This window comes from Equus quagga, chromosome 19, assembly GCF_021613505.1.
Source record: "Equus quagga isolate Etosha38 chromosome 19, UCLA_HA_Equagga_1.0, whole genome shotgun sequence".
Lineage (NCBI taxonomy): Eukaryota > Metazoa > Chordata > Mammalia > Perissodactyla > Equidae > Equus > Equus quagga.
The window spans coordinates 42,550,160-42,611,107 of NC_060285.1; the positions used below are offsets into that span (position 1 = coordinate 42,550,160).

Consider the following 60,948-nt stretch of genomic DNA (forward strand, 5'->3'; position numbering starts at 1 on the left):
TTAATTATATAATACAGTGTTACCAACTACAGTCACCAAGTTTTACATTAGCTCCTCAGACCTTATTCATTTTTAAGTCTGTACCCTTTTACCAACCACTTTCCATTTCCCCCACTCCCTAGCCCCTGACAAGCACTTTTCTATTCTCTGCTCCTATGAGTTTGACTTCTTTTTTGTATTTCCCATATAAATTAGACTATGCAGTATTTGTCTTTTTCTGCCTGACATTTCAATCAGCAGAATGCTCTCAAACCCCATCCAAGTTGTCACAAATGGCAGGATTTCCTTCTTTCTCATGGCTGAATATTATTCCATTGTATATATACGCTACATCTTCTTTATCCCTTCATCTGTTGATGGAAACAGGTTGTTTCCATGTCTTGGCTATTATGAATAATGCTGCAGTGAACATGGGTGTGTGTACACATAGCTGTTGGATTCTCTGTTCTCACTTCTATCACGTAAATACCCAGAACAGGAATTGCTGGAACAAATGGAAATTCTATAATTTTTTGAAGAACTGCCATTCTGTTTTTCAGTATCTGCACCATTTTACGTTCCCACCAGCAAGGCACAAGTGTTTCAATCTCTCCACATCCCCAACACATTATTTTCTGCTTTTTGATATAGCCATCTTAATGGGTGTGAAGTGGTATGTCATTATGGTCTTGATTAGCATTTTCCTAATGATTAGTTATGTTGAGCATCTCTTCAGGTGCTTATTGGCCACTGTATATCTTCTTTTGAGAAATGTCTATTCAAGTCCTTTACCCATTTTTTTTATTATTATTACTTTATTGTGGTAACACTGGTTTATAACATCATATAAATTTCAGTTGTACATCATTATATTTAGATTCCTGTGGAGATTACATCATGTTCACCACCCAAAGACTAATCACAATACATCACCACACACATGTGCCACACACCATTTTCCCTCTTCCCTCCACCCAACCCCTCTGGTAACCACTAATTCAGTCTCTGTTTCTACGTGTTTCTTTGTCATCGTTTTTATCTTCTACTTATGAGTGAGATCATACAGTACTTGACTTTCTCCCTCTGACTTATTTCACTTGCATAACACCCTCAAGGTTCATCCATGTTTTCACAAATGGCCAGATTTCGTCATTTCCTGTGGCTGAGCAGTATTCCATTGTGCATATACCACATCTTCTTTATCCATTTATGCCTTGATGGACACCTATGTTGCTGCCAAGTCTTGGCTATTGTGAATAACGCTGGGATGAACAGAGTGATGCATGTATCTTTACGCATTTGTGTTTTCATGTTCTTGGGATAAATACCCAGCAGTGGAATAGCTGGATCATATGGCAGTTCTATTAATTTTTTGAGGAATCCCCATACTGTTTTTTTTTAATTTTTTATTGAGATAATGGTAAGTTACAATCATGTGAAATTTCAGTTGTACATTATTGTTTGTCAGTCATGTTGTAGTTGCACCCCTTCATACTTTGCGCTCACCCCCCACCCCACCTTTCCCCTGGTAGCCACTAATCTGTTCTCTTTGTCTCCATTTTTAAATTCCTCATATGAGTGAAGTCATACAGAGATTGTCCTTCTCTATCTGGCTTATTTCACTTAACATAATTCCCTCAAGGTCCATGCATGTTGTTGCAAATGGGATGATTTTGTTCTTTTTTACAGCTGAGTAGTATTCCATTATATATATATACCACATCTTCTTTATCCAATCATCTGTTGATAGGCACTTAGGTTGCTTCCACGTCTTGGCTATTGTAAATAATGCTGCAAAGAACATTGGGGTGCATAGGACTTTTGGAATTGCTGACTTCAAGCTCTTTGGATAGATACCAAGTAGTAGGATAGCTGGGTCGTATGGTAGTTCTATTTTTAATTTTTTGAGGAATCTCCATACTGTTTTCCATAGTGGCTACACCAGTTTGCATTCCCATCATCAGTCTATGAGAGTTCCTTTTTCTCCACAACCTCTCCAACATTTGTTACTATTAGTTTTAGATATTTTTGTCATTCTAATGGGTGTAAGGTGATATCTTAGTGTAGTTTTGATTTGCATTTCCCTGGCGATCAGCGACGATGAACATCTTTTCCTGTGCCTATTGGCCATCCATATATCTTCTTTGGAGAAATGTCTGTTCGTGTCTTCTGCCCATTTTTTGATCGGGTTGTTTGATTTTTTGTTGTTGAGTTGTGTGAGTTCTTTATATATTATGGATATTAAGCCTTTGTCAGAGGTATGACTTGCAAATATTTTTCCCCAGTTAGTGGGTTGTTTTTTTGTTTCAATCCTGTTTTCATTTGCCTTGAAGAAGTTTTTTAGTCTGATGAAGTCCCATTTGTTTATTCTTTCTATTGTTTCCCTTTTCTGGGAACACGGTGTCCAAAAAGATCCTTTTAATACTGATGTCAAAGAGTGTACTGCCTACATTTTCTTTTAGAAGCCTTATGGTTTCAGGTCTTTCCTTTAGGTCTTTGATCCATTTTGAGTTTATTTTGGTGGATGGTGAGAAAGAAAGGTCAATTTTCATTCTTTTACATGTGGCTTTCCAGTTTTCCCAGCACCATTTGTTGAAAAGACTTTCTTTTCTCCATTGTAGGCCCTCAGCTCCTTTGTTGAAGATTAGCTGTGCATACATGTGTGGTTTCATTTCTGGGCTTTCAATTCTGTTCCATTGATCTGTGCACCTGTTTTTGTACCAGTACCATGCTGTTTTGATTACTGCAGCTTTGTAGTATGTTTTGAAGTCAGGGATTGTGATGCCTCCCGTTTTGTTCTTTTTTCTCAGGATTGCTTTAGCAATTCGGGGTCTTTTGTTGCCCCATATGAATTTTAGGACTCTTTGTTCTAATTCTGTAAAGAATGTCCTTGGGATTCTGATTGGGATAGCATTGAATCTCTAGATTGCTTTAGGTAGAATGAACATCTTAACTATGCTTATTCTTCCAATCCATGTACATGGGATGTCTTTCCATCTCTTTATGTCGTCATCCATTTCTTTCAGAAAAGCCTTGTAATTTTCATTGTATAGGTCTTTCACTTCCTTAGTTAAATTCACCCCAAGGTATTTTATTCTTTTTGTTGCAGTTGTGAATGGTATTGTCTTCTTGTGTTCTTTTTCTGTTAGTTCATTACTAGGGTATAGAAATGCTATTGATTTATGCAAGTTGATTTTATACCCTGCAACTTTGCTGTAGTTGTTGATTACTTCTAAGAGTTTTCCAATGGATTCTTTGGAGTTTTCTATATATAGGATCACGTCATCTGCAAACAGCAAGAGTTTCACCTCTTCCCTCCCTATCTGGATTCCTTTTAATCCTTTTTCTTGCCTAATAGCTCTGGCCAGGACCTCCAGTATTATGTTAAATAAGAGTGGTGATAGAGGGCATCCTTGTCTCGTTCCTGTCTTCAGGGGAATGGCACTCAGTTTTTGCCCATTGAGTATGATGTTGGCTGTGGGCTTGTCATATATGGCCTTTATTTTGTTGAGGTAGTTCCCTTCTATGCCCATTGTTTTCAGAGTTTTTATCATAAATGGCTGTTGGATCTTGTCAAATGCTTTCTCTGCATCTACTGAGACGATCATGTGGTTTTTATTCCTCAGTTTGTTGATGTGGTGTATCACATTGGTTGATTTGTGGATGTTGAACCATCCCTGTGTCCCTGGTATGAATCCCACTTGATCATGATGTATGATCCTTTCGATGAATTGTTGAATTTGGGTTGCCAAAATTTTGTTGAGAATTTTTGCATCTATGTTCATCAGTGATATTGGCCTGTAGTTCTCTTTTTTCGTGCTGTCCTTGTCAGGCTTTGGTATCAGCATGATGTTGGCCTTGTAGAATGTGTTAGGCAGTGTTCCATCAACCCTAATTTTTTGGAATAGCTTGGAAAGGACAGGTATTAAATCCTTTCTGAAAGTTTGGTAGAATTCCCCAGGAAAGCCGTCTGGTCCTGGGGTTTTATTCTTTGGGATGCTTTTGACTGCTGTTTCAATCTCTTTCTTTGTGAGTGTGATCTGTTCAAATTGTCTGTCTCTTCTTGAGTGAGCTTTGGGAGATTGTAGGAGTCCAAGAATTTATCCATTTCCTCTAGGTTATCCATTTTGTTGGCATATAGTTTTCTGTAGTATTCTCTTATAATCCGTCATATTTCTGTGGAGTCTATTGTTACTTCTCCTCCTTTATTTCTGATTTTGTTTATTTGAGCTTTCTCCCTTTTTTTCTTTGTAAGTCTGGTAGGGGTTTGTCAATTTTATTTATCTTCTCAAACAACCAGCTCTTTGTTTCATTGTTCCTTTCTACTGCCTTTTTTGTTTCAATAGCATTTATTTCTGCTCTGATTTTTATTATTTGTCTCCTGCTGACTTTGGGCTTTGTTTGTTCTTCTTTCTCTAATTCAATTAGATGTAATTTAAGATTGCTTATTTGGGATTTTTCTTGTTTGTTAAGATGTACCTGTATTGCAATTAATTTACCTCTTAACACAGCTTTTGCTGTATCTTATATGAGTTGATATGGCATGCTATCATTTTCATTTGTCTCCAGGTATTTTTTGATTTCTTCTTTAATTTCTTCAATGGTCCATTGCTTGTTCAATAGCGCATTGTTTAGTCTCCACATCTTTATGCCTTTCTCAGCTTTGTCCTTGTAATTTCTAGCCTTATAGCATTATGATCGGAGAAGATGCTTGTTATTATTTCAATTATTTTAAATTTGTAGATGCTTGCCTTGTTTCCCAACACATGGTGTATCCTTGAGAATGTTCCATGCGCACTTGAGAAGAATGTGTATTCTCCTGTTTTTGGATGAAGTGTTCCATATATGTCTATTAAGTCCAATTGTTTTAGCTTTTCATTTAGCTCCACTGTTTCCTTGTTGATTTTCTGTCCGGATGATCTGTCCATAGATGTGAGTGGGGTGTTGAGGTCCCCTACTATTATTGTGTTGTTTCAGTATCTTCTTTATGCTTTATGCTTTAGCTGCTTTATGAACTTTGGTGCTCCTGTGTTGGGTGCATAGATATTTATAAGTGTTATTTCTTCTTGATGCAGTGTCCCTTTGATCATTATATAATGTCCCTCTGTGTCTCTCTTTACCTGCCTTATTTTGAAATCTGTTTTGTCTGATATGAGTATTGCTACACCTGGTTTCTTTTGTTTGCTATTAGCTTGGACTATTGTCTTCCACCCCTTCACTCTGAGCCTTTGTTCGTCCTTGGAGCTGAGGTGTGTTTCCTGGAGGCAACAAATTGTTGGATCTTGTTCTTTAATCCATCTTGCCACTCTGTGTCTTTTTATTGGAGAGTTCAATCCGTTTACATTGAGGGTGATTATTGATGCATGGGGGCTTAATGCTGTCATTCTGTTGCTTGTTACCTGGTTTTCCTCCATTACCTTTTTTCCTCATCCTCTGTGTTTTAGCCTACCCATTGACTTCTGCAATTTCTTATGCTGGGTTTCTTAGATTTTTCCTTATGTTTTGTGTCTCTGTTCTGTTTTTTAGTTTAGTGGCTACCCTGAAGTCTGTATTCAGAATCCTGTGTATAATATAGTCCATTTTCTGGTGGTCTCTTACTTACTTGGCCTAGACTGATTTAGACCCTTTCCTCTTCCTCTCCTAAATTATTATTTTCATCTCTTATTCCAATTCGTGTTGTGAGTTTGTGGTTAGAGTGATAAGATTGTCTTTGCTTTGGTAGTTTCCTTCCCTTTATCCTAATACTATAGTTGAACATTTGCTATCCTATTCTGATTCTATCTATTTGTCTCCCTACTCTGTGATTTGTGACCCCTTTCTCCCTTTTTTTCTTTTTTCAGGTATGAGAGACTTCTTGGGGATTTCTTGTAGTGGAGGTGTTTTGGATACAAAGTCCCTTAGCTTTTGTTTGTCTGGAAAAGATTTAACTTCTCCCTCATATCTGAAGGATATTTTTGCTGGATAGAGTATTCTTGGCTGTAGCTTTTCATCCTTCAAAGTTTTGAATATGTCATTCCATTCTCTCCTAGCTGGTAAGGTTTCTGTACAGAAATTTGCTGAAAGTCTGATAGGAGTTGCTTTGTAGGTTATTTTCTTCTGCCTTGCTGCCCTGAGTATTCTTTCTTTGCCATTCATTTTTGCCATTTTTACTACTATATGCTTTGCAGTAGGTCTTTTGACATTGACAAATCTAGGAGATCTGAAAGCTTCCTCCACACACATTTCTCCCCCAATCCCTAGATTTGGGAAATTTTCTTCAATTATTTCTTTGAGGACTCCTTCTGTTCCATTTTCCTTTTCCATGTCCTCAGGAATTCCAATGATTCTTAAATTGGTTCTCCTCTTTGAATCCACTATCTCTTGGAAATTTTTCTCATTCTTATTAATTCTTAGTTCTCTTTCTTCCTCTGTCTGGAGCCATTCAGCCTGTCTATCTTCAATTATGCTAATTTGCTCCTCTATGGTGTCTACACGAGCATTCAGGGAATCTGTATTCTGATTTATCTGATCCATTGTATTTTTCATCTCTAGTATTTCTGATTTATTCTTCTTTATAGTTTCAATCTCTTTTGTGAAGTAACTCCAGCACTCGTTGACTTGTTTCTCTATATTTCCCTTTACCTCACTGAGTATTTTGATGATAGCTACTCTGAACTTATTTTCACCTAGTTTACCTATTTCCAAGTCCTCAGGACTTAATTCTGTGTTTTTATTGTTTTCCTTCTGGTCTGGAGCTTTTATAAATTGCTGAATGGTAGAGGAGTCGTTTTTGCACATGATGGTAGTATTTGGTTGCAGTTACAGCCTGTTGCCACTAGATGGGGGTCGAGAGCCATGTGTTCTGAGCCTTCCGCCTTCAGCCGCAATGGTGGCGTGCACCATGGGTTGGGGGAGGAAGGGCACTTTCTCTCGTGCACCAATCTGGATTCCAACCAGCTCTGGCTCTCTGATCTCCCGGGGCCCTGGCTGCATGGGGTCCCCGCACACAAAAGCTTTCCCCCATTAGTGGGTTTCTGCTGCACGGACGGTGGAAGTCCTGGACGATCCCCAGATGCACGGCCCCTCCCCTGCTCCTTCCCTCACCCGCCGCGGCAATCCCAGTCTCTAGGGGACGGAGCGAAGTTCTCTCCTACCCCGTTCCAACTCCTCCGAAGGCGGCGCCAGCCTGTGCCCTCCATCGTTTAGCTGCTGTGGGTTTCTGACGATCTCTGTATTTTTAAAATTATTGATTGAAATTCAGTTCTTCATTTTTTGCTTGTAGTTTGGAGGGGAGAGATTCCTGGGTCAGCTCACTCCACCATTTCACTGATGTCACCTCTCTCCTTTACCCAGTTTTTGATCAGGTTGTTAGTTTTGTTAGCTGAGTTGAAGAAAATCTTTATTATTCTGGATATTAATGCCTTATCAGATATATGATTTGCAAATGTTTTCTCCCATTCCATAGGCTCCCTTTTCATTCTGTTGATAATGTCCTTTGATGCACAAGTTTTTAATTTTGATGAAGTCTAATTTATTTATGTTTTATCTTGTTGCTTGAGCTTTTGGTAACACATAAAAGAAATGTTGCCATATTCAATGACATGAAGCTTTTCCCCGTGTGCTCTTCTAAGAATTTTGTAGTTTTAGCTAACCAGTACACGAAAAGGTGCTCAATATGACTAATCATCCTTAAACAAAGCCTTAGTCCTTAAATCCTTAAATAATGCCTTAAACAGGATGGAAATTCTGACACACGCTACAACACGGATGAAACTTGAAGACAATATGCTAAGTGAAATAAGCCAGTCACAAAGAGAAATACTTATGATTCCTATATGAAGTACCTTGAGTACTCAACCTCATAGAGACAGACAGCAGAACGGTGGCTGACAGGGCCTGCGAGGAGAAGCGAATGGGGACTTAGCGTGTAAGGGTAGAGCTTCAGTTGGGGAAGATGAAAATGTTCTGGACATGGAGGCTGGTGATGCCTGCACAATGATGTGAGACTATTTAATGCCATAGAATTGTACACTTAAAGATGGTTAAAATGGTAAATATTATGTTATGCATATTTTACAATAAAAATAATTATTTTTGAGGAAGATTACTCCTGAGTTAACATCTGCCACCAATCTTCCTCTTTTTGCTGAGGAAGACTGGCCCTGAGTTAACATCCGTGCCCATCTTCCTATACTTTATATGTGGGACACCTGCCACAACATGGCTCGACAAGCAGTGCCATGTCCGCGCCCAGGATCCGAATGGGCAAACCCCAGGCCACCGAAGTGAAACGTGGGAACTTAACCGCTGCACCACCAGGCAGGCCTCAAAATAAATTTTTTTGAGTTTAAAAACAAGGTAGAACAAAAATACTAGATGACACCAACAGCATGGACATGGGCAGGAGACATTCAGAATTTGTGTTGTAAGATCTTTTTAATATTGGGAAGGAGGTTATAGATGTTGATTAACTTTGGACTTTGTATACATATTAAAAAGAATAACCAACAAAAATAAAATGTATGATTTCCAAACCTGTCAAGGAAAAGTTCTAAGTAGATCATACTATTACCGTAGACTATGCTATTTAGTCACTATTTATGTGCTAGTAAAATCCATGGGAAAAATACACACCAACTTTTAGGAAGAAGAGGAGTATAAACTTTAGGGTGGGGCTTTAAGATGTACCCAAAACACTATTGCTTTAAAAGCGTCCATGTATTAAGATACATATTGTGGGTAAACAGGTTTCTGCTATACTATTCTCTATACTTTATGTTTGAAACATAATTTTTAGAGATTAGAAATACAAAACTTATAAAAAGTTGTATTAAAAAGTATTATGTATTTATTATTATCAGGAAGAAGGCTAATCTTCAAACTTGCAAGAAACAGAATTAGTCACAAAGGGTGGGAAATACAGAGTTAAAACTCTCAAATCTAGCCTCAAATTCTATGATTAAATACAAAAGATAAAAACTGGCGTGGAAAAACCTATCTTCAGCAAGTAGTACTAAACGCTAGTATATTTCTATAAGAAAATATATAAACAGGAGAGGAAATGCTGACAATAGGAAAGGTAAAGAAAATGAACAAGAAAGAACTAAAACATGTCCAATCAAAATAACATTTTAAAGTTAACAATAAAATGAAGTACCATTTTATGACTTCTTGGTTTACTATTTGCTTACTTTGGCACAGCCCTTTAGAATAGCAATTGCTATGTATCATATAAATAAAAAAATATTATACCCTTTCTTTACCCCATTTCTGGAATTTGTCCTAAGGAACTATGTCTAGGGAGTCCTCGCAAAACCATTTATCATGTAAACTGGAAGCTCCTTGCTGCCTGATAAGAGGATAGTTATTACTCAATAAATTTTGCCATCATTTTTAATGACAACTACAAAGACTCCACAGCAACAAGAGAATAGCTGACGAGACGTTAAGCAGAAATGGGGGCAACGGGAAAGAAGCAAGAACGACAGTGCAAGGGAGGCAGACTCAGGGCCGGACCGGGGCGCGGCGGCCGGGACACGCCCCCGAGCAAAACCGCGCGTGGACACGGAAAACTCGGTAATCAAGGTGAACAGGACTTAAAAACTAATGTGAAAGTACCCAGGATGAAAAAAAATCAAAATTTTAAATAAAGCCTGGATCTGATCTTTCACTCGCACCAGCTGACAGCTCACCTGCCTCTCCCTAATCCAAGCCCAGGGATGCCGTTTTTGTTGAGCGGGCAGCGTCCTCTTGAGATGTTCGCTTTGATTTCGGGAGTGTGCCTTACACCGCCCTTTCGTGGAACGACGCCCCTTCGAGCCCGCCCCCGGCCAGCGCCCCGCTGCCAGGCCCCCCCGCCAACGCGCCGAGCCGCGGGGTGGGCCGCGCCTCCCGCCGCCCGCGGCCAGGGCCTCACCATGAAGCGCAGGTTCGCGCCGCTGGGCTCGACGCTGCCGCGGAGCTCGTTGTGCAGGTTCACGTACTCATTGATGAAGCTGACGTCCTCCTCGTCGGGCAAAAAGTTCGCGTTCAAACCGGCCCCCAGCAGGAGCAGCCAGAGCTCCCAGAGCCACAGCTTCAAACCCGCCCCTCGCGTCACGGGGACGAAGCGGCCGCCCCCAGCAGAAGCGAAGGGCCTCGGGGCCTCCATGGTCCACCGGCCGCGGAGAGACCAGTGCGCACGCGCCGCCCCGCCCCGGGGGGCTGCCAGCCCGCGGGCCTTGAGGGGCCGGCCCCGCCTCCCCGGGGGGCGGGGAGCGTGCGGGGAGGTCGGGGATGCAGCTGCAGAGGGCTCGTCGTCCCTGTCTGCGAGCTAATCAGGGAAGCTTGAGTTAGATGAGGGCACGCTCTTCCCTGAGCTCATGTAGGCAGGTATTATCCAGAGTTGATTTCTGACACCACATGATGTCATTAATAAATAATGAGCCATCTGTACGGTAAATGCCACTTGCTGAATAGTTAGCATGTCTGAGGAAGCTTCTAATTATGCAAGGGGAAATGATCATTCTTCTGTGATACTGATGAAAATTCAATTAATTTTTTTTTCATCCTTACCTGTTGAGTTGGAAAGTTAATGCAGGACGCGCCCTTTACTTTCCTCGTGGACGAAAGAATATCCTCTTTTAGGTGGAATTCCTCATTGAAATTTTTCTCTCAGTGGGAAACCACAAAATAAATGGAAGAGTGGAAAGCTCAGCATTTAGGGGCTAGACTAGGGATCATCAAATTCTCATAAGGTTAAAATATTTCCATTCTCTCACCAGCGCTGTATAGACAGCCTGGAATAACGATATTCATCTTCTCTGACAAATTGTTTTCACAGTAGGTAAGAATGCGTGTTTTTGTTTTTATTTCTCTTTTTCAGACAAAAATGGCTGGAGTCTTAGCAGATTTTGGCTTGGTCTCTTTACTGCCACATATTTTGCTTAAGAAAACTTGCTTTGAAGAATATAAATTCTAGATTCAAAATAAAAGCACGTACATATTTGGGGGTACACATTTGCATATAACATACTGTGCTCCGTAGTATTAAGGAGATATTCAAAATCACTGACACTGGGACCGAATTTTGCCAGAAAGAAAGCACTGCAGCTGGTTGGCCAAAAATACCTAAAAAGAAATGTGCTTTTAAAAATTATCTGTGTTGTACACAACTGAAAGCAGTAGACCTCACAAGATGGTTTCATTGATGCCTTTATTCTTTTAATAAATATTTATTACCAGGCAATGTGTTAGGTGGTTGAGAAAGACTAGTAGACAAGACACAGACCCTGCTCCTGAGTAGCTTACGATTTAGAGAACTAGGAAATTGGTAACTTCTATACCATGTGATAAATACAAAGCCAAAATACTATTGTGGCATGTATGGGGCAACTAACACCTTTTTTGAGAACCAGGAAAGACTTTCTGGAGAATGAGACATCAAGAAGGTGAAGCAGACAAGTGAAAGAGCCCATTCTAAGCAAGGAAAAAGCATGTCATATGCCAGGAGATCCCAAAAAGCTAAAAGTGTTTTAATAGGAACAGGAGGTATTGTAGGGGTAAAGGTGGCAAGTGAAAGAGTTCCTTTATGACGTTGATACTGTTGTTAAGACCATGAAAATTGTTATATTATAGCACAAGATAAATAGAATAAATGCAATCTTAGAGTAGGAAGAAATTTTAGACGCTTTTACTCATCCCATCTATGTATTAGACATATTTTCTGACACATCATTGATAGGTGATCATCATACCCTCTGCTTAAATAATTACGCTAACAGGGAAGACACCATCTCTTAGGCAGCCCATTCCATTGGTAGACACTTCACTCATTAATTTAATAAGTGTTTCTTTAGGACCTGCTATGTGTCAGAGCCCATGCTAGGTGATAGAGCTACAAATGCTGAACAAGCTAGGTATGTGGTATATCCACACGAAGCCTTTAGTTAAAGGTGATATAGACAGATCAACAAACAATTACAATACAGAGTAGTAAATGCTATTTTTAATTTATTTCAAAAATCCTTACGATGTGTCAGGAGCTGTTTTATTTTTATTTTTTGATTTTTTTAAATTGTGGTAAAATATACAGAACATAAAATTTACCATTGTATCCATTTTTACTGTAAAATTCAGTGGCAATTACATTCACAGTGTTGTATAATCATCACCACTGTTTCCAGACCTATCCGATACTATTTTAAATGCTTGGAAAATATCAATTCATTTAAGTGATTAAAAACCTTAAGAAACAGATATTATTATTTTTATTATCTCCATTTTACCGATGCAAAAATTGAGAAGAAGTCCAGTAATTTGTCTAAAGTCACCCATCCAGTGAGCAGTAGAGCTATTTTCAAGCCCAGGTGACTAACATAGGAGTACAGAGGAAGCGCACACGAAAGCATCTCATTTGGTTTGTGTAGAAAGAGGCTGGGTTTGCTGACAGTGTTCTGCAAACATTCAGCCTTTCAGATCTGTCAATGAATGGGCCACATCACAGATTTCATACAAAAAATATTTTAAATGCATTACATTTCTAAAATATACTTTTTCAAAACTTTTAAAGAGACGTGTAATACTTAGGGATTATTTAATCATTGTTTAACATATGATGTATTAAATCACAGATTGTACATCAGTACCAAAAGGTATGTAGTTTTCTCATAAGTTTTTGTAGGGTGTGACTTTTTGAGCTTTGAAATTTGGGGCTATTCAGCTAGCCCTCAAAGAAGTTTTCACTTTCTTCGTTTTGAAAGCGATGAAATGATTTAGCATGTTAACTTTCTTGAAGGCATTGGAATTGTTAGAGGAAATTTCCAGAATCGTCTGTCTGTTTACAAGCAACGTGAAAACTACAACGTTACTAAATTATTTCACTCAAGTTCTGCTGCCGATGTACTTTTGAATACCCATTTACTTTTCTGTTGTTGTGTCTGAGATACTGCTTTCACTTAGCAAATAAAGGCAATTTTAGGAAAAGACTTTAGGCCTCTTGTTTATCTCAGATGATTTTGGGCTTCCTTAAGTTTTCAGTTTCTGCGTACTATGCTTGAAATTTTAAGGAAGTACACTTAAGGAGAATGGTCATGAAATAAGGCTAAAGATAGTGATAAGGCGTCGTTTTGTTCTCTGTATAGATGCTATTGGAGAGATATATTGTTTTGACTTTGACTCTCTTTTTTCACATTTTATCAGTCCTCACTTGATTGATCTTTTCTCTAATGAAAAATACAAATTATAATAATGATGCACAAGAACTGTTACAAGAGAAAATCAACATGATTCTTCAAATAAAATCCAACATTCAAAAGTGGGAAGATGGACTTTACTTCATCAAAATGCAAATAGAGGACAACCAAAAAAGATATTTGTTAGATAAATGTCAAAGGATTAAAATCACCGATGTGCTGTTAAAGCACATTTAAGAATCATTTAAAATTTCCAAGAAAATGAACAGCACTATTAAAATGAAGGAGATAAACAGGCAGTGGACCAAAAAGAAAAAAAAAGAGCCAAAAACAGTGCAGTGGATATCTTCATGATGCTGCGTCTATTCTTTCCTTATAGATAAGTGGACTGTGTATATCCACATTCCAGGATAAGTTTGGGTCTCAGGAACTAAATTACAGTGTGCCTCATCCAAAAGTCAATGCCGTAAAATCAAGTATAAATCTGTGAATATTTATATGAAATTTTGACTCCTAAAATTACGTTATTCCTGTATTCTTGAGTTCAGTATTTATTTGGTATGGTTATATGCATGCAATAACTCCTAGGAATCCTCCCACCAAAGGACAGCATTCTCCTAGATTATTTTAATAACTCTCAAAAAAATGTATAAATCTGAATGCAGTTTATGAAAATGTGTTTACATCTACTAGTATTCAAGAAATGAAAATTAATAGCATCTACCTGAGGATTATTGAGGGGATTGTATAAATTATTACACGTGGAGCACGTAGTGCTTGGCACATTGTAAATATTATTTTGTGCTAGGTATTACTGTTATTGAATTAATGCTATTGATACATGCTGTCTCATCTCACTTATATGGACAAGGACTAAAATAAGTTTTCAACACAGCATTTTGCCAGATATATTATGCATTCTTAATAGATATTTATTGAATTATTATAATGATAACCCTTGTGTTTTCACTAGCTAGGAGGAGCGAATCCAATGTGTGCAACTCAGTGGGTTCCTGGTAGTTTTTGACCAGGGGGCATTGGCAGGTGGTATGTAGCTTGGCTGAGGGAAAATGGGAATTGATGGTTATAGGATTTGTTTCTTTCCTTTGCTCCGGTATGTGAGCCCAGGTAGATTTAATTACAGATTATGTTACCCAGTTTTCACTAAGCCAAACATCAGAAATTGGTCATATGTCTTGCAAAAATAGCTGAAAGGATATTGCAGATTAATTATAGACAAACAATATCAATTGTTTGATTCTTGTCTTTCTGACCTAAACATCTCTTTAGCACTTATTTTTCCATTCATTTTTATGTCATCCTTTTCAGGTTCAATTTTGTATTTTAAACATATATTGCTCTATTATAAAAATACACATGATACATGTAATTAAATGGTACATATTTACTTTCGGTTGAAGCTTAGGGTCACCAACTTTCTGGTTTGTTAGGGAATGCCCTGGGTTTAGTGTGCTTTCCCCTGTCTTGGGAAACCCTTTAGTCCCAGGCAAACCAGGACTGTTGGTCACTCTACAATATTTCCTTAGTGATAGAGATACATAATCAAAAAGTTAGAGAGACTACTGTTTAAACCATCTCTTCACCATCCTTCCCAAGGGCTAAGAATGGGATTAACCTGGCCCGGCTAAGACTGACAATTCTGATCCCTGTACTGCCAAGCGATTAGTCAATTTCTTGGAACTTCAGACAAAGCCTCGTAGGACAAGCGGATACCCAGAAAAATGCACTCCTCAAAGCCTGAGTTAACTGTCGTCAGGAATTTGAAAAGGCCAAGCCCAGAGCTGTCTGTCTAGAAATTCCAAACTGGGTGAAACAAGGTTGATATTAAGAAGAAGATGTGCTCAGAGTCAAAGAATGGCAAGTGATGCCAGGCCTCCCAAGATGTCCTGTCAAGTCTGTGGTTATGATCACAAGAAATAGAAAAGACATCCTCTTGACCCAGAATTTTCTACTCTTGCTGATGAAGGGAAACCCCACTAGGAAGGCAGAGGTGCTCCACCTGCCCACGCTCTGCTCACAGCTTCAGTGTACGTGGAGAACACTGCAAATGGTGACCTTATTTTCTGAGGACTGCCACTACTTGCAAGTTCCCAGAGCAGTGCCAATTTCATACTCTTTGACAAATATTTCTTTAAAATCTGAGAAGATAATTCTGTAAAAATTCATTTTTTAATGTGGTCTGTAGAATTTCAGTTTTCTGATTTAAGGAGTCATATGTCCTTGGATGAATAAGGAGCCTGAAGAAGTAATGGAGTAATTACATTAAAAATCAGAGGATATTTTAATTCTTAATTAAAAACCCATGAAGACAACACAAAAATAAACAATACAACAGATTGAAAAGTATACTATGTAAATGTCAGTTTACCTTTAGCCTATTTTATTTTATTTATTTATTTATTTTGAGGAAGATTTGCCCTAAGCTAACATCCGTGCCCATCTTCCTATACTTTATATGTGGGATGCCTGTCACAGCATGGCTTGACAAGCAATGTGTAGGTCTGCACCCAGGATCTGAACCGGCAAACCCCAGGCCACCAAAGCAGAATGTGCAAACTTAACCACTGTGCCACCAGGCCGGCCCCTAACTTTAGCCTATTTTAAATTGCAAGTTAAAGAGTAATTATGAATTCAAATTTTAACAATGCAATAGTTAAATAACAATAGCTCACTAAAGAGATAGTGACTCCAAATACATGATGCCAAATAGCAGTATGATTGTTAATTTTATATGTCATTATGGCGAGGCTATAGTGACACATTATGTGTCAATGTGGCTAGACTATGTTGGCTAGTGTTTGGTCAAACACTAGTCTGGGTAATACTGTAAAGGTATTTTGTAGATGTGATTAACATTTACAATCAGTTGACTTAGGTAAAGCAGACGGTCCTCCATAATGTGAGTGGGCCACATCTAATCACTTTAAGGCCTTAATAGCAAAGACTGAGATTTCCTGAAGAAGAAGGAATTCTGCCTTCGGGTAGCATCATAGAAATTCTACCTGATTTTCCAGTCTTTGGAATCAAGACTGCAACAGCAATTCTTACTTGAATCTCCATCCTGCCAGCTTGCCGTACATATTTTGGACTTGCTAACCTCCAAAACCATGTAAGCCAAATACTTAAAATCTCTCCTCACTCTCTCTTTCTTCCTCTTCTACGTCTTGTTCTCTTTCTCTGAAGAACCCTAATACGAGCATATTTGAAATATAAAATCACTTGGCTTCTTTTTTAAGAATAGCATCAATTGCCTAGCTATGTGGAAATTCCTGGGTATTTGGCAACATATGCAAAATAACTCTCAGTCATGTTAAAAATACATTTAAAATGGTTTCTAATATTTATACTGAGGGAAGTTGGTGGTTGCTTTAGTTGAGAAGAAAAAGATCTAGATAATTTAGTCCGCAGAACTCAACAATTCAACATAAGTGATTTTTTTTTTGAGGAAGATTAGCCCTGAGTTAACATCTGCTGCCAATCCTCCTCTACTTTATATGTGGGATGCCTACCACAGCATGGTTTGCCAAGCAGTGCCATGTCCGCACCCAGGATCTGAACCGGTGAACCCCGGGCAGCCAAAGTGGAACATGCGAACTTAACCACTGCACCACTGGGCCAGCCCCATAAGTGATTTTTTTTTTAAAGTATCCTTTTTGGTGAGGGAGATTGGCCCTGAGCTAACATCTGTTGCCAATCTTCTTCTTTTTCTTTTTTCCCTCCCCAAAGCCCCAGTACATGGTTGTATGTCCTAGTTGTAAGTCATTCCAGTTCTTCGATGTGGGACACCACCACAACATGGCTTGACGAGCCATGCTAAGACTGTACCCAGGATCCAAACTGGTGGACCGCTGGGCCACAGAAGCAGAGTGCACAACCACTTGGCTATGGAGTCAGCCCCCATAAGTGAATTTTAAAACTGAATTAATTGAATAATCTGGGCATTTTTTTGTCTTCAGGCAAAAGAAATTCCAGAATTTACCAATTCTGTGCTTTGTAGAGGTGTTGTTAACTATACTACAGATAATTTTGTATAAGGGTTTTAAAAGGTATATTATCTGCATCCTGTTATTGTATGCAGGGCACATTTGAAAATAAAATCTCCTAAAAGAGTATGATTTTAATTTTCAGATATACATGTACCTTTAAAACGTTTAAATTTTCTTTTTTTATTGCAATAACATTGGATTATAACATTATATAGCTTTCAGATGTACATTGTAATATATTTCGAATTCTGTGTGGATTACATCATGTTCCCCACCCAAAAACTGATTATAGTCCATCACCTCACATGTGAGCCTAATCTCTCATTTTGCCCTCCCTCCTTCCCCCTTCCCCCGTGGTAACCACCAATCCAATCTCTGTTGCTATGTGTTTGTTTGTCCTTGTTTTTATCTTCTACTTCTGAGTGAGATCATATGGTATTTGACTTTCTCCCTCTGACTTATTTCACTTAGCATAATACCCTCAAGGTTCATCCACGTGGTCAAAAATGTCTGGATTTCATCATTTCTTATGGCTGAGTGGTATTCTATTGTGTATATATACCATATCTTCTTTATCCATTCATCCCTCGATGGGCACCTAGGTTGCTTCCAAGTCTTGGCTGTTTTGAATAATGCTGCAATGAACATAGGGGTGCAAGTATCTTTATGCATTAGTGTTTTCAGGTTCTTTGGATAAATACCCAGCAGTGGGATAGCTGGATCGCATGGTAGATCTATTAATTTTCTGATGATACTCCATACTGCTTTCCATAGTGGCCGCACCAGTTTGCACTCCCACCAGCAGTGTATGAGGGTTCCCTTCTCTCCACATCCTCTCCAACACTGTTGTTTTCTGTCTTGTTAATTATAGCCATTTTGACTAGAGTGAGCTGATATCTTGTTGTAGTTTTGATTTGCATTTCCCTGATAGCTGATGATGTTGACCATCTTTTCATATGCCTCTTGGCCATTGGTATATCTTCTTTGGAGAAATCTCTGTACGGATCTTTTGCCCATCTTTTAATTAGGCTGTTGGTTTTGTTTGTTGTTGAGATGTATGAGTTCTTTGTATATTTTGGATATTAACCGCTTATCTGATATATGGCTGGCAAATATCTTCTCCCAATTGTTAGGTTGTCTTTTCATTTTGTTGATGATTTCCTTTGCTGTGCAGAAGCTTTTTAGTTTGATGTAGTCCCATTTGTTCATTTTTTGTTTTGTTTCTCTTGCCCGGTCAGACATGGCAGTTGAAAATAACGCTGCTCAGACTGACGTCAAAGAGTGTACTGCCTAGGTTTTCTTCTAGAAGTTTCATAGTTTTGGGTCTTACATTCCAAGTCTTTAATCCATTTTGAGTTGATTTTTGTGCATGGTGTAAGATAATGGACTCCTTTCATTCTTTTGCCTGTGGCTGTCCAGTTTTCCCAACACCATTTATTGAAGAGACTCTCCCTTCTCCATTGTATGCTCTTGTCTCCCTTGTTGAACATTAGCTGTCCATAAATGTGTAGGTTCATTCAATTCTGTTCCACTGATCTGTGTGTCTGCTTTTGTGCCAGTACCAATGCTGTCTGGTTACTATGGCTTTGTAGTATATTTTGAAATCAGGAAGTGTGATACCTCCAGCTTTGTTCTTTTTTCTCAGGACTCCTTTGGCTATTCGGGGTCTTTTGTTGTTCCATATAAATTTTAGGATTCTTTGTTGTATTTCTGTGAAAAATGTTGTTGGAACTTTCATAGGGATTGCGTTGAATCTATAGATTGCTTTAGGAACTATGGACATTTTAACTCTGTTATGTCTCACAATCCAAGAGCACGGAATATCTTTCTATTTCCTTGTGTCTTCTTTGATTCTTTCAACAATGTTTTATAGTTTTCAGTGTACAGATCTTTCAATTCTTGGGTTAATTTTATTCCTAGGTATTTTATTCTTTTTTGTTGCAATTATAAATGGGATTGTATTCTTAATTTCTCTTTCTGCTGCTTCGTTGTTAATGTATAGAAACACAACCGATTTTTGTATGTTGATTTTGTATCCTGTGACTTGACTGTATTCATTTATCATTTCTAAAAGTTTTTTAGTGGATCCTTTAGGGTTTTCTATATATAAAATCTTGTTGTCTGCAAAGAGTGACAATTTCACTTCTTCTTTTCCAACGTGGATCCCTTTTATTTCTTTTTCTTCCTTGATTGCTTTGGCTAGGACTTCCAATATTATGTTAAATAAGAGTGGTGACAGTGGACATCCTTGTCTGGTTCCTGTTCTTAGAGGGATAGCTTTCAGTTTTTCTCCATTGAGAATGATATGTGCTGTGGGTTTGTCACATACGGCCTTTATTATATTGAGGTATTTTCCTTCTATACCCATTTTATTTAGAGTTTTTATCATAAATGGATGCTGTATCTTGTTGAATGCTTTCTCTGCATCTATTGAGATGATCATGTGATTTTTGTTCTTCATCTTGTTAATGTGGTGTATCATGTTGATAGATTTACGGATGATGAATCATCCCTGCATCCCTGGAATGAAACCCCCTTGATCATGATGTATGATCTTTTTAATGTATTGTTGTATCTGATTTACTGGTATTTTGTTGAGGATTTTTGCATCGATATTCATCAATGATATTGGCCTGTGATTTTCTATTGTTGCGTTATCCTTGTCTGGTTTTGGTATCAGGATGATGTTAGCTTTGTGGAATGAGTTAGGAAGCCTCCCTTCCTCTTCAATTTTTTGGAAGAGTTTGAGAAGGATAGGTATTAAGTCTTCTTTGAATGTTTGGTAGAATTCACCAGGGAAGCCATCTGGTCCTTGACTTTTATTTTTTGGGAGGTTTTTGACTGCTGTTTCGATCTTCTTTCTGGTGAGTGGTCTATTCAAATTCTCTACTTCTTGGTCCAGTTTTGGAAGGTTGTATGATTCTAAGAATTTATCCATTTCTTCTAGATTTCCAATTTGTTGGCATATAGCTTTTCATAGTATTCTCCTATGATCTTTTGTGTTTCTGAAGTGTCTATCATAATTTCTCCTCTTTGATTTCTGATTTCATTTATTTGAGCCTTCTCTCTTTTTTTCTTGGTGAATCTAGCTAAGAGTTTATCAATTTTGTTTATCTTTTCAACGAACCAGCTCTTGGTTTCGTTAATTTTTTCTGTTTTTTTCTTTTAGTCTCCATTTCATTTACTTCTGCTCTGATTTTTATTATTTCCTTCTTTTGCTGTTTTTGGGCTTTGTTTGTTCTTCTTTTTCCAGTACCCTTAGATGCACTGTTAGATTGTTTATTTGGGATTTTTCTTGGTTGTTGAGGTAGGATTGAATTGCTATAAACTTCCCTCTTAGAACCGCTTTTGCTGTATCCCACAGATTTTGGCATGTTGTATTTTCATTTTCATTTGTCTCCAGGAATTTTTTGATTTCTCCTTTGATTTCTTCATTGACTCAAACATTGATCAGTAGCATTTTGTTTACTCTCCACGTTTTGTGGTTTTTCTGATTTTCTTCCTGTTTCATACCTTTGTGGTCAGAAAAGATGCAGGGTATTATTTCAATATTCTCAAATTTATTGAGGCTTGTTTTGTGGCCTAATATGTGATCAGTCATGGAGAATGTTCCATGTGCATTTGAAAAGAATGTGTATTCTGTTTTTTTGGATGGAATGCATGCACTAAGTCCATCTGGTCTAATGTGTCATTTAAGGCCAGTGTTTCCTTATTGATCTTCTGTTTGGATGACCTATCCATTGGTTCAAGTGGAGTGTTAAAGTCCCCTACTATTATCGTGTTACTATCTGTTTCTCCTTTTATGTCTATTAATAGTTGCTTTATATATTTAGGTACTTCTATGTTGGGTGCATAGATATTTACAAGTGTTGCATCTTCTTGTTGGATTGTTCCCTTTATCATTATGTAGTGCCCTTCTTTGTCTCTTGTTCACAGTTTTTGGCTTAAAGTCTATTTTGTCTGATATAAGTGTTGCTATCCCTCCTTTCTTTTCTTTGCCATTTGCATGGAATATCTTTTTCCATCCTTTCACTTTCAGTTTGTAAGTATCTTTAGGTATGAAGTGGGTCTCTTGTATGCAGCATATATATGGGGCTTGTTTTTTAATCCAATTTGCCACCCTATGCTTTTCGATTGGAGGATTGAGTGCATTGACATTTAAAGTAGCTTTTGATACATATGTATTTATTGCCATTTTCTTACTTTTTTCTGGGTGTTTTAATGGTTCTTCTGTTCTTTTCTTTTTCTCTTGCTCTCTTCTCTTGTGGTTTGATGGCTTTCTTTAGTAATACATTTGATTTCTTTTGTTTTACTTATTTGCTTAGGTTTCTGATTTGTGATTACCATGAGGATCCTATACAATATTCTATGTATATAACTGTCTATATTGAGTTGATAGACTCTTTAGCTTGACTTCTTTCTAAAAGCTCTACTTTTTCACTCCCCTCCCACGTTTTATGTTTTTGAAATCATATCTAATCTCTTGTTTTGTGTGTGTCTACTCATTACCCTCTTATCATTGAAATAGGTAATTTTAGTACTTTTGTCTTTTAACCTTACTATTATCTTCACAGGTAGTCAGTCTGCTACCTTTACTATATTTTTACCTTTATCAGTGATTTTATGGCCTGGTTTGTTTGTTCATTTGTTTGTTTTTGATAATTTCCTAATCCCTATTTGTGGTCATCACTTTCCCACAAGTTCAGCATTTCTTGTAGAACTGGTTTCTTGGTAATAAACTCCTTTAACTTTTGCTTGTCTAGGAAGCTCTTTATCTCTCCTTCCATTCTGAATGACAAGCTTGATGGATAGAGTATTCTTAGCTATAGGTTTGTTCCTTTTAGCACTTTAAATATGTCATGCCATTATTTTCTTGTCTGTAGGGTTTCAGCTGAGAAGTCTGCTGATAGCCTTATGGGCTTTCCTTTGTATGTCACTTGTTGCCTTTCTCTTGCCACTTTTAGGATTCCCTCTTGTCTTTAATTTATAACATTTTAATTATAATTTGTCTTGGTATGGGCTTCTTTTGGCTATCTTGTTTGGAGCTCTCTGTGCTTCCTGTACTTGGATGTCTGTTTTCTTCCTTAGGTTTAAGAAAGTTTTCAACTCTTATTTCTTCAAATAGATTTTCTGCCCCTTTGTCTCTCTTCTTCTGGGACACCTACAATTTGAGTTTTAGCATGCTTGATATTGTCCCAGAGTTCCCTTAGACTGTTCTCATTCTTAATTCTTTTTTCTTTTATCTGTTCAGCTTGGGTGATTTCCTCTAGTCTTTCGTCCAGCTCACTAATCTGTTCTCCTGTATCCTCTACTCTGCTGTTGAATACTTCTAGTGTTTTTTTTTTATTTACAGTATTGTATCATTCATTTCCGATTGGTTCTATTTTACTTTTTTTAGTTCTTTGTTGATGATCTCACTGTGTTCATCCAGTCTTCTCCCAATATCTGTGGGCATCCTTATGAGTTTTGTTTGAACTCTTTGTCGGGTAGATTGCTTATTTCTGTTTCATTTAGTTCTTTTTCTGGGGTTTTGTCCTGTTCTCTTGCTTGGAATGTATTCCTTTGTCTCCTCATTTTGCCTCTTTCTCTGTGCTTATATCTATGTATTAGGTGAGTCGGGTCTCTCTCCTGATCTTGGAGAAGTGGCCTTCTGTAAGAGATGCCTTTTGAGGCCCAGCAGTGTGCTTCCCTCTCGTCACCAGTCCAAATGACGTGGGAGTGACCCCTTTGTGGGCTACTTGTGTCCTTTGGCTGTGGCAGGCTTGCTCTTAATGCAGGTACCCAGGGAGTCTAGTCTTTCCTTCCCTGGTCAGCTGTTTGTAAATCTGGCTTGGGGAGCCTCAGCACCATTGGCTGCAAGGTCTAACAGCACACTCCTGTTGCAGTTTTTCTGTTAATTGGGTAGGTGCCCAGTGTAGCTGGTTTCTAGGGTCAGGGGCTTACAGTTGCTATAGGCCTCAGGCCTACAAGGCTGTTGTCAGTTCTCTTAGGAGTGCAGCTGAGTGGGGCTGGCCCTAGGCATGGGAGCCCTCAAGTGTTTCAGGCTTTGGAGTGTGGGGCTGATCCTTTTTATGGCTATTTGTGGAGCACAGGTCTTCTGTGTTGATAAGCCTCACCCCCCACAGGACCACACACACCATCAACACTGTCCTGGTCTGTGCACTCTTTCCAATCCCGTGGAGCATACCCTGACACCCTATTGCAGAGGTCCCCACCTCTCCACCAATGCCCCCCACAGTTCACCTGATCCTCACATAGGCCCTGACCCACAGAGGTGGACACACTCTCCTGCCTGTAGAAGATAAAGTCAATGCAGGCTGAAAAGTAGCCTGAGGGCTTGTTGTTGAGTGGCGTCAGTCCCTAGGGTGGGCTGCCTGCTCTGGCTGAACTGGATTAAATCTGCACTCCAGTGGGTGTTGCAGACCCCTGGGCTAACAGGCCAGGGGAAGAATTTCAATGGTATCTGCCAGAGTCTGTGTCAGTACACCTGGACTAAGTCACAACAATGGCCACCACCAAAGTCTCAGTCTCCAGAGAGGTCTCTCCTCTTGCCAAGATGCACCCAGAGCCTACCAGGTGAGTCTCTTTTCATCAAAGGACTGTCAGCCTTTCCTCTGGTGGTTTTAGGGTGCTGAGATGGGTGAGTTTGTGCATGGGCCCTTTAGGATCTGGGTCTTTTAAACTTTCATCCGATAGCTTTTCTGGGGGTATCTCCACTGCAGTTAATAGCCAGTGAAGCCAGATAGTAAGACACTCATCTCAGTTGTGCTGAGTCTGAACGATGCTTATAGCAGTCTCGGGCCACCACTCAGGACCTTACTTCTCCAGGGAGGGCTGCATACCTTAGGATGACTCCAGCCTGGCCAGCTGAGAAATTCTGCTGCTCCTGAAGGCAGCTTTTTTTCTCTCCAAAAGGAATTTCTGCCCCTTCTGCCTTAGTCAGGACTGTCCCTTGTTGTGGGGGTTCTTTTTATCCAGTTTTCTACTTTCTATCCAGGGTAATTTTTCCAAAAATAGTTGTAACCTGGTTGTGTTCATGGGAGGAGATGAGTTCACAGTTTGCCTACACCACCATCTTGATGGGATCTCTAAATTTTCTTTTTAAATTTTTAAATTGAGTTCATAATAGTTTACATCACTGTGAGATTTCAGTTGTACATTATTTGTTGTCTGCCACCACAAAAGTGCTCCGCTTCATTTCCTGTGTGCCCACCCTGACTCCCCTTCTCCTGGCAACCACTGAATTGTTTTCTTTGTCCATGTATTTGTTTACATTCCACATATAAGTGAAATCATATGGTGTTTGTCTGTCTCAGTCTGGTTTATTTTGCTTAGCATAATACTCTCCAGGACTATCCATGTTGTTGCAAATGGGATGATTTTGTCTTTTTTATGGCTGAGTAGTATTCCATTGTGTGTATGTACCACATCTTATTTATCCATTCATTAGGTTAATGGCCACATGAATTGTTTCCATGTCTTTGCTATTGTGAGTAGTGCTGCAATGAACATAGGGGTACATACGTTACTTTGGATTGTTGATTTCAGATTGTTTGGGTAGATACCCAGTAGTGGGATAGCTGGGTCATATGGTATTTCTATTTCCAGAGTTTTGAGGAATTCCATACTGTTTTCCATAGTAGCTGCACCAGGTAGCATTCCCACCAGCAGTGTATGAGGGTTCCTTCTTTCCACACCCTTTCCAACATTTGCTATTTTTAGTCTTAGTGATTATAGCCATTTTAATGGATGTTAAGTGGTAGTTTTGATTTGCATTTCCCTGATGATTAGTGTTGTTGAACATCTTTTCATGTGTTTATTGGCCATTTGTATATCTTCTTTGGAAAAATGTCTGTTCATATCCTCAGCCCATTTTTTGATTGGGCTGTTTGTTTGTTTGTTGTTCAGTTGTGTGAGTTCCTTGTATATTATGGAGATTACCCCTTTGTCAAATATATGCTTTGCAAATACTTTCTCCCAATTGGTGGGTTGTCTTTTTGTTTTGATCCTAGTTTCTTTTGCCTTGCAAAAACTCTTTAGTCTGATGACATCCCAATTGTTTATTTTTTCTTTTGTTTCCCTTGTCCAAGAAGACATGGTAGTCAAAAAGATCCTTTTAAGTTTGACGTCACAGAGTGCACTATGTATATTATCTTCCAGGAGTGTTGTCGTTTTAGGGTGCATCTTCAAGTCTTTTATCCATTTTGAGTTTATTTTTGCATATGGCATGAGATAATGGCCTAGCTTCATTCTTTTGCAAGTGGTTGTCCAGATTTCCCAACATCATTTATTGAAGAGATTATCTTTTCTCCATTGTATATTCTTGGCACCTTTGTCAAAGAATAGCTGTGTGTAGATGTCCAGTTTTATTTTTGGGTTTTCAGTTCTGTTCCACTGATCTGTGTGCCTGTTTTTGTACCAGTACCATGCTGTTTTGGTTACTATGACTTTGTAGTACATTTTGAAATCAGGGAGTGTGATGCCTCCAGCTTTGTTCTTTTTTCTCAGGATTGCTTTAGCACTTCAGAGTCTTTGGTTGCCCCATATGAATTTTAGGATTCTTTGTTCTATTTCAGTGAAGAATGTCATTGGGATTCTGATTGGGATTGCATTGAATCTGCAGGTTGCTTTGGGTAGTATGAACATTTTAAATATGTTTGTTCTTCCAATCCATGTGCATGGAATCTCTTTCCATCTATTTATGTCATCATTTATTTCTTTCAATAATGTCTTATAGTTTTCATTGTACAAGTCCTTCAGCTCCTTGGTTAAATTTATTCCTAGATATTTTATTCTTTTTGTTGAGATGTAAATGGAATTGTATTCTTGAGTTCTCTTTCTGTAAGTTCGCTATTACAGTATAGAAATGAAACTGATTTTTATAAGTTGATTTTGTACCCTGCAACTTTACTGTAGTTGTTAATTATTTCTAACAGTTTTCCAATGGATTCTTTAGGGTTTTTTATACATAAGATGATGTGGTCTGCAAACCGAGAGTTTCGCTTCTTCTCTTTCTATCTGGATTCCTTTTCTTTCTTTCTCTTGCCTAATTGCTCTGGCCAAAACCTCCAGTACTATGTAGAATAACAGTGGTGATAGTGGGCATCCTTGTCTTCTTCCTGTTCTCAGAGGGATAGCTTTCATTCTTCTTAAATTTATTGAGGCTTGCCTTGTTTCCCAAGATATGGTCTGTCCTTGAGAATGTTCTGTACACACTTAAGAAGAATGTGAATTCTGCTATTTTTGGAGGGAGTGTTCTATATATGTCTGTTAAGTCTAACTGGTCTAGCTTTTCACGTAATTCCACTGTTTCCTTGTTGATGTTCTGTCTGGATGATCTATCCACTGATGTGAGTGGAGTGTTGAGGTCCCCTACTATTATTGTATTATTATTAATATCTTATTTAGGCTTGTTAACAGTTGTTTTACATACTTTGGTGCTCCTGTGTTGGGTGGATAGATATGTATAAGTGTTATGTCTTGTTGGTGGAGTGGCCCTTTGATCATTATATACTGCCCCTCTTTTTCTCTCTTTACCCATCTTATCCTGAAGTCTATTTTGTCTGATATAAGTATTGTGATACCGGCTTTCTTTTGTTTGCCATTATCTTGGAGTATCATCTTCCATCCCTTCACTCTGAGCCTGTATCTGTCATTAGAGCTGCTATGTGTTTCCTGGAGGCAGCATATTGTTGAATCTTGTTTTTTAATCCATCTTGCCATTCTACGTCTTTTTATTGGAGAATTCAAACCATTTACATTTAGGGTGATTATCAATATATGAGGGCTTAATGCTTCCATTTTATCATTTGTTTTCCAGTTCTCCTGCATTTCCTTCTCATTTTATGGTTACAGGTCTTACAGTCAAGTCTCTAATCCATTTTGAGTTAATTCTTGTGTATGATATAAGATAGTGGTCTACTTTCAGTCTTTTGCATGTGGCTGTCCAGTTCTCCCAACACCATTTATTGAAGAGACTTTCCTTTCTCCATTATCTGTTTTTGGCTCCCTTGTCAAAAATTGGCTGTCCATAGATATGTGGGTTTATTTCTGGGATCTCAACTCTGGTCCACTGATCTGTGTGTCTGTTTTTGTGCCAGTACCATGCTATTTTGATTACTATAGCTTCATAGTATATTTTGAAATCAAGGAGTGTGATACCTCCAACTTTGTTCTTTTTACTCAAGATTGCTTTGGGTATTCAGAGTCTTTTACTGTTCTATGTAAATTTTAGGATTCTTTGTTCTATTTCCAGTAAAAATATCATTGGGATTCTGATAAGGATAGCATTGAATCTATAGATTGCTTTAGCGAATATGGACATTTTAACTATGTTGATTCTTCAAATCCACGGACACAAAATATCTTTCCATTTCTTTGTGTTTTCTTTTATTTCTTTCAATAACGTCTTACAATTTTCAGTGTACAGTTCTCTCACCTCCTTAGTTAAATTATTCCTAGATATTTTATTCTTTTTGTTGTGATTGTAAATGGGATTGTATTCTTGATTTCTCTTTCTGCTAATTCGTTGTTAGTGTATAGAAATACAACTGATTTTTGTATGTTGATTGTGTACCCTGCAACTTCACTATATTTGTTAACTATTTCTAATAGATTTTTGGTGGGTTCTTAGGGTTTTTGATACATACAATCATGTCATCCACAAATAGTGAAAATTTTACTTCTTCTTTTCCAATCTGGATACATTTTATTTCTTTTTCTTGCCTAATGGCTCTGGCTAGACCTTCCAATACTATGTTAAATAAGAGTGGCAAGAGTAGGCATGCTTGTCTTGTTCCTGTTCTCAGAAGGATAGCTTTCACTTTTTCCCCATTGAGTATGATGTTATCTCTCAATTTCTCATATATGGCCTTTATTATGTTGAGGTGCTTTCCTTCCATACACATTTTATTGAGAGCTTTTGTAATAAATGGATGCTGTATCTTGTTGAATGCTTTCTCTGCATCTATTGAGATGCTTATGTGATTTTTTCCTTCATTTTGTTAATCTGGTGTATCACATTGACTGATTTGCAGATGTTGAACCATCCTTACATCCCTGGAATAAATCCCACTTGATTATGGTGTATGATCCTTTTAATGTATTGTTGTATTCAATTTGCTAATATTTTGCTGAGGAATTTTGCATCTATAGTTATGAGCGATATTGGTCTGTAATTTTCCTTCTTTGTGTTGTCCTTGTCTGGCTTTCGTATCAGGGTAATGGTGGCATTGTAAAATGAGTTAGGAAGTGTCATATCCTCTTCAATTTTTTGAAAGACTTTGAGAAGGATAGCTATTAATTCTTCTTTGAATGTCCTGTAGAATACATCAGAGAAGCCATCTGGTCCTGGACTTCTGTTTTTGGGGAGATTTTTGATTACTGTTTCAATCTCTTTAACATCAGTCTGAGCAGCATCTTTTTGAATATGTCTCCTCAGGCAAGGAAAACAGAAGAAAATATAAACAAATGGGATTACATCAAACTAAAAAGCTTCTGCATACTAAGGGAAACCATCAACAAATCGAAAAGACAACCTACCAGTTGGGAGAAGATAATTGCAAATCATCTATTTGATCTGGGGTTAATATTCAAAATCTATAAAGAAGTCATACAACACAACAACAACCCAACTAAAAAATGGGCAGAGGATCTGAACGTTTTTCCAGAGATGACATATAGATGGCCAACAGGCACATGAAAAGATGTTTAACATCTCTAATTATTAGGGAAATGCAAATCAAAACCATAATGAAATATCACCTCATGCCTTTTAGAATGGCTTTCATTAAAAAGACAAGAAGGAACAAGTGTTGGAGAAGATGTGGAGAAAATGGAACTCTTATACACTGCTGTTGGGAATGTAAATTGGTTCAGCCACAATGGAGATTCCTCAAAAAATTAGAAATAGAACTACCATATTCTACTATTCTACTTCTGGGTATTTATCCAAAGTAAACAAAAACACTAATTTGAAAAGTTATTTGCACCCCTATGTTCATGTCAGCATTATTCACAATAGCCAAGACTTGGAAACAACGTAAGTGCCCATCAATAGATGAATGAATAGATGAATAGCTATAGCATATATATACAATGGAATACTACTCAGCCTTAAAAACAATGAGATATTGTCATTTGCAACAACATGGATGGACCTTGAAGGTATTATGCTAAGTGAAATAAGTCAGATGGAGAAAGTCAAATACCATATGATTTCACTTGTATGTGGAAGATAAGCAAACAAAGAAACTAGCTAACACACAGATACAGAGAACAGATTGGTGGTTACCAGAGGGGAAGGGGGGTGGGGAGAGGGCAAAAGGGGTACAGGGGCACATTTGTGCGGTGATGGATGGCAACTAGAATTTTGGTGGTGAACACACTGTAATCTATACAGAAGTTGAAATATAATGATGTACACCCGAAATTAACATATTGTTATAAAGCAATGTTACCTCAAAAAAAGGCATTACATTTAGATGAGACAGGAGTTCAGAAGTCTTAATAATTAAACCGATGAGAGTTACATTGAGCCATTTAGTTCCTTTATTGTTGTGTCTTTCGAATTTCTCTTGTATGTAAATAACAGTTAAACTATTCTTGGAAGAACAATAACTAGGTACAATAGTTTATATGCTGTCTGAGGATGTGCTTCCCCAGGTGGTTTCCAGTTGGGATACTCTGTCGGTAAAACACAACAGTTAAGAGCTCAACGTAGTTTCAAGGAGAGAAAGTAACTGAATCAACACTGAAATATTTTGATACATACTTTGAAGTTTGTCACGTTCTTTATTATCTAAAATAGAAAAAATAATATAAAATTAAAAGCATTTACTTGCTTGTCTGACTTTTTGAACAAGATAATCAGCTTAGGAAACTTTGTTTGGCTTTTTACCTTAAGTAAGTGAAAGCTTCCTCCTCAAATCCCACAGGACTTAATCTCAGATGCCCACTGCCAGCAATGTCATGCCCACAAATATTTCTAGAGTGCCTCTCCTATTGAAGGCACAAAGGCCTAAAAGAGGCAGAAGTATACACAGTAGTTAACTCTATTTTTGGCCCTCTGCCATGCCCATTTAAAGTTTTTGAAAAAGAACATAATTCTTTCTTGTTGAGTTTTGGATATGCAGAGTCCTTCATTAAACGTCTTGTTCATTTCTGCAGTGGCCCTTGCTCCACACTTTGCTTTACATCTTTCTCCCATCATATTTTTCTCCCTTATTTGCCATTTTAACAGGACCCTGAGATTTGTTAGAAATTCATTTATTTCATTTTTTTTCATTCATGTACTCATTTTTTGAGTGACTACTATGTCTGTATGGTTATCAGGAAATAATAAAGTTCTTTTCCTTAAAGAAAAGTGAAGGAAGAAAATCTATCATCAATTTAAAACTCAGATACATAAATAAAAATGATCATTTCAGAGAGTGATTCATGCTATGAAAAAAATAAACTGGGTCAATGATAGAAAATAATGAGGAACTTAACTATAATAATAGCTAAAATTTACTGAGCACTTACTTTATTTGGGGCTCAAATCACTTTGTATGATTTATCATACTAATTCTCTTAGTCACCTCCAGAGTTAAGCAATCTGACTCCAGGTCTAAACATTTAACCATTATGTTACATCTCCTCAAAAAAGAAGTTAACAGGGGCCAGCCAGGTGGTGCAGTGGTTAAGTTTGCAAGCCCTGCTTCAGCGGCCCAGGGTTCACTGGTTCAGATCCCAGGTTCAGATCTACGCACCGTTTTCTAGGCCATGCTGTGGTAGGCATCCCACACATAAAGTAGAGGAAGATGGGCACGGATGTTAGCACAGGGCCAGCCTTCCTCAGCAAAAAGAGGAGGATTGGCAGCAGATGTTAGCTCAGGGCTAACCTTCCTCAAAAAAAACAAAACAAAACAAAAAGAAAAAAAAGAAGTTAACACAGTTAAAAGTTGGCTTTCTATAGAAAATGATGGACAAAAAAGAGGAAAGGCACAAACCAAAAGTCATAGGACTTAAACAAATGGAACATAGATAGAACAGAGATAAAAAGATAAGAGAATTTCATTAAAACTTGAATAAAACAGAAATTTGCCAATTTTCACTCAGAACCTGAATTTCACATAACATTTATTTATTTATTTTTGCTTGAGAAAGTTTGGCCCTGAGCTAACATCTGTGCCAATCCTCCTCTATTTTCTATGTGGATTTCCACCACAGCATGGCTAGATGAACACTGTAGGTCTGGGATCTTAACCCTCAAACTTTAGGCTGCCGAAGCGGAGCATGCCGAACTAACCACTACACCACCGTGCCAGCCCCTCATAGAACATTTAAAGAAATTAAATTGGTAATTAAAAATCTACAAACACATGCACATACAAACCAGAGCAAAATCATTTTACAGAAAACTTCTCCCAGACATTAAAAAAATAAATAATCGGAATCTTACAAAAATTGTAACCAAAATGCTAAAAGAAGTAATGTTGCCAACTTTCAACTTCTTTTATGAGACAACTTCAATCTTGCAGTCAAAATCATATTAGGAGAAATGAAGAAGGAAAATTACAGACCAGTCATAATTTTAAAATTAAATGCAAAAATTATAAGTAAAATGTTAACAGGAATCTAGCAATCTATAAAAGAAACCTCATGACCAAATTGGATTTATCATGGTAATGAAAGAACAGTTTAAATTTGGATTACTGAGCCATCACTTGACTCCTGATACCTATATGAAAGTATAAATCTCACTGGTTAAGTTGTATACATTAAACACATGTACAGCTTTTTATAAGTCAATTATACTTCAATAAAGTGGTTTAAAATAATAACAAGGGAAGTTATAAATAAAAAATGGAAACAGGAAATAGAATATGATAAAAGACAGATTTTAAAAATTAAAAAACCAGCATGTACCTACCTCTTTACAATATTATTTATTTGTATACAATATTATTTGTAATACAATAATTTGAAAATATTAGTGAAATGGACCAATATTGAAAAAAAAATTGTATTTACTCAATGTGGGATTTAAAGCACAAGTAAATTTTTAAAAATTAAAGCCGCACAGTATTACTTCTAAAATGGTTTCCAAAAAAAGGGAAATCTTTTGATGTAGTTTAAAACATTAAAACACTAAAGGAAAAAAAATTGGGGATCATTTCAAGAGAGGCAGAAAAAAAATCTGATAAACTTTCATTCAAGATAAAAGCTCATAGAAAAACAAGGAAAAGAGAAAACTTCCATAACCTGGCAGTGAGGATTCATTAAAAACTATCTAAAGCAAATATGCATAATGGTGAAACACTATTTTTAAAGTCAGGAACAAGAGATTGGTATCTACTATTATAGCTCATGTTCAACATTGCACTGGAAGATTCACTATTAATATTAGTAAAATAAATAACTGACAAAGATCAGAAGAAAGAACAAGACTTGCATTTTTTACAAATAACATGATTGTCATTATAGAAAATCCACGAGAATCAACAAATCATTAGAAATAATAAGAGAATTCAGTAAGATTCCTGGATAGTAGACTGATATAAAAATAATGTATATTTCTATAAATCAGCAGAAACCAATTAGGAAACATAATTTTAAAACACCATTTATAATAGCAACAAATACCTGTTACCAAGGAATCTAATTTGATGTCTAAGACCTTTACTGAGAACATTTCAAAACTTAACTGAAAATGTTTAAAAAGCCAGAATAAAGCATCTTTATTAATGGAAATAGTCAATGTGCTAAAGATGCTAATTCTTCCCAAATTTATCTATAAATTCAATGTAATTCCAACCAAAATTTCCAGGTCTTCTGTGGAATTGATAAGTTTACCTTAACACTAATATGCAAAAGCAAAGGGCCAAGATTAGCCAAATAATTTGGGAAAGGAACAAGTCAGGGAAACACCTGCTACCAGGTATCAAAGCTTTATTGCAGCTTCTGCAGCTTGTGGGTACTGTCTGGGAGACCCACTGTCAACAGCTGCTTCAGTCTCCAGGATGGAGTCTTTTATGACAGATAAAAGCTCTCATCAAGCACAGCTAGAAAATCCATATAACATAAAACAAAACAATGTTTAAGAGTGCTAAAGCAACAAAGACTAGAGGATCAAGATTTCAGATTAGGAGATCCTTGGAGAGGTGGGCTGATGTTATGAAAGCTATTCTTTTCCTGGGGCCATTTGTTTTTTCTGGGCCCAGGACTAGAGCTGAAAATCTGGTCTTTGCCTAGGCAGAGGTCAATTTCCAGGAAACAGAGAGATCAGCAGAGCTTTTGCTGGCGTTGCAGGGCTAGAGAGATATAATTGGAGAATTGCATAGTTCAAGATCCGGCTGAGGGGTAGAGGTGGAAGAAATGAGCCCAAGAGATGCCCATTTTGTACTCAAGCTGTGTGTTTAATTTTGAAGCTGTCGGGGGCAGGAGGCTAAAACACTAGGCTGAAAACCTCTGGAAATCAAAGCAGATTTTTCAGTAATTTCTGCATGCTAAAGCAGTAAGGATTTGGGTTCAGAACCCACCAGGGAAAGGCAACAATGAACACACCAGTCTTTCCGTGGTAAGCCCCAGAAGTCTACACCTGTGGAACAGGGGCGAACAGAGGTAGACGGAACCTTACATAAATTCTAACCAGCCTCAACTGAATTCCGTTTGGATTAAGGTGAACACCCCTGACTCTACTGTTCAGCAGAGGAAAAGGCAGAACGCTCTACATTTTTGTTTTACACATGTTGTTAAGCGTTTAATAAAAACTTACTAGGCACACCAAGTATTTCCAAAATCTACTGCTGTGAAACAAATCCAAGACTTAGTGGCTTAAAAGAATAAAAATTATTATTTCTCACAATGACCTGGGTTGGCTGGCTCTACTAGGCGATTCCTCTGCTATATGTAGTGTCATCAGGGTTCAACGACATGGCTGCACTTAGCCAGAACTCATTCGGGGTTGAAACAGAAAAATGACCTCTCCTCTCCATGGCTTTTCTCAGTGTGACATCTCCAGCAGGAGAGCATGGATTTCTTAACGTGCTGGGGGGCTTCTAACAGCAAAAGCCAGAGCTGCCGGATCTCTTAAAGGCCAGGCCCAGAACCGACACAATTATCAGGTCCTTATTCCAGGGGAGGAGAAACAGTGTCCCTTCCTGATGGGAGGAGGGGCTTGTGTGTAAAGGAGGGGAGAAATTGTTGGCAGCTGTCTTTAAACACAATTCACCACACGAAGAAACAGAGCATATTACCAAAACCAAGGGAAAACAAAACAGTCCTGAAACTAGAAACAGACCCACAGGTGATCTGCATGCTGGACTTTTTAGAAGGAGGTTGGAATGTTGGGAGGTAGAGATGATGGAGCTTACTATGTCAAAGAGTGGATAACAAAAAATACAATAGGAGAGAGAGACCAGAGACAGAGACGCTGGGCTTGTCAGCCACGGGGTGTAGAGTCAGGCGTGTCTTCAACTGCAGTAAGAAGCAAGTGATGAATTTTAAGAAAAGAAGTTATTTGATCTGATTTTCTTTATGTAAAACAGTTTTAAGTAGAAAGAGAAGTGGGAGACCACTAGTTCAGGTGGAAAATGATGGTGGTTTAGATACCAGGCAGGAAGGCGAGGTGAAAAAATAGTGCACCATTGTTGTCTTTATATCCCTTGACTGGAAAACATTAGTTTGCAAATACAAGATAGACAACAAATTTATTTTTAAAAATTCTTTGAAATCTGAAATTAGAGGGACCATACTTACAATTCATTCCGTAATTGAAATGTATGAATATAGAAGCATGCATACCTCATAAATGGAAAGATTGATGAATTACTACAAAGTGAGCACACCTGGGGAACTACAGCATAGGTCCAGAAAGTCCTTGGCATCCTCATCTAATTACTAACTCCTCTTTCCTCTCTAAAGGTAACCAGTATCCTGGCTCCAGATGTAGATGCGTTTTCATGATTTCGAACTTTGCAGAAATGGAATTATTTAATACGCATTTTTTGTGTCTGTCTTCTTTCATGGCACCACCTTTTTTTTGAACAATTTTCAAATCATCTCCACTCTTCACCCATCTCACTCTGTCCTCAATCAAGAATTTACACACTTATCCTTAAAAAGTAACTCTGTTCTGAAAACTAAAGGCTGGTGATGAAAGAGAAGCATATTAGTTATAAATCACAATTAATTTGGACACTAATGTATTGCTTCTGAATGAGTCACTATTTTAGTAACAAGAAATAAAAGCAGGTGGATGGAAGAAAATACAGATAAGAAACACTTCAACTGATCGCTGTTTTGAGTGCAGCAGCAAACTCCATCAGTTCTGCCTGCCTCCTTCCTGTCCTTTAGCCTGAGAGGGGAAATAATCAGGGAAGAAGGGAGGGGCCATCTGAGTTTAAATATGATAATTTATGACAAATAATTTGTATCATATAGCAGAAATCAAATCTTGCCCGTAAATTCTCTATAAGCTTACGTAGCCAAATTTTAAAATATAGTGAATTTGTTCTCCAAACAGAATGTGATGATTATTTTTCCCTTTGGCTTACAGCAGAGCTTCTTTGCACAAGTGTCTCCTGCTGCACACATAGAGCAGGAGGCTCCTTTAGTGTAAGGGATGACATTTCGAATATTTCCACTGTAAAAAAGAGAAAGATTGATTAGCCAAATGGTTATTAATTTCTCTAATTTTGTGCATGCATTTAAGCAAGTTTTGGTCACTCACCAAGTTATGAATGTTGAAAAGGAAAAAATAACTTTTACCCCAATTTTATGTTCATTTCTTTTGTAAAAAGAAACTACTGAGACTGTCCTTTACAGGATGTCCCTGATCCATGTGGCAGTTATATTCTTGAATATTCTTTAGAACACAAATTAGATGTAAACCCAATATAATTATGCATGTGACCATCACAACGTTTTTGTTGTAAACACTGTGATTACCTCTTGATTTTGTAAATGGAATAAGCAAGATTTAAATTGCAGATGGAAACATGCTTTATGGTTTAATTTAAAAGTACAATATCACAGTCCTTATCTAGTTCTACTTGATGATGTGCCAAAAAGATTTGGCAGCTATTATGCCTACTTTTCAATAATATAAGTTGATACATTTTGAAAAATCTCTTTTTTCCATCTCTGTGACAGTGGAAGACTTAAAAAAGTGTTATTTACCTAGAGCACACAAAGAAAAACGTTGATAACAGGAGCGGTATTCCACTAAAGAAGATGGCACAATTGGTTTATCCATTCATCCACTGACGGACATTTGAGTTGTTCTAGTTTTTGGCTAGTACAAATAAAAGTTACTATGCACATTTTGAACATTCGCATACAAGTCTTTATATGGACATACATTTGCTTGGATAAATACCTAGGATTGGAATGAATAGATCACATGATAGGTGCATATTTAACTTTTTAAGAAATTGCTGCACTGTTTTTACAAAGTAGTTGTAACACTTTATATTCCTACTAGCAGTGTGTGAGAATTCTAGCCTTAGGATCTGGAGCCACCTGTCTTTAGCCATTCTAATTGTTGTGTAGTGGTATTCATTGTGATTTTAATTTGTATTTCTCTAATGGTTAATTATTTTGAGTATCGTTTCATGTGCTTATTTTCCATCTGCATATCTTGTTAATCTTTTGTCCTTTTTGTTCTTGTTGAGTTTTAAGTTTTCCTAATATTGATTGTGGGAGTTCTTCCTATATTCTTGTCATAAATCCTTTATCATATGTTTTGCAAAGACTTTCTTCCAATCTGTGGCTTATCTTTTCATTGTCTTACCAGTGTCTGAATAGCAGTAATTTTTAATTTTAATGAAATCCAATTAATCTATTTATTCTCTTATGGATCATGCTTTCGGTGTGGTAGCTAAAAAATCTTTGTCTATCATAAGGTCACAGAAGTTTCATCTATGTTTTCTTCTGAAAGTTTTATAGTTTTAGGTTTTACATTTTAGGTCTATGATCCATTTTGAGTTAGTTTTTAAAGGTTGTATGTTGTGCGCATCCTAGTCTACCTTTGTTTTTTATATATGGATGATAAATTGCTCTGGCACCATTAGTTGAAAAATCTTTTTTCACTGCATTGCTTTTGTGCATTTGTGAAAAATCAGTTGAACATATGTGGTCAATCATGTATGGGTTTATTTCTAAACTCTGTATTCTGTTTCACTGATCTTTTTGTCTAACTTTATATCAATATCACAATGTTGTAACTATTCTAGCTTTAATAATTCTTGAAAACAGTAGTGTTAGCCCTTCAAATTTGTTTTGTTTTCCACAGTTCTTTTGGCTATTCTAAGTCCTGTGCATTTCCATATGAATTTTATTATCAGTTTGTCAATTTCTACAATAAAATCCTGCTGGGATTTTTATTGGGATTATATTGAATCTGTAGATCAATTCAATGAAAAATTACATCTTAACAATAATGAGTCCTTTAACCCATTAATAAGGTGTATCTCTCTAATTATTTGTGTCATTGTTAATTTCTGTCATGAACATTATGTAGTTTTTCAGTGTACATGTCTTTCAAGTTTTCTGCCAGATTTATCCCTAGATAATTTATATATATATTTTTTCTGATTCTTTTTTTTATTAATTAATGTTATGATAGATTACAACCTTGTGAGATTTCAGTTGTACATTATTGTTAGTCATGTTGTGGGTACACCTCTTCCCCCTTTGTGCCCTCCCCCCACCCCCCCTTTTCCCTGGTAACCACCGATCAGATCTCCTTGTCAATATGTTAACTTCCACCTATGAGTGGAGTCATATAGAGTTCGTCTTTCTCTGACTGGCTTATTTCACTTAACATAATACCCTCGAGGTCCATCCATGTTGATGCGAATGGGCCAATTTTGTCTTTTTTTATGGCTGAGTAGTATTCCATTGTCTATATATACCATATCTTCTTTATCCAATCATCAGTTTCTGGGCATGTAGGTTGGTTCCACGTCTTGGCTATTGTAAATAACGCTGCGATGAACATAGGGGTGCAAGGGACTCTTGGGATTTCTGATTTCAGGTTCTTAGGATAGATACCCAGTAATGGGATGGCTGGGTCATAGGGTATTTCTATTTTTAACTTTTTGAGAAATCTCCATACTGTTTTCCATAGTGGCTGTACTAGTTTGCATTCCCACCAACAGTGTATGAGGGTTCCTTTTTCTCCACAACCTCTCCAACATTTGTCGCTCTTGGTTTTGGATGTTTTTGTCTCATCTACCCTTTGTTCCCCCTTTCCTCTTTTTCTGCATTCCTTTCGATTAGTTAAATATATTTTAAAATTTAATTGTACCTGCTTTGTTCGCTTATTTGCTATTACTCTTTGTTTTGTTATTTTAGTAGTTACTTTATGGTTTATAGTATGCATCTTTTACTTATCACAGTCAAGTTAAATTACTTCACTTAACATAGAGTAGAATAACCTTAAGGTAATACACTTCCATTTTACCCTCCCAACCTTTATGCTATAGTTATCACAGATTTTAATTTTACATATGTTATAACTCTCATGATACATCACTATTATCTTTGATTAAACAATTCTCTTTGAAAGATAATTAAATAAGAAAAATATCCTATATATTTACCCATGTAGTTACCATTTCCAATGGTCTGCAAATATCCTTATTTCACTTTTATTTTTGAAAGATATTTTTATAGGATATAGAATTCTCAGTTGACAGTTCTTTTTCTTCCAGTATTTAAAGATATTGCTGTCTTCTCTCTTGCACTGCTTGCAAGGAGAAATCTGCCATCATCCTTAGCTTTGTTCCTCTGTATGTAGCATGTTCTCTGGATGCTTTTAAGTTTTCCTCTTTATTACTGATTTTGAAAATTTGATTATAAGGTGAGTTGGTATAGTTTTCTTCATGTTCCTTGTGATTGCGGTTTGTTAAGCTCCTTAGTTCTTCAAGTTTATAATTTTCCTTAAGCTTGAAAAGTTTAGGGCCATATTTCTTCAAATATTTTTATGTCCCCTCTTTCAGGAAATCAGTTCCCACTAAAGTTATCTCATAGCTAACTGATGCTCTTTTTATCTTTCTTGGATTCTTTTTTCTCTGTGTATTCTATTTTTGATGACAATAAATAAGTGTTCAGTAGTTCTGCAATTTCTCTGGTATTTATAAAAATTGTACTCTGCCCAAGCTTTAAGGCTATGTATTTGTCATTCTTGTTTTTGCTTCTAATTGAGAGGGAATGGAAAAAAACACAGAAAGAGATATATAGATTAGTACCTTTTTGTAGAAATTTTGGCATATCTCAGCTCCTTTTTGTCAATCCTGTATATTTATTCTTTACCTATGTTTTCATCTTTTGTACATTTTATTTTGAAATTTTTGTTTGTTAGAGAGTTGGATTATTAACTGATTTTATCTCTTTCCTTGTACAGACCTAGAGTTCCAGAATTTCATTTTGGAGACTCCCATTAGGTTAATATTATATTTCCATTTAGATATGCAAGTATCAGTGAGACAATTAAAAATTATGTATTCTTTTCTTAGACGAATGTGCTTTTCACCATCTTTCTCAATCATTTACTCATTCCAGTTATGTTATATTATATTAGAGGACCACTTGCCAACCTATTTTGTGTTCCAGTATTTAGATATTACTATGGCAATGCATTTTATGTTATCTTTTTTTTACCTAACAATCTCCATCATTTTCACTCTCAAGTTTAAATATTTCATGATAGATATAACTTTTTACACAAGGTAACATTCTCTCACCACTTTCTATTTTCATCTATTTCTTTTGGTTAGCAGTATAGAGGGAGACTTCACTGATCAAAAATATACTTGTCTCTTTAGTATAAGATCCTATTTTTGGAAACAATTCTCAACATGTATTTCAATTTAAAGTATTTTTAACAACAAAATAACTTACGCAGGTCCATAGTTGCATACAAATACTGCAGTTTCAGCTCCCCCAAGGTTAGGACAAATTCTAACTGCACAGCCAACTTTATATGAATTGGCCCAAACTACCTATAAGGAAAGGAATTTAAAAATAAAATATGCGAAAAAACTCTACACAAACAATGCATTGTGGGAACAGGTATAATCTTTGTCATGCTACAAAAAATGAATGTGCATAAATACTTATTGGCTATTCTTCCCTTAATTTCTAATATTTAGTTTAAAACAATTATTTTGTTAAGGCTGCTTTCATGAGTGCTACCTATTTTTCCCTCACTGATAATTTCTTGCAAATAAAAATATAATATATAGCAAAAAGCATAATTTCTCCCAGATGATTTATGAAATATATTTTTATTTTCTTCATGGTCATGTCATACAAACAATATTAAAATCAGATTATAAATGAAAACAATAATTAACTTTTATTTCTTTTTCTCAAAAAAATTCTGCCTAGTTTATGATCACATTTTAAATTTTATGGTCTTAACTATATTCTTACTTTTGTCAAGTCATAAGAGACAGATAGAGATTAAAAACATATTGACTTTATTGCAAAACAATGCCTGCCATAGGGATGGTGCATCTTTATTTTTATCTAGTTGCAAAGAATAGAAAAGTTATTCAAAAGGAAGAAGATTCCTGTGGAAAACTAGCCATGGGGAGAGAGAAGGAAGTGAAGAATGTTACTACTCCTTTGTGACAAGGATAGAATAAAATTTTCCTCCTTTCTCCAAATGAACAAAGGGAAAATACTGATTTACTCCATTTGGAAAACAAAAATAATCCAAGGAAAAATGATAAAGATTTTGACAACATAAGTGAATTTTCTGAAACTTATTTTACAATTCTACTAACAAAATGTATTAACATTTTTTATAAATGACATATTAGTCACTATTTCCCATGGCCTGGGTGTAGCCAGAATCAATAGTTTTGCAAAGTATATTTTAATGGCTCTTTAATGTCTGGCAGTCAGCAAAGTGCAGTGAAATCACAATAAATCGAGAAGTAAGAGAGTTTTGCTTCTAACCATTTGTGTGATTTGGGAGAATGACAGATCAATGATAAGCTAGTTTCCACTTAATAAAATGAGATTAAGCTAGATCTTTAAAAGATCTCTTTCCTTTTGAATACTTTAGAAAGTTCATAAATTATATGACTACAAGTGTATATATTTTCAAGAAACCATGTTTGAAAATTTGGTTCATGAATAACTGACTATGCCATGAAATTCTATTTGCTTATTATATCTAAATTGTGAATTTTTTTTGCTTTGAGAATGGTAAAAATAAATATTGACTATATGTAAGTTAAAAATGTATTGCTTTCACTAAAGGGACTAGATGTAACATTAATATGAACACTGGTTGTAATTTCAATATGAATATCTGCAGAAGACAAATGAAGAAATTTTTAGCTCATTTTGTTTAGAACACTGAACAATATAGAATTCTTGAACCAATATGAAGAATGTACCCATTCCTAATTATTTAAGCATATATGTAAATTAGCCAGTGAGGAATGAGCTCCCGTTTCTGATGTAGCAATGTTAAGGGAGAAGGGTTATCTGGGAACAGGTTCCTTTTTCCTTGCAACAATAGAGGAAACAAAGGATAACACAAAGGCTGTGATTCAGCCTTGATGTCATATTAAGGATATTGCTTTCTGCTTATTATCAGGATACCTGACGTTTGATTCCATTCTCTCAATTTTCCCAGCAGTAACCAAACCATATTTTTTGCTAACAACCTATATCCTGAGAAGGGTTTCCAGTCTTATTGCAAACTGTTATTGGACAAAGAGTCAATAGACAGGGAGCATGGAAGCTGCTAATTTCTTTGTTTGGTGCACTTCTGGTAAAAATGACTTGCTTTAAGACACTCTATCTTAATTCAACTTATACAGATGAATAAGTTTGGAAAACAAAGTTAGCTCTTTCTGTTGCTTAAATGGGCCTTTCTAGGAGCTCAGTGCCATCTCTAGGATTAGCTTGGATAAAAAGTGACTATTACTTCTCACCAAACCTCCCATCTGAAACAACAAAAAGAATTGGAAAATTATAGGAAATAATATTTTTCAAGATACTGGACATCAGACAACAAAGAATAATGCCCCCTGAGAGTTGGGGGGGAAAGATGTGAGCTGTACAATTGTCCCAGCTTATTGCTTTGAGAGAGTTTCTAGGCCATGGCTGGGGGTGTGGAGTGATGGGGAAATCAGAAGAAGCTTGATGGACTCATATAGTTGAGAGACAGAGCTGAGAGTATGGGGAGACCAAGGAGGCAGGAACTCAAAGAGGATAGCATAGGAGAGGAGAAAATCTTACAGTGACACAACTGTGGATATCTACAGGGAGTCCTCATCATCATTTCAGCAGAGCAGTGATCAGAGCATGCACGTGAAGACTCACCTATAAAAACTAGAGGTTCCACAGGGCCAGGAATAGGGCCTGTTCCCACTAGCCAGACTGGAAAATTTCATAATTTCTGGGGCATTGGGTACAGTATGCATAGGAACCATGCCTCACTGGTGAGAGATAATTAGCCCTAGACTAAACTCTGCTTTCATTCCACCCAACATATTTTGAAAGCAGAAGCCAAAAGGATCAAATAAATTCCAGATAACTGTATCCCAGAAGACAGTTCAGAAATATTTACAGGTATATAAATGATTCCAGCATCCAATAAGGCAAAATTTACAAAGTTGGGAATGCAACAAAATTTACCTAACATGATAGGAAGCAGGAAAATTTGACCCATAAGGAAGACGAAAAATCAATCCATTGAAACTAACCCAGAACATAGATGCTAGAATTAACAGGGAAAACATTAAAATAATTATAATTGTATCCCATATGGTTAAAAAGCTAGATGAAAGATTAAACATACTAGGTATAGTCACTGATGATATAAAAAAGAGAAAAATAAAACTTTTAGAGATGTAGACTTTAATGTTTAAGATGAAAAACAAACAAAATATCATGAATAGTAGATTAACATTACAAAGGAAAAGATTAGTGAATTTAAAGATATAACAATAAGACCATCAGGAATTAATTACAGAGAGAAAAAATTCAAGAAAAAAGAGAAGAGATCATCAATCAACTGTGGGGAAACTTCGAGTGGCTTCTACATAAGTAACTGGACTCTGGGAAGAGAGGAGTGAGGGAGAGTAACAGAAACAGTTCAAGAAACAATGGACAACATTTTCCCAAATTGGACTTAAACTGTAGACCTACAGTTCCAAGAAGCTCGGTAAACGGCAGCACAGAACACGTGAAGAAAACTGTGGTACATTATTATGAAATTGCTCAATACCTGTAACAAAGAAAAAATTGCAAAGGCAGTCCAGAGCAGAAAAGATATGTTAGCGCAGAGGAACAAATAAAAGGATTACAGAAGATTTCTTGTTGGAAACAATGCAAGTGAGACGACAGTGGAGTAAGGTTTTTAACGTTCAGGAAAAAGAAAAACCTCACTGCGTAGGGTTGTATTCCCAGTAAAGGTATCTTCCAAATGAAGGTGAGTTTTCCATAAACTCAAAAGAAAATGCTAAGAAAGTTGTCTTATGATTGAAATGTGCATGAATAAGAACTAGTCAATAAAATGTCAAATATTTACCTGTGTATAGTGGCCACAAACTCTGGAACATGACGGACTATTAATATCATAAAATTTATTTTCATTATACCAGGCAACAACAGCAGATTTTGGTGTAAATATTCTGAATCCACCTAACCACATGTTTTCTCCAACAAATTGAAAAGCTGGATGGCATTCATATGATTTTGATAAACAGGTGTTGTGTTGGAATTTGCACTTCTTTGTCCATGCCTCAGCAATCTGCGCTAAACCTTCATCCCAAGTCTGAAAGACAAAAATCATTTAAATTGAATTGTGCATATTTGTTTGGATTAAAGTTATTTTAATGATTGCAATCAATTGATTTTTGTTTAAATTTTTATTTTAATAAAATATAGTTTTTATTTTGTATTTATTATGTTCATAGTTAGTCATTTCTTTTTAGTTCTGCTTCAAAACCACTCATTTAGTGCCCACCCTATCACAGTTCATCTTCGTATTTCCAGGACCCAGTTGATGGCCTGGTACAGTAAAGGCACTCAACAAATATATTTGAATGTGATTTAAATCAGTCAGAGTTCACAGATTAGTAATTCAGAAGGTCATGCAAATATGTCATAAGTAAAGGATGAGTGTCCATTTATAATTTAAAAGAGAAAAAGCCTCTCAGTCCTCTAAGAATAAAATTCTCTTAATTTGATCAAGGGTATCTATAAAAAAAACCCTGCCACAAGCATCAGTATATAATGGTGAAATGTTGAAAGCTTTCGCCCAAGATTGGGAATGAAACAAGATGTCTCATTATTTCTATTTAAAATTGTATTGGAAGATAGGTAGTACAATAAACTATGTGAGCTATAAATATATAAGACAAAAGATATAAAATATATAACGATTGGAATATATCATTATTCACAGATGACTGGGTGCATAGAAAATTCAAATGAAAACACAAACAAAACTATAAGAAATAAATGAAAGTATCAAAGTTGCCAGATACCAGGAAAATATACAAAATTGTATTTCTGTATACAATCCAGAAACAAATAACTTCAAAAACATCAAATATGTAGAAATAATTCTAGTAAATGATTTAAAAAAAATCTCTACACTGAAAATTACAAAATATCACTAAGAGAAATTTTTAAAGACTGAAATAAATGGAGAGAAATAAAATATTCATGGACTAGAAGATTCAGTATTGTAAAGAATATAGATCTTAATATTTAATTAATTTATTTTTTTAATATTTATTTATTTATTTGAGGAAGATTAGCCCTGAGCTAACTGCTGCTAGTCCTCCTCTTTTTGCTGAGGAAGACTGGCCCTGAGCTAACATCCGTGCCCATCTTCCTCTACTTTATATGTGGGACGACTACCACAGCATGGCTTGCCAAGTGGTGCTGTGTCCACACCTGGAATCCGAACCGGCGAACCCTGGACCACTGAAGAGGAATGTGCGAACTTAACCACTGCGCCACCAGGCTGACCTAATTCACTTCTAATGGAAATCCAAGTAGCTTTTTTCCCTGGAAATCGATTATGAGATGTATATAGAAATTCAAAGAGCCAACAATAGCCAAGCCAATCTTTACAAAGTAAAACAAAGCTGGAAGACTTACTCCACCAGATATCAAGACATCATAAAGCTACATTAGGACAGTGTAGTCTTCGCACAAAGGTAGACAAAGAGCCCGATGGAACGGAATGGAGTCCAGAAACAATTTTTAACAAAGGTGACCTTGTCTTAAGGTTGCTATTATTAGCAAGATGATTTTAAAAAATTTTTATTTTAAACTAATTCTAGATTCACAAGAAGTTATAAAAATAGTACACAGAGGTCCTGTGTAAACTTCACCTCGTTTCCCCATTAATAATGTTTTATGCTACTATAGAACGATATCAAAATCAAGAAATTGACATTGGTACTATTAACGGATTAAGATTACAAGAGGTTTACGTGCATCCACTTGTGTTTGTCGTTTTATGCAATTTTTTATCACATGTATAAACTGAAGTAACTGCCCCCATAATCAAGATATACAACCTTTGCATCAGCACAATGATCCTTAAAGTCTTACTCACTCCCCGCCCTATCCCTAACCCCTGGCATCACTAATGTGTTCTCCATCTCTATAATTTTGTCATCTCAAGAATGTTATATAAATAGAATCCCACAGAATGTAACCATTTTGAAATTGGCTTTTTTTCACTCAGCATAATTCTCTTGAGATCCACCTACACTGTTTCTTGTGTCGATATTTTATTCCTCTTTACTGATGAGTAGTATTCTATGGTATGGATGTACCGCAGTGTGTTCACCTATTGATGGAAATTTGGATGTTTACAAGTTTGGGCTTTTACCAAAAAAGCTGCAATGAACATATGTGAAAAAGTTTTTGCATAGCAGTTAAGTTTTCCTTTTTCTCTCCAGTATTTGGCATTGTCACTATTTTTTATTCTAGCTTTTCTAACTGGTCTGTAGTGAGGCCATATTGTGGTTTTAATTTGCATTTCCCTGATGGTTAACAATGTTGAACATACTTTCATGTGTTTACTTCCATCTGGATATCCCTGTGGTGAAATGTCTCTTCAGTCTTTTGTTCATTTTCTAGTTGAATTGTTTTACTTACTGTTGAGTTTTGAGAGTTCTTTATGTATTCTAGACAGTTCTTCCCGAGATAAGTGGTTTGTATATATTTTCTTCCAGTCTGTAGCTTGTCTTTTCATCTCTTAAGAGGGTGTCTTAAAGAGCAGAATTTTTTAATTTTGATGAGATTCAACTTATTGACTTTTTCTTTTATAGCTTGTGGTATTGGTGAGATGTCTAATCAAAGTAACCCACCATATTAGGAAGCCTCATCCAGCTGTAGATGTTGAGGATCTTCTCCACTTTTTCTTCTAAAAGTTTTATGTTTTGCATTTAAATATATGATTCATTTTGTGTTAATTTTTTGTAAGTTGTAAAGTTTAGGGCAAAGCTCATTTCTGTTTTTTCTCTGCTTATGGACGTCAAACGTGTATAGAGTCGTCCATAGTATTTGTCTGCAGGGTCTGTAATGATACCCCTGATTCATTCCTGATATTGGTAATTTGTGCCACTGTGTATTTCATTGACCTTTTCAAAGAATCAGATTTTTTATTCTATTGATCTGTTCTATCATTTTTCTGTTTGCAACTTCTTTGATTTCTCTTATCTTCATTATTTTCTTCCTTCTTTATGTTTATTTTGCTTTTTTTCTTGTTTATTTGGGTAGAATTTAGATTATCCATTTAATAACTTTCCTCTTTTCTTTTTTTTTCTTCTTCTCTCCAAAGCCCTCTAGTACATAGTTGTGTATTCTAGTCACCAGTGCCTCTGGTTGTGCAATATGGGACGCCGCCTCAACATGGCCTGATGAGTGGTGCCATGTCCGTGCCCAGGATCTGAACTGACGAAACCCAGGGCCGCCCAAGCAGAGTGTGTGAGCTTAACCACTCAGCCACGGGCCTGCCCCCTCTTTTCTAATATAACCGTTTAGTGCCGTACATTTCCCTCTCAGCACTGCCTTAGCTGCATTGTATAGGTTTTGATATATTTTCGATATATATTTTTAAAATTTTACTTGAGACTTTCTCTTTGACCCATGGGTTACTTACAAATGTGTTTAATTTCCAAGTGTTTAGAGTTTCTTGTTATTATTATGCAGTGATTTCTTGATTTCATTATGTTCTAAGAACATACTGTATACAATTTCAATTCTCTTGAACTTACTGAGTTTTTATTTTGCGGCTCAAGATATGGTCAATCTTGCTTAATGTTCCATAGGCTTGATAAGAATGTGTATTCTCTAGCTATTGAGTGGAGTGTTCTATAAATGTCAACTAGATCCTAGTTGATTAATGGTATTGTTAAGTTCTTTATCCTTTATCCTTGCTGATTTTCTGTCTTATTGTTGAGAGAAGAATTTTGAAATCTCCAAATGTGATTGAAGACTTTTCTATTTCTTCTCTCAGTTATATCAGCTGTCCTTCCTGTATTTTAAAGGTCTGCTGTTTGGGGCACACAAATTTTTTATTACAATTTCTTTGTGATTGATCATTTTATCATTATGTGATGTCATTCTCTGTCTCTGGTAATTTTCTCTGCTCTGAAATCTGCTTTATTTGACATTTATAAGGGAGTCCTGCTCTCCTTTGATTCACACTTCCATGACATTTCTTTCTCCATACTTTTACTTTCAACCCACCTATATCATTAGTTTTGAAGTGAGTTTCTTGGTTACAGCATATTTTTGGCTCCTGTTTGTTTGTTTGTTTTTAATCCACTCTGTCAATCTCTGTTTTTTAATTGATATATTTGGACTATTTACATTTGCTGTACTTATTGATAAGTTAGAGAATGTCTACCATTTTATTGTTTATTTTTAATTTGATCCCTCATTTTTCATTCCTGTTTCACTTTTCCTGTCCTCCTGTGAATTACTTGAACATTATTTATAATTCATTTTGATTCGTCCACAGTATTTTTCAGTATATATCTTTATACAGCTGTTTTAGTGGTTGCTATAAGTATTACATAACATATGTAGCTTATCACAAACTACTGGTGTCAGCTTTTACAAGTTTGAATGAAATGTAAGAATATTACTTCCATTTAGGTCCCTTTACCACTCACTCCACCAATAATATAATTATCTTAAATATTTATTCTACATATATTAAAACCATATCAAACAATGTTATAATTTTTGCTTCAATTGTCAAACATAATTTAGGAAATATGAGAAGAATAGTTTATTTATTCATATTTTCACTCTTTACCTTCTTCTTTCTTCATTCCTGATGTTCCAAGAGTCCTGGTTTATTATTATCTTATTGTTTACAGAATTTTCCTTAGCTAGTCTTTCAGAGTAGGTCTGCTTATGACAAATTATCTTAGTTCTCCTGAATCTGAGAATGTCTCAATTTCACCTTCACTCCTGAAGCGTATTTTCTTTGGATAGAATTCCTGGCTGACTCTTCTTTGAACGTGAAATTGAAATTGAAATTGAAGATGTTGTGCCACTTCCTTCTGGCCTCCATGGGTTTGGATGAGAAGTTTGTTGGCATTGAAATTGTTGCTTTCCTATAGGCAATGCATTGTTTCTCTCCAGCTGCTTTTAAGTTGTTTTTCTTTGTCTTAAATTTTCTGAAGATTGATTATGATGTATTTTGGAATGAATTTCTTTGAGTTCATCATATTTGGGCTTCACTCAGATTTATTATTTATGTCTTTATCCAAATTTTGGAAATTCTCAACCACTATTTCTTAGAATATTTGTTTTGCCTCTCCCTATCTTTCCCCTATCCTTCTGGGACTCCAATGACATGAATGTTAGGAATTTTGTTATTGTCCCATAGATCCCTGATGCTCTGTTCATTTTTTTTTTCAGTTAATTTTCTCTCTGTTGTTCAAATTTGGTAATTTCTGTTGTTCTGTTTTCAAGTTCACTGAGTTTTTCCTTTGTCATACTCATTGTGCTTTTGTGCCCACCCAATGAGTTTTTAATTTTGGTTATTATCTTTCCAGTTGTAAAATTTCCATTTGAGACTTCTTTATAACTTCCATTTCCTTGCTGAGATTCCTATTCTTTCATTTGTTTGAAGCATTTTTATAACTTCTCTTTGAAAAATTGTTATGACGACTACTTCAAAATCCTTGTCAGATAATTCTAACACCTATGTCATTGAGCGCTGGCATCTGTTGTCTTGTTGAGATTTTCTTGGTTCTTGGTATGATGAGTGATTTTTTATTGTATCTTTGACATTTTGAGTTTTATGTTATGACGCTCTAGATCTTATTTAATCCTCCTGTTTTAGCAGATCTTCGCTGACATTGCTCCAATGGGGGAAACAGGGCACCACCTGTTTATCACTGGTTGGCGGGTGAAAGTCCAGGCTCTCCGTTTACTCTTATTAACCCTGCTGTGGGGAGGGATGCCTTGTTACTACCAAAAGGAGATGGACATCCAGGCTCCCCCTTTGCTTCTGCTGATGTCATCCCATGGGGGGAGGAAAGGGTGTATTGTTATCACCAGGTGGGGATGAAAATCTAAGCTCCCAACTTGGCCTCTACCAACATCACAGGAGAGGAAGGGGTACCTCATTACCATGGGACGGGGCTTGAAGTCCTCACTTTCCACATGGCCTACACTGATATGGTAGGTGGGTTTGTTGTTGTGAGGGCCACTTCATTACTGCTGGGTGGTGGTGAAAGTTCATGCTCTATGCTCGGCCTCCTCTGACACCACCCTGGCTGGGAGGAGGTGCGGCACCTCCTTGCTGCCTGATGGGGCCTGGAAGTCCCTTCACTTAGCCTCTTCTGATAGAACACTGGGGGAAAGGAGGTAGGAGGGGTGCCTCATTAGTTTCAGGCAAGGATGGTAGTCTAGGCTCTCCACTTGGCCTTGGCTGAAAAGGATAGATGTTTTCCTGTGTTGTTTGTCCAGAGTAGGATGGTCATTGGAAAAAAAGGTTTCTGCCTTACTAGACTTCCCCTTTCCTGGTTCACTGGCAAGAGAGAGCAGGCTTTTCTTGAAGCTTTTATTTTCTGCATCCATTGGAATTTCTGGGTTTCAGGCTTCTTTGTACCAAATCTGGAATATATGGGAATCAAACAGGAAATCCAGGGAACTCACCTTGTGTCATTTCTTGAGTCTTGGAGTCTCTAATTAATCTGTCTTCTTTCTTCTTTCCAACTTTAAAGTCTTATATTTCTTCTATATATAATATCCAAGGTTATTAGCTGTACTTAATGGGAGAGAGAGGGTAAATGGATCTACCTCATCTTGTCAGGAAGGTGATTTTTAAAGGTCTTTGCTTGTTGTATTTCCCATTCTTGTCTCCACAACTCCAAAGAAGACATTCCCAAGAGGTAGATAGACTCCCTATAATTCCTTGCTTCAAGAATTTGGCATGGTAGAAAGTTTAAGTAGCTAAAAATAATGGATACTACCAGTATCAGAATCACAGCCTTGAGCATACAGCAAGATTTCAGAGGGGAAGGCAGGATGATGGACTAGGCAGGTAGGCTATCTAACATGGTTCTCCCAGCTCCCATCAAGAGTTCTGTGCTATAGGACTGCCACGGGGGCAGTTGCATGTCCAAACGTGGATGGACAATGTCACTGGCATCCCAGTGGTGACTCGTTTGGAAGGACAGCGATGATTGTTGACTTGATTCCTAAAGATGCTTCTCCTATCCTTTGGAACAAAGACCCCAGGTTTTTCGTGTAATGATGGAGGAAGAGGAGTCCCCAAAATGTTAAAGATCACAGGTTTAACCCCCTTGTCAATGTGAGGACTAAAAATTAAACTGAAGGTGATTTAATGAAAATAAATAAATGTCATCTTAAGATTTTAGATTTAAATTCATACTACTAACTTCAATGGTTAACTTCCTATATTCTTTTTTTTTGACATTTTAATCACTCATTTTCCTTCAAACTACAAAAATAGCTGTATTAAAAATTTTGTTTTCAGTAGTCAAGAGAGACTTCAGCAGCTCCCCGAGCATAGTTCATAATTTACTCTTCTGAAAAATGAATAAACTAAGTGATGAGTTCTCAAATACCACCCTATACCAAAAATATACATACTTGGAACAGGTAAAATATCCCAAAGACAGAACTTCCATTTTTCTCACATTTACTGTAAGGCAGATACGATTCAGAACCAAACAAACAAGAAATCAACAACAGTCAACAAATGTTTTCAAGCCAGATCATTTCATTTAGTATATTCCTAGCTATAGCTTTTACACAATTCATTCCTTTTCTAAGCTATCTCAGTTTAGCTATAAACTCTAGAAAACTTTACCTCCCCTTAAGCTTGTGAGAGTCCTTGTGTTTTGTCTGAATCATTGGGAGATTTCCCTCCTTTAAAAGAAAAACAAACAAACAAACAAAAACTAGCTCAAATCTGGTACATATTTTAAACGAAAAAATATTAATTAAAACATAGTTCTAATGCTTTACTGTAGAATAGCTTGTACCAAGTCATCTCCTATCCAAAGTATGGTACAAGAGAAAATTGTTCTATCATTCTAATTAAGACCTAGTCTTATCCAAATGGCAAACACCATGACCTTGAAAGAGTAGGAATTAACATCTGATAGCCAAGGAATTATATGCTTTCAAACAAGTATTTCAAGCCAGTTCAAACAGACATATACTATGTACATGTGTATGTACAAATTGTAACCGCTTAGATGTGTTTATAACTAAAAGTATTTATTTGCATTTTAGAATTCCCAAGGACCTTATAATTAAAGCTCATTTTTTTTCTGATTAAACAATGTAATCAAAAACTTTTCTAGATAATCTATTTTAATCACCCCTTAGATCTGGCAATACTTTCACTTAAAACTTAATGCTAGTAAGTCTCTGGCCCTGGGGGAAACGTTTTATTGAGCAGTATTCTGCCTTAACTTGTAAACGGAAGAATTTGACATGCTTATGGACATAAATTTTAATGAAGCTCGATCACCAGTCTTATGCCTAGTAACTAGTGACTCCAGTACACTCCAGAAGCTTTTCTAATCAAAGCTCTCATGTAGTGAGTTACATCTATGTAGTTTCTCTACACACAAAGAAGAAAAAGCCCACTAAGGAATTCTTCAAAATATAAAGTAAAAACAAAGATAATTAAAACAGTTTCATCTGATGGAGAGTTCCCACACAATCTTTTTAAGAATATGCTCATATAATCATGATGCTTTTGCTTGTGCTGTGGCAAGAAACATTATATTGTGCACAGGGTTGAGGACAGGAGAATACTGGGATGTGTCAGTGTGTTACTGAAGAATTTACACTATACACGGATAGTGTAAAAAGGACGATGTTGAACAATAAATAGTACATAGTCAATGTCCAAAAATTCCTGAAAGGACTATAAGAAATAATGCAAATGAAAAAATAATACTTTAAACAAATGATTTATTGAGGTAAAATTGATATAAAGAACTGCACATATTAATGTGTACCATTTGATGAGTTTGGACATATGCAAACACCACAATAGCAATACCACAATCAAGGTAATAGCCATAACCAATACTTCTCAGAGTTTCTTTGTATCTCTTTGTTTTTGTTTGTTCGTTTTTGTGGTAAGAACACTTAACATCAGAGCTACCTTCTCACAAAGCTGGAATGCACCATACCATACCATGGAGTATAGGCACTATGCTATATGGCAGATCTCTAGAACTTATCTAACACAGCTGATGTGACTGAAACTTTATACCCTTTGAATAACAATTCCCTAATTCCCCCACCCCCACTTCCCAGCCCCTGGCAACTACTACTGTATTCTCTGCTTCTATGAGTTTGACTATTTCAGATACTTCAAATGAGTGGAATCATGCAATATTTGTCCTTCTGTAACTGCCTTATTTCACGTAGCATAATGTCCTGCAGGTTCTTCCATGTTGTCACAAATGGCAGGATTTCCTTCTGTTTTAAGGTTGAATAATATTCTAAAATATGTATATAACACATTTTCTTCATCCATTCATCTATTGATGGACCATTGGGTTGCTTCTACAGCTTGGCTGTTGTGAACAATGCTGCAATAAACATGGGAGTGCAGAACATCCCTTCAAGACAGTGATTTCAACTTTATTTGATATATACTCAGAAGTGGGATTTCTGGATTATATGGTAATTCTATTTTTAACTTCTTGAGTAATCTCCATACTGTTTTCTATAACTGCAACACAATTTTACACTCCCATCAACAGTGTACAACAGTTTCAATTTCTCCACAACCTTGCCAGCACTTATCTTAAAATTTATTTGTGCTGTTACCTCCAACATGACAAACATTTGCAATTAAGAAAAACAACAATCTGCATATAAAAGTTATATTAATTCAACAAAAAGTGGGGAAGAAATGAGAAGAAACTAAACCTCTTACTTTTAGAATTGCAAGAGAATCAGCAGATACCCTCTTGTTCTTCCTTATTCTTCACATTTGTTGTCAGTGCTGTTGTGTCCATTCTGACTCCTAGTGACCCTGTGTGCAGCAGAGCTGAGCCCTGCCTGGGCTTTTTGCTCCATCTTCTCACCTTCCGTCCCTGTATGAGACAGTGCTCTGCTGCTGTTCACAGAGTTTTCATGGCCAACCTTTGGAAGTGGGTGGCCAAGTCCTTCTTCCTAATCTGAAGCTCCACTAAAACCTGTCCACCATGGGTGACCCTACTGGTATTTGAAATACCAGTGGCATAGCTTTCAGCATTACAGCAACACACAGCTGCCACAGTATGACAACAGACAGTCGAGTGGTGTGGTTCCCTGATCAGGACACCAACACAGGCCACAGTGATGAGAGCCTTGGATCTTTACCACTAGACCACCAGGGCTGGCTTTTCTTCACATTGGTAAAGCAATTATCCAATGAATGACTTTGGAAGCTCTTATTATACTGCCTGTCAATGAGCTAGCTAGGGTTGGGGGCTCCCCCTTGTCCAAGCAAGAGAGGTTCAATTCTAACTCACCTTCTCTACAACAGGTACAAGTAAGAAATGAGACTTTCTTTTGTTAAGCCGCTGAGATTTCAGGGTTTACTTCATATCACAGCCTTGCCTAGCCTCTTATAAAACTTATTATTGGAAGTAGGGTGCAGTCAGAATACAAGTCTAAACGTATACCACCCTGAGACCTAGGCAGGAAGGATCCCTTCCTGGGTCTAGATTTGACAGGACATCACATATTACACACACACACACACACACACAATTTATTATAAAAGACTTTCCTCATTCTCCTTAGCATAGGCTCAGTGTGACCCATGACACTGAATGTCTCCATCTTTTGCCAGATGTTTTCAAAACAAAAGACATCTATAGCTGAATGGTAAATAGGTTTGTGAATATTGCTGCCAATGACATTGGAGACAGACACTGCTTCAGAGTCCAAGAAAGATTTGAAATATGGAAGCTTTGGAAGATTTGAACTCTTACTATGAACTTTGGTAAGAGAAAAGATCAACTTTCCTTTCCTTTCTGCATGAAAGCAGTAGATTCTTGCAGAATATAATATTGTTTAGCAGTACCTTTGAAGATCTGTTTCCTCAATTCTCTCTTTATGTTCCTGTCTTGGGGGTAAGGGGCACATTTTGCAATGGGAACCATTTCCTTCACTGTTAAGTAGGGAGAAATGTAGATCTGTATGTTATCAAAGTGGAGCATGACATCAGTTATTTACATTGGCCACCAGATGGACATGAGCACTAGAATGGTGAATAATTTTATATTTAGAAAAATATATAAAAAGACAATTGAATTTTCTAAAAAAATTTAAAATACTTAAAATTAATACTTATCCATTATAACTTTGCCTTTTAATTTTAATAGACAGTTTTGGTTATTTTAGAAGAAATGAAAATTTAGTTACTGATAAGATCAATGCAGATTTGCAAAATTATTCTGATTAAATCCAAATCTCAATGGGTTAGATGAAGTTCCTGAAACCACACATTCCTTACTAAATAAAGATTTAATTGTTAAGCAAACAATGAGACTGTATGTAGGCTTCCATTTTTACTCTTCCTCCAGCCCACAAATGTTAGTGGGGAGCTTGCCTGAACCATGTGCGAGAACTTTTCAGTTAGCTGACAAGCCGTGAGGAAACTTATGCCAGAGGCAGGAACGATGACAATCCATGTGACTCAGAGGCAAAACATCTGACAAAATGTGATCTATAACTCAGGAGGCAGGCCATGAGTCCATTGAACTTGGAGCTCCAAGCAGAGGTTGGAAAACAGAACATTAATAGTGTTTGTTCGTTATAGTGTGGGTTCAACAAGATATTACAAGAGTAAAACACTGGCCAGTTTGGAAGCAGAAATGAAAAAGAGAATCAAGAAATGTGGGACTTTTTGAGATATGGAAAACGAATTGCTTCTATATAGCATATAAGAAGATATAAGATTTTTAAAAGGCTTTGAGAAACAAATGGAATAAAACTTGCATGTGATTAAAAAGCCTCAGGGCAGAGAAGAGATGAAGTACATGACTCCAAGGAAGTCCTCTTAGTTGATTAAAAAGTGCCTCAGCAAATGGACCAGGTTAAGGGTGTACCCATTTCCCCAAAAGTCTTGTTTCAAGGTAACTGGCATTAAAATGAGAAAGAAAAGCACTAGGGTGAGAAAACAAAGGAATAAAGGCTTGAAAATTTCTCCAAACTGTACTTGAAGTGTGGGTCCTGGTACCTGGAACTGATTGGAAGCATATAGCTGAAAGACCTTCAGAGTTTTTGAGAGAGACGTATTCCCAAAGGTATTGTAAACCTCTTGTGAAAAAGCCTGGGAATGCTGAATACTTTCAATGACCTTTGGACCTTAAACTTCTGTGGGCAGAAAGCAGTCTGAGAGGCTATGCAGCCCTCAAAGATGCCATTCCCAATGCCCAATTTACACTGGGCCAAGAAGGACGATGGATGAGCAAGAACATTGCAGAGGAAGAAGATAGGGACCACAGAAACCAATGGATAAGGGAACTCTTACTACCTCTAATTAAAGAAATTTCTGACCCCCAGTCTAGCAGGTCTTCACAATACCTGCCCTACAGATTTCAGAATTGCTCTGAACCAATGATTGCTGTGTGGCTCCCATTCTTCCACTTTCTGAATAGAAGTGTTTGTTATGATTGTCTTCTCTTTGTGCTACTATTGAATATTGCTTATGTGGAGGGCAGACACAGTCACTAGGCCAAGAGTGCCCACAACCAACCTTGTTGGAGAGATTGTTGCATACCACTCAGAGATGTTAGACTCTGATTCAGTGGCTGGATAGGATATTGGGTTTTACCCTTTGAGGGAGGCCTTGAATTTGTTCTGCGTACAGGAGGAAAGGAATAAAAGAATATTTGATGGCCAGAGAAGCAGTTCTGTGGTAGAGACATTTAATGCAAGCAGGCTAGGGTCATCAGACTAATTTTGCTGAGAGGAATATGGGTAGGAACGACATATCGCCTCCAGGCCGGATCATAAACACTCCTGTGCAACCCTGTAGCTTTCTCAACGGTGACTCTGAAGAACATGTGTTGGCGTGATGGCACCAAGATGTAAACAGCTGAAAGCACTGCATGGAGAAGAGGTGATGCGGAGAGTGGTGCAAGTAAGATACTAAACATGTATTGTTTAGTGGACTTTGTGTGAGTGAGATATTAAACTTTTGTTTGAAGAATTCTAAGTGAAATAAGGCAGACAGTGAGAGACAAATACTGTAAGAGCTCACTTATACGTGGAATCTAAAAAAACCAAACTCATAGATACAGAGAACAGATTGGCGGTTGCTGGAGGGGGAGTTGGGGGCATGGACAAAATGGATGAAGATGGTCAAAAGGTACAAACTTCCAGTTACAAGATAAATAAGTTCTGGGGATATAAAGTACAGAATGGGGACTACAGTTAACCATGCTGTCTTGCATATTTAAAACTTGCTAAGAGATTAGATCTTAAAAGTTCTCATTACAAGAAAAAATTTTGTAACTATACGAGATGATGGACATTTACTAAACTGATTGTGGTGATCATTTCACAATATACACATATATCAAATCATTATGTTTTATAGTTTAATGTCAATAAAAAATAAAAAATGGGAAATGAAAGCCTGTGCGATTTCAGGATTTATTTGTTAACAGAGCATAGTCTATCATTTTCTGACAGATACAGAAATCGATATGAGAAATGAGGCACCTGGTTTTCCTGGATGATTTAGTAGTGGAAGACAGGGCAAACTCCTGTTGAAGACTTAGTCAACAGTCAGCACTTCTGCTTCTGGCCAAGATGGGGTAACAGGACCAGCTTTACCTTCCCACTTGAAACAATAAAAACAAAATATGTGAAAAAGCAGCTGTCAAGACACAGGACATCAGGCAACAATGAACAGTGATCCCTGAGAGGAGGGAACCAGCAAGGGGAGCCCTCCGAGTGCCTGAGCTTACTGCCTGGAGAGAATTTTCAGGCCATAAAGGAGTACCAGAAAGGAGAGACCTGCACAGAAAGAGAACTCCGAAGACGTTCAGAGGGTCCCCTGGAGTGTTTAGCAGAGTGCTGATTAGCATATGCATATAAGGAACCTACCCTAGGCCAGGGAATGAATTACTCAAAAGGATAAGAGGGAATATTACCTAAGGCTCACACAGTATTCGGTATAATGCCTCTTCCCACTAGGCAGATTGGAAAACCTCACGGTCTTGGGAATTGTGTAGAGTACTCAGAAAGGTCTTGCCTTAATAGTGGGTGATAATTATCCCTAGGCTAAACCGCTGCTTTTGTCCTGCCTAACAAATCTTAAAAACAAGACACAAATGGATCAAAATGCTAAGTAACATAAATGCAAGGCAGGAAAAAAAGTCAAGAATATTTATAGAAATACAAAAATAACCATCACCCAGCAAAGTAAAATTCAAAGTATCTGGCATCTGATAAAAAATTATCTGCAATGGCTAAAATTTTCCTAATTTGATTAAAATTTGCAGATTCAAGAAGCTCAATGAACCCCAGGAAACATGAACAATACTATACCAGGGCACATCATAATCAAATTGTTCAAAACAAAGGATAAAGAGAAATTCTTAAAAGCAGCCAGAGGAGAAATACATATGAGGTACATGGGAACAAAGACAATGATCCAGCAGATTTCTCATCACAAACAATGTGTAAGAAGATAGAAGATAGTGGGAAAACATCTTGAAAGTTCAACCTAGAATTCTATACCCAGTGATAATATCTATCAAAAATTAAGAAGAAATAAAGACTTCAAAGACATAAAAAGTTGATAGGATTAATTACCGACAGACTCACAGTATAAGAAATGTTAATGTCCCTTAGGTGGAAAGAAAATGATACCAGGTGGAAGTATGGATTTGCACACAGAAATGAAGAGACCCAGAAAATGCTGTAGGGGAGGAAGACATTTCCTGTAGCCACTCTAGGTCTTTCTGGCTGGACTATGAATTAATTTCACATGAGACAGAATAACAGGAGAAAATTAAACAAAGCTTTATAACATGTATACATGAGAGAGACTCAGGCAAACTGAGAAACTTGCCAAAATGGCAGAGGTTCTCATCTTAAACACCTTTTTCAGCTAAAGACAAAGGAGGATGTTGGGGGTGGTGGTTTGGGGTTTCAAAGGAGAGGAAGGCAATTCACATGGAGATGGAAAAGCAAATGTTTGGTAAATAGAACTTTGATAAGAGTGGGCTTAGCAAGGGTCCTCCCAGTCTGCCGAAACCCAGAGTTATCTATGGTGATGGCCTGTCCTGGGGACAGGCCTTTATTTTAAATTTCTTTTAGGCACTTAGAGGGAAGGTCATAGTTTCTTTCAGAGTCTTTTGTTCTTAAAAATAATCAAGGCAAGGCAAAGAGACATATTTTGGGGTGGCCAATTCTGATCCCCCACAACGCAAATGGTAAAAACAACAAAGACTTTTACACGTTTACAAAGTCAAACTACAAAACAAAGTGAGTCCAAAGAAGGCTTGTTTTCATTCATGTATCCTCCACCCTACTCCTTTCTTCCCTCTCTCCTGCAGGTAGTTATGTAAATTTAAATTAATTTTATGTTTACCCTTTCATTGTTTCCTTTGGAAAATATAGCATATATATGTGTTTATATAGAATATGTGTATATATATGTAAATACACACACATATTTAAGTAGCATTTTTATAACATAAAATAGTTCTTCAAAAAAGATACTGAAATATAGAGCAAACTGCATAACAAAACATGCCATTGACCGTCCCAACCTGTTGGAGATTAAAGTATGTGTTACATATCAAAACATTTTAACAATTCTGATTAAAGAGATGGGTTTATTTTTGCTTAATCCAATATTTCCTAAATTTACATCCTTTTCTCATGTAGCAGCATAGTGCAGTTTTGAGCTTGTTTTAGCGCCTGAGTTGTGACTTTATAACTACTTCCACTTTATTTTCTGCTGGCTAGACAGGAAGAAAGCTGGAGCAGATATAAGAGTTACAGTACAGCTACATCTGCCTAGTACATACATAAGCAAGACTAATGCTATCCACAGTTATGTTCATAATTTCATGATGACATCCTATTTACATGCAAGAAAAAGTTATAATGCAAGGGAAATCTCCAGCAGTAAAATTCATAGTCAATTTGTTAAAAATTTGTAAATTCTATGGATTACTTTAATAATCCCATGTTCTTTATGCTCATTCTTCAATAGAGCACTCTTGTTTTGCTTTATTGTCTATATGACGGAGATCTACAACAATCAGTCAAGGTTTTTGAAATTAAACTTCACATATTTATTGTTTTTCATGAATTGACAATCTGATATTCTTCAAGCAGTGATTTCACTATTTATATCCTTGTACAACATTGTTTTTTTCAGATGAACACCACACATGTACTGTTGTTTCAACCTTGACTTCATAAGATATAAAAATAGATAAGAAAACAAAGCAGACTCTCCATGCCAGTGCTAGTTCTTTTATGCACAGTACCCTGACTGTGTGGTTTGGGAAGCGCTAGCCAAAACGGAGGGGGCGCAACCCGTGCAGCGTAGAGAAGCCTGAACCATAAACCAAGCAATTCACAAACACGGCCCTCCCCAACCTCCTTCTCTCCCCGTCCCGACCCCCACACAAGGGAGCGAAATCCACTAAGTCTTGGCAAGGAAGAGCTTCAAGCTTTCCTTTCCCATCCACTCCTATGCTACCCTGGAGGAGACAGCCCAGCCAACCTGTGATTTTTAACTGCATGCTGAAAGTCCAGACTTATTTCATACAAATGAGTCTATGAATTTATCCCCCAGATGTCTTAGGACTAACCAGAGAAATAAGATCCCGGCCCGAGTTCTTTCTCACCATGTGTTTCATGTTGGCCGCGGGGGGATCGACTTTGCCACGCATTTCGTTGTGACTCTTGACGCAAGCGTCTATAAAACTCTGGTCTGTGATGGAGGGGACTTTGGGAAGCGATTTACTGGCTACTAGACAGAGACTTAAGGTCCATAAACAATTGAGTTTCTTCCTCAGAACCATGGTGGGACGCAGAGAATGCCCCGACTGCGCAGACCTTCAACGGCTGGGCCAGTGAGTGTCCCCCGCCCCCCGCCTCTGGGGACCACGCTCTCGCCCGGCTCCGTGCGTCCGTCCGCACAAGCTCGAGGCCAGGGAGGGGATGCGCAGCGGGCCGGGCCGGCGGGCAGGGACAGAGCCGAGGTGGGACAGGCGGCAGGATTAGCCCGCTCCAGAACTCTGGGCCACAGGGAAACCCTGAGTCGCCCTCTGGTGCAG

At 37.0% G+C, this 60,948-nt stretch overlaps 2 protein-coding genes across 2 annotated transcripts in view; both read right to left on the reverse strand.

Annotated features, from left to right (window-relative positions):
* GLIPR1L2 (GLIPR1 like 2) overlaps positions 1 to 10,108 on the reverse strand; it is a 40,993-nt gene extending 30,885 nt beyond the window's left edge. The window contains exon 1 of the mRNA XM_046646179.1: positions 9,875 to 10,108. Coding sequence (XP_046502135.1) covers positions 9,875 to 10,108 — 234 coding nt within the window. The remainder of the gene's footprint in view (positions 1 to 9,874) is intronic.
* A 22,954-nt stretch (positions 10,109 to 33,062) lies between these two features.
* Positions 33,063 to 60,693, reverse strand: GLIPR1L1 (GLIPR1 like 1). The gene is made up of 5 exons (XM_046646168.1): positions 60,517 to 60,693; positions 43,683 to 43,928; positions 40,028 to 40,128; positions 35,677 to 35,765; positions 33,063 to 33,148 (listed from the first exon to the last, which is right to left on the reverse strand). Exons 1-5 carry the CDS (start codon positions 60,691 to 60,693, stop codon positions 33,063 to 33,065), a joined length of 699 nt encoding a protein of 232 aa, XP_046502124.1.
* Positions 60,694 to 60,948: the final 255 nt, after the last annotated feature.

What these genes read in the sequence shown, in the direction of transcription:
- GLIPR1L1 (XM_046646168.1), bottom strand. Translation starts at nt 60,693, where the DNA reads ATGGTTCTGAGGAAGAAACTCAATTGTTTATGGACCTTAAGTCTCTGT. An exon ending in CGGCCAACATGAAACACATG is followed by an intron (nt 43,929 to 60,516) that starts GTGAGAAAGAAC and finishes TTTGTCTTTCAG; the next exon opens with ACTTGGGATGAAGGTTTAGC. An exon ending in GTATGCAACTATGGACCTGC is followed by an intron (nt 35,766 to 40,027) that starts GTAAGTTATTTT and finishes TCTTTTTTACAG; the next exon opens with TGGAAATATTCGAAATGTCA.